At 40.0% G+C, this 72,089-nt stretch overlaps 1 protein-coding gene across 1 annotated transcript; it reads right to left on the bottom strand.

Moving 5' to 3' along the window:
* Positions 1 to 20,277: 20,277 nt before the first annotated feature.
* On the bottom strand, positions 20,278 to 65,241 carry PLPPR4 (phospholipid phosphatase related 4). The gene is made up of 7 exons (XM_039352262.1): positions 63,835 to 65,241; positions 38,611 to 38,796; positions 35,168 to 35,297; positions 34,223 to 34,418; positions 30,091 to 30,148; positions 28,238 to 28,411; positions 20,278 to 26,330 (listed from the first exon to the last, which is right to left on the bottom strand). The coding sequence occupies exons 1-7, from the start codon at positions 64,351 to 64,353 to the stop codon at positions 24,993 to 24,995; spliced, it is 2,601 nt and encodes an 866-aa protein (XP_039208196.1). The 5' UTR covers positions 64,354 to 65,241; the 3' UTR covers positions 20,278 to 24,992.
* Between the last annotated feature and the right edge of the window lie 6,848 nt (positions 65,242 to 72,089).

Here is a 72,089-nt window from a genome sequence, read left to right as displayed (position 1 = left end):
GGGTTATGGTTAGGGTTAGAGTTAGGTTGAAGATTAGGGTTAGGGTTACAGTTAGGGTTAGGATTAGCATTAAGATTAGGGTTAGGGATAGCATTAAGATTAGGGTTAGGGTTGGTGTTAACTTTAGGGTTAGGGTTAAGAGGGTTAGTGTTAGTGTTAACATTAGGGTTAGAGTTAAGACCATGATTAGGGTTAGGGTTAAGGTTAAGGTTAGCATTAGTGTTAGTGTTAGGGTTAGGGTTAGAGTTAAGGTTAAGGTTAAGGTTAAGGTTAGTGTTCACATTAGGGTTAGTGTTAGGGTAATGGTTAGGGTTAGAATTACGGTGAGTCTTAAGATTAGGGTTAGAGTTAGGGTTAGAGTGAGGGTTATGGTTAGGGTTAAGATTAGGATTAGGGTTGGAAGTTCACTTAGGGTTAGAGTTGAAGATCCATTTAATGTTAGTGTGAGCTTTGGAAATGTATTTAGAGTTAGGATTAGATTTATGGTTTGTTTTAGGGTTGAAAGTCCACTTGGGGTTAGTGTTAGTGTTGGAATTCCTCATAGCCAGTGCTTTTTTTCTAAAAAAAAAAATGGTGCCAGCACTCACACACATCATACAACCCGCCTTGCCTACCCTATAAGGTTCCATCCAAAAAAGGTGCCAGGACTCCATTCTGGGCATTCTATGAGAAAAAAAGCCCTGCTCGTAGCCATGGGAAACAGTGCAAGGGTGGTAATGGTGTTTACCTCTCCATCTCATTTACTTCATTTCTGATTGTGTCGGCTGAGCCTACTTGCACTAAGGGTTCACTATTTGCCTGCTCTTTCAATCTCAGATTCCCCTCCTATTTCCTGCCTGATCTTTGACATCAATTCACACTGGAAGTAACATTTTCTAGATTTAACCCTGGTGGTATAACACCGAGCAGAACATTCAAATTTCAGTGAAATTTGTATTACTTCTATTAGTGACAATCAGAAACAAGTTATTCAGCTTGTTGTATTACTTCTATTAGTGACAGTCAGAAACAAGTTATTCAGCTAGGCCTTTCTTTCCCTTAACTGAAAATGTTTAGACCCCCTCTCCCTGATGCCCAGTTATTCCAAGGATGGCTGAAATTACTCCCAAGGAAGACTTAAATACATACGTAAACTAAGTAGGAACAGAGACTGCTTCAGAAACAGACTATTTCTCTTTCTTCCCCCAAGCTCCACATCACATCACATATCACAAAGGTATCTCATGAGTGGCCTACTTCTAGTGCATCATAAAAATAGGCCAGGTTAGACAATGATCTGGGGATACAAATTGATGCTCCCTCAGGAAAAGCTCTTCAGGGCTATCTTTCATGTTCAGTTAGTGCTAACATTATACCAGTAGACTGGCCATTAATGATTTGCTTTAAGCTTTTATGTTGTTCAGCATTTGTTAATTAACAGAGACTGATGAAGAAGCTTTATTAGAAGCCAAGAATTGGGTGCTGTCCATCCTTAATCTGCACTGTGTTACGTAACAACTCTTCGAAGAAATCCAAGAAATTCGTTGGTTTTTGGAACTTTCCATTATGAACACTGAAGTGTGTTGTTTTAAATTACTCTTTCAGAGTAATCTTAGAAACCGCAGTGAGTCATCAGTAATTTTGGCTTGGTATGTTTTTGCCTTTTAAAAAATAAATTGAAAGCTTAATAGAACCTCTATGTGCATTCTAGCCCAGCCTTTCTCTCCCTTAGGACATTGTCTGTCTTCTTTATCAATCCTAAGGACGTGGCATTTTCCATCTTCCACAATTATGGCTTGATTGAAGACTCAAAAATGATTTTGAAAACAAAGATGCAAAAATTGTTCACAATAAATTAAACTGTGTGGGTGAAGTGAGTAATAAATGCAGCAGTGCAGCTGTCATTCATATTTAATGGTAAGACACATTTACTGTATGCCAGGTCATGTGGTTCCTTGATTTGACATTTAAAGATCCAGTTACAGCTACATTATGAAGCAAGTATTTTGTATCTTCTTTTATGCTGTTGTTATAGTTTCATCCAGTACGATAGATTTCTGATTGATCTGCTGATACTTATGTAAGAAATTTATTTTTGTGTTCTTGTTAAATGATGGATATTTCATTTTATCTGCCACAGACTTCTGAAGATCACCATGACTACATTGATAAAGTTCTATATTTAGGAAGGAAAATAAAATCAAATGCACAAATAGATTTGATGTATCATTGTCTGGAGATATGAAAAAAAAATCATATAGTTTTGATTTAGTAGACCACAAACTAAACACAAATCAAGCTATGAGGTAGTGGCCAAGGAGACTAATAGAAATTGAGGCCTCATGAACAGAAGTATATTACTGGTTTGGGAAAAATAACAGCATCACTCAATTTTACTTTCATCTGGACACTGTATCTATCTCTTCCGCAAGAATTATCAGCAAAGTAGACATGTTCAGAGGAGAACAACAAAGATGGTAAGAAGCCAGTTTCGATAGGCCAGTAGAAGAGATAAACTGTATTTACTTGGAGAAAAGTTGATTAAGAAGTAATAATCAGCCACAGTGAACTTATTCTTTCTATCACATTGAATTTATATTATGGTTGATAAGACAAATTGGGGGTGCTACTGAAGTTAGCAACTATCCAAATATCACCTTCTAATTATAGAGATTTTAACTAAATGTTAAGAAGAACTATGTAGTAATATGAAGTGTTTAATAATAAAATAGAAAGGCAAACTTTTCAGTAAGGAATGGCAAACTAGCATGTCTCTGATTGAGAGGAGAGAAAGGGTTTGCAAAGACCAAAGAATGAGTGAGTTAACTGATCCCACATAACCTCTCTGGATAAGGAGAGGATGAGAGATTGCCCACTTGTATTCTGAACAGCAGCTCCTTTCCCCCCCACAGGTTTGAGAGGAGCCTTTTAAAGGATAATGAGTTCACTAGCCTCACTTCTAATCACTTTTGAAAATTAACTATTTAACTGTATGAAGGATATTAGAGAGCTTCAAAATGGTGTTTTAAAAAGCCACTTGGTGAGTTTATCTTTATTCAAACTTTATAGCTTAAGGATTAAGAAATACAAACAAACAGCAATAAGTGAAATAAGACTTTAATGTAATAAAAATATAAACAGACTAAGAGGCCAGAAAAATTTGGAACCTTAAGACTTTTGTTAAAAGATGTGGGGGGAAATTAAATTAATAAATAATACATTCATGGGAATAAACTTTTGTTCAGTCTGTCAAACTAACAACAGAAATTTTAGCCTTTATAATTTAAAAAATTAGATGCTAATGACTAAAGACTATAGGCATTCTTTTCATTTTCTCTCTCTCTTCTGAATTGGGTTTGTATTATTTTTTAATTATTTTTAAAACTTTCAAAAACATTTTTAGAAGCTAATAAAATAGAAATAAAATAAAATAGAGACTTTTTATTTTTATTTTATCAGAGACTGAAAAATAGAGTGTGATGGTCACGTAGAAGGTATGCTATAGTTTGGGTTTCCTATATAACTTTAAGGTGTCTTCCTATTTTATGATAGTTGCAGTTCTAGAGGAACTCTGCTAAAACCTGTGGTTCATACAAGCTGTGCCTTCTCTGTTGTCATGCATAGAATTTAGTGCTTTGGTATACAAGCAGTGGTGGGATTCAAATACCTTAACATCCGGTTCTCTGTGTGGATGAAGGCCTGGGCCTCCGAGGCCTAGAACAGACTCCCAGAAGTGACATCAACACACTTCTTGTGAGCCGTTCTAGGCCTGGGAGGCCTCCACCAGGTCTAGAACAGACTTCCAGAAGTGACATCAATGCACTTCTGGTGGGCCGTTCTAGGCCTAGGAGACCTCCTCCAGGTCTCCGAGACCTAGAACGGACTTCCAGAAGCAGCATGGGTTCAGCTGGTTTCAGAACTCAACAAAATTTAGCTACTGGTTCTACCGAACTGGTGCGAACCGGCTGAATCCCACCACTGTAGACAAGTGGTCCTCAATTTATGACTGGTTGTTTAACAACTGTTCAGAATTATGACAACTTCAGAAAAGGAAATTTATAGCCCATAAAGACATCTGGCCATTATAAAATGTCAAGCTGCAATCCATCATTGCGCTCACATGACCACAAACTGGTTTATATTTATGACTGGTTGCAATGTTCTGCAGTCATGTGACTATAATTTGTGATGTTTTCTGCTGGTTTCCAGAAAAACCTCCCATTTGGGGAATGGGTTTGCACATGCATAATTTGCTTAACAACTGTGTGGTTTGGACTTACAACCCTGTGGTTTGTTGAATGACCACTTAAAGGAGCATAAAATTGGCTCTGATCACATACCTTGACTTATGGCCATCATCACTTATGATCAAAATTTGGGTCCCAATTGTGTTTGTAAGTCAAGGACTACTTATAAACATATCTGCTTCTGTATGTGAGGGTGACATTGGGCACTGTGTGTTCTAATCTCTAGTCTCTAAGATGAAAACTTCCATAGGCTCCCCCAGACCTACTGACCTTATAAACCAGCGGTTCTCAACCTATGGGTCGTGACCCCATTTGGGGTCGAACGACCATTTTACAAGGGTCGCCAAACAACGCGATCCGCCATTTCCCCCCTCAGGGGGCGGCGTCGCGCATGCGCGCTGCACATGGGGGCGGCATCGTGCATGCACGCTGCGCATGGGGGCGGCGTTGCCGTCACACAAAGGTTGAGAACTGCTGTTATAAACAAAGGAACATTGACACTGACATCCCCCAGGGGTAGGCAACCTTGGTTCTTTTATGACTCATGGACTTCAACTCTCAGAATTCCTGAGCTCAGGAATTCTGGGAGTTGAAGTCCACGAGTCATAAAAGAGCCAAGGTTGCCTACCCCTGCCCTAAACTCTGCTGAATATGTTACCTAGCCTGGTAATGAAACGTTTGGAAAACAATTCACAATCTCGAAATACGAACCTCCATTCTTAGTAAATCTGAAACTGATTTGTTTTTCTCAACAATGGTTTTCCAACGGTATTGCTAACAACTATTTGGTTCTTAGAAATGTATCAACTGAGCAATACTGGTTGATAGACTCTGAAAAATTCTGCCCATCACAACTGTTCCATACAGGGAATGGAACTGGGAATGCTAACTGTTAAACATGCTATGGGAAGTGTTTGTCAACTGTATAGTACTAATACTATTCTGATATGAAGAAGATCCCTGAGTGGGGTGTAAGTGAATCTATGCAAGGGAGACATAGAGAAAAAGAAGAATAGAGATGGAAAGAAAAACAACCAGTTATCTCTTGATTTTGGTTGCAACTGGGAGGAGGAACATGGATATTATTTTCCTACCATAGTCACTGAATAAATTGCCTTGTCTTATGACTTTCTTTTGGCATTTATTGAAGAGGAGTGAATATTGGGAAGAAGGTGAGACATGGAACTGGCTGGAGGGTATATAAATGTAGTCCTTGACTTACAATCAGTCAGTTAATGACTGCTTGAAGTTATGACAGCCTCGGACAAATTACGTACGATCCATTCCTGGAAGTTTCAACTGCCGTACCACTCCCACGATCACATTAGGGCATTTCTTACAATCATATGTCATGTTTTCTGTCCCTTGATGAGGGAGGAGGGCAGTTTAAAAATGTGATAAATAATAAAAATATGACTCTCGTAAAAATGGCCATAAAATTGAGTCTGATGGTGACTTGACTGTGGTTGTACCACAGTGACTTACTACCAAAATTCTAGCCTCCGTTGTGGTAGGAAATCAAGAACTTCCTGTAGAGCAGTGGTTCTCAACCTTTTTAATGCCGCGACCCCCAACCGGTTGTAAGTCGAGGACTACTCAACCGGTCATAAGCCGAGGACTACTCAACTAGTGCAGCACCGTTTGCAGAATGGGACTTTTGGCAGTCTCAGCAGGGCAGAGACAGCCTGAACAATTCCTATTGACTTTTGAAAGCCAATAGAATTAGACTCTATTCAAGAGAGTTTATTCTATTGGCTTTCAAAAGCCAATAGAATAAAAGGAAGTAGCACAGCTAAGGAAAAGGGGGAAAAAATGGCAGACTGCGTTGTTTGGTGACCCCCGTGAAATGGTCGTTTGACCCCAAATGGGGTCCCGACCCACAGGTTGAGAACCACTGCTGTAGAGAGAAGTGTTTCCAGTAGATATTACAGTAGACTTACATAGAGATTTATTTATTTGTTTGTTTATTCAGTAAATAAACTCAGAATTAACCAAAATTAACTCGTTTTGGTTAATTTTTTTTTTTGCATTATGCAGTTTTTGTTATTTATTGTGCTGCTCAGGACAATAATTAACAAAAACAGCAGAATACAAAACAATTCGCCAAGATGAGTACATATTTTTGTTTTGACTGAGAAGAATACACATTCCATTATGCCATATTTCTTCTTATTATAGTCCTCCTGCGTGGAGTGAAATTTTAATTTCTTTTAAAATAAATGTATTGTGCAATCGACTTTGCTTGTCTGAAGGTCGCAAAAGTGGATCACATGACCCCGGGACACTGCAACCATCATAAATATGAGTCAGTTGCCAAGCATCTGAGTTTTGATCATGTGGCCACGGGGATGCTGCAACGGTCAAAAGTGTGAAACATGGTTATAAGTCACTTTTTGGTGGCGTTGTAATGTTGAATGGTCACTAAATGAACTGTTGTAAATTGAGGACCTGTGATAAGCTTGAATTAATTTCACATTTTCCCTTGCAATAACATCGGGTATCTTTATGTTTTACAATTGTCACAGTAAAATTGCGGCAACAATATCATAATTTTTATTCACTTAAAATTTGCATGTAAGTGGTAAAGAACAACAATCAACATAAACATTTGTGGCCCAAAGTGAGAACTTGGTTTCCTGGTGCTTTGATAGAACGACTCAAGAAGGCTTCTAGAACAGAGGTCCCCAACTTTTTGAGCACCAGGGACTGGTTCTGTGGAGAAAGGTTTTTCCATGGACTGGAGGATGCGTAGTTTTGTGTGCTGCCTGCATCCTGCGGATGTGGCTTTGCTTGTTTGTGCGGACCGATTGCTGGCATGCTGCAGGCCAGTCCTGGTAGATATGTTCTTCTAGAATATATGTCTTCTAGAACATACTGTACATTCATCCTCTTATACTAACATTCTCTGATCTCTGTGCTTTCTATGGGGTTCCTATTCAGGGTTTTGTATGGGATTTTAATTTAGATTATTTGTACTGGCCTTTTGTCTTATTGCAAACTTATCAAAATTGCAGTATTTGAGCTAGATAGCCACATACATACTTTAGGTTTTAAAGTATGTATGTGAGAGCTATAGGTAGTCCTTGACTTACAAGCATTTGTTTAGCGGCTGTTTGAATTTACAATGGCACTGAAAAAAGTGACTTATAACTGGTCCTCACACTGACGACCGTTGCAGCATATCCATTGCAGCATATCCACAGTCACATGATCAAAATTTAGGCACTCGGCAACCAGCATGTATGGATGACAGGTGCAGCATCCGAGGGTCATTTGATCACCATTTGTGACCTTCCCAACTGGCTTCTGACGAGCAGTCAGTGTGGCATACCAAAATACTACTCAACAACCACACAATTCACTTGACAAACTGCAATGATTCGCTTAATAACTTTGGCAAAAAAGTGGGTGCCACTCACTTAACAAATGTCTTGGTCAGCAAAGGAGTTTCTGGTCTTGGGTTGTGGTCATCAAATGGGGTGGGGTTGTTTTGGGCCAAGATGCAAATGCCTTATATACGAATAAGCACAGTGGCTAGTTACAACCACTGGGATTTGAAAAGGAGTGTATGGGCAGATAAAGCATCTCTCTGGAAACTTAGATTGCAGCAAGACGAACGGCTGACATTTCAATCTTGAGCATATGGAAATGATCCTGTGCCGTGGCTGTAATGAGTACTTCTTCATTTTCAGAGTTGTTTTGGGACAGCCAGTTCCTCACTGGCAAATAGAATTTCTTAAGTGATGCTTTGTATTCCAACCCATGTTTAATGATTTTTGCAACAGCAATAGCACTTAGACTTATATACCGCTTCACAGAGCTTTTACAGCCCTCTCTAAGCAGCTTACAATGTCAGCATATTGCCCCCCCCAACAATGTGGGTCCTCATTCTACCGACCTCAGAAGGATCGGAGCCTGAGTCAACTTTGAGCTGGTCAGAATTGAACTGCCGAACTGCGGGCAGCCGACAGTCAGCCAAATTAGCCTGCAGTACTGCATTCTAACCACTGTGCCACCATAGCATTTAAATATCCATATTGAATGTGCAACTTAAGGCAGAACATCCTTTATTCGTTTCTTGCAGCAGCATGGAAATCCTCTTCCTTATGACATCTTCTCCCTGCATTCTGAACAGTTCTCGTGATAAGAAGAGCTTTTAATATATAGTCTGATTATATTTATGGATTAGTCCCCTCTCCTCTTTATAATATTGGAGGGTGCAATCCTGTTATCAGTCGTACATAGAGCATGATTGCCTACAGACTAATGTATAGGCGGTAGCCTTTAATGAATCTTTTTCTCCTTTCATTTTATGAGTTCCCTCTAGTTTTACGCAGAGGCCTCCAGCTGTCACAAAACTGTCTACCACACAGTGCTCGTGATAATTGGCTTGATGGATGAAGCAAGAAATATTCCTCTATTCATTTTCTCACTCCTCCCTTTCTCCTACTTATTATGGCAAAGCTTCAGGCTTTATAAAGGAACCTTGGTTTTCCAAAAATCCTATCTTAATGAATTATTACACTTAAGTTAGCTTTCTTACTCTTTATCTTCCACTTGTCACTGCCAAGGAACACAAGGAGGCAACAAAGACCATTTTTAATATTACATAGTTTTGTTTTTTTAAAAAATAGCCCCATCAAAACTGAATTGATCCGAAGTCATATTGTTATAAGGGCAGTGGTGGGATTCAGCCGGTTCGCACCAGTTCAGCAGAACCGGTAGCTATTTTTTTGTTGCCCAGGCCCAGAATGGACTTCTGGAAGTGGCATCCACACAGAGAACTGGTTGTTCACATATCTGAATCCCACCACTGTATAAGGGGCCTCATTCACCCACCCAAAGCAGATATTTTTATTTTGAAACTATTGTATGATGTACGTTTTTAATGGGTAAGCAGGCCAGAATGCACCTCCATTTTTCCATTTAGGTCCTGCAAAAGTGCCAAAATTTCAACCTTCTTAAGTTCTAATGTTCCTGACCTCAGCAAGTAGCTAAAACTAGGATAAAAGTCCCAAGTGCTTTTAGGAGCTCCCACTTTTTCCCTTGTTTTTGAGTTATGATGATTTGAAAATGTTGAAAAAATTAAACACTAAGATGGATCACATCCTACCTTTCTGTATTCTGCAGGGGGAATATATGTCACTGGCTAAGAGATACAGACATAGGAAATGTTTCCTACTGTGGGTTTCTCCCATTTACCTCCCTCCATATGGGTTAGCAATACAATTCCTGTTTCATATGTTGTTGTTAATTGTGAAGTCATGTCCGACCCATCGTGACCCCATGGACAACGTTCCTCCAGGTCTACCTGTCTTCTACCATTTTCTGGAGTCCATTTAAGCTCATGCCTACTGCTTCAGTGACTCCATCCAGCCACCTCATTCTCTGCCGTCCCCTTCTTCTATTGCCCTCAATCTTTCCCAGCATTAGGCCCTTCTCCAGTGAGTCCTTCCTTCTCATTAGGTGGCCAAAGTATTTGAGTTTCAACTTCAGGATCTGGCCTTCTAAAGAGCAGTCGGGGTTGATCTCTTCTAGGACTGACCGGTTTGAACGCCTTGCAGTCCAAGGGACTCGCAGGAGTCTTCTCCAGCACCATAGTTCAAAGGCCTCAATTCTTTGTCGCTCAGCCTTTCTTATGGTCCAACTTTCACATCCATACATTGCAACTGGGAAAACCATGGCCTTGACTATACGCACTTTTGTTGGCAGGGTGATGTGGATCACATTTTGTCAGAACTCTCTGCTATGACCTGTCCATCTTGGGTGGCCCTGTACAGCATAGCTCATAGCTTCATTAAGTTACGCAAGCGCCTTCGCCACAACAAGGCAGTAATCCATAAAGGGGCTATTTCATATAGGTGTGTGTATACGTATGTGTGTACAGTATATGTTACTTAACGAAGGCAAGCAAAAAATGTATGCTTTTAAATAAATAAGGGAAGAAATGATATATAGTTTTTAGAATTTTTTAGAAAACTCCCAGAATTTTCTTTGACCCTGATGGCTGAAAATCAGTATGAAACCTAGAACTTATTTGATTTCCTGCAAGGATACCAGGTCGAGTTTCAGAATTGATGTCAACCAAAGCCAACAAAGCAGGGATCTATCTGGGTTGGGAATGTTTAGTTACAGCACCATTTTTTGAATGTGCTGGATAAACTACATAGACTATATAGATGATATTAGCATGTGAACTGTACAGAGTGAGGTGCCCTAATCTGAAAAAAAAAAGTCTTCTACTCTGGCATTGTCTTGCACCCTTATTTCCAGTGGCAGAAGAGGACCACTGAACGAATGTTTGTGAATGTTGGGGAGAAATGACTACATTTGAAATATAGGAACATGCTGTGGCTGCTCCTGCAAAATGGCTCCCAAGTAATCTCATAGATATAGATCTAGAGATACAGTTTATGGGTGCTCATGATTGTACTTGTACATAACAGTGGTAAGAGCACTCGGGCTCTGACTCCTAAACTGGGAGAATGGCTCCAACAGATTGTAGGAGCCACATCAGAGCTCTCTGCCAGAAGAGTGCGGTACTAGGCATAGCTAAGATCCTGTGTAGTGCCCTCAAACCTCCTGGTAGAAGATTGGAGATTAAAGAAGATGCATACCACATATAGGGGTGAGAAGAGTATCTCTCTCTCTCTGTTTCTCTCTCCCTGTCCCTGTCTGCCTCTGCCTCTACATCTATGTCTACATTGATGTCTACATCATCTACATCTATATCTACAATACATCTATATCTACATGTACATCTATCTGCTTGTTGGTTTTTTTTTTTTTTTGTTCTCGTGTATACACATTTCTTTTCCTTTTCATATAAATATGGCAAATAAGATATTTAGCAAATTCAAGAGTCTGAATCCTAATATGCAGGCATTCTACGCAACACTTTACACTGAAACCCACTTATTGGAGAAATAGGAAATGATTGTCGTGAATTGATTCTTGAATGTATCTTACACAGGACGAGTGTGTGTGTGTGTGTGTGCGTGTGTGCATGCCTGCGCACATGTATTTGTGTATTACTTGGCGTCTGTGAAGCCTTGGGAGATTAGGGTAACCATCAAAACTTCACTGTTTCAAAATTCTGGAACTCAGGTTTCTGGGGGAAATTAATGACTTCCTTGACACATTTATGCTGAAAAACTCACTAAGAAAAGATAGCTTGCAAACTGTCTGCCTGACTTTAATTTTAATTTTTAAGAATATGGGTCTATGGAGGTGTTTAATAAATTATATTGGAAACCAACTGTTAAAATGAAAACATTAGCACTGCCGCTTAGATACGTAATTGAAAAAAAGCAAAGATGCAGAGAGTCACCTGATATTCTACAGTAGTCTTCAGTGCATCTAGACCAGAGGTCCCCAACCTTTTGGGCACCAGGGACCAGTTTTGTGGAGAGAGGTTTTTCTGCGGACAAGAGGGGGTGGGATTTTATGCTGCCTGCATACTACAGATGGGGTTTCACTTATTTGTGTGGCCCGGTTACTGGCATGCTGCGGCCCAGTACACAGACTGTGGGTTGGGGACCCCTGATCTAGACCAGTGTTGTTCAAACTTGCCCACTTTAAGATTTGTGGACTTCAACTCCCAGAATTCTCCAACAAGCGTGCTGCTGGGTAATATTGGGGATTGAAATCCAACCTCTTATGTCGCCAAGTTTGAACAACACTACTCTCTAGAGCAGTGGTTCTCAACCTTTTTATACAGCGACCCCGGTCATAAGCAGGCGGCACGCATGCGCGGCACGCATGTGTGGCACTGCCCCCTGTGCGGCATGCATGCGCAGCGGCGCCCCCATATGCCACCCCCTGCGTGGCACGCAGGTGCGGTGGCACCCCCTGCGCCACCCCCTCCACGGTGTGCATGCGCGGCAGCGCCCCCTGCGCAGCGTGCATGCGCGGCGGCGCCCCATGTGCGGCATGCATGCGTGGCGCCGCCCCCATACACCTCCCCCTGCGTAGCGCACATGTGCGGCGGCGCCCCCTGCGCTGGCTGACAAAAAAAATGGCGGATCGCGTTGTTTGGCGACCCCCGTGAAATGGTCGTTCGACCCAAAATGGGGTCGCGACCCACAGATTGAGAACCGCTGCTCTAGAGAATGAAGGACTGTATTCCTTATATTATTCTCTTATATGATAAAATTAAATGAAGCAATTTACTGAAATCTTCATTGACTGGCGATTTGTGGAAAGAGAGGCCTTTGTTTGCTGAAATACTGTTGTACTCTTGGCAGCAGACTTTGCAAGTCCCAGTGAATAGCTGAACTTCTGAATTAATCGCTTCTTAATGTAATTGAATCCTCATATTCTGGAGAGACAGAAAGCCTTTTCATTTATGCAGGAGAGACAAGCTGCAGTTTGTGAGAGTGTGATAAGGTCAGCCCGAGCTGTGAAATGAGAGGAAGTCTCTGTGTTATCTGCTTGACCCAAGCCATTAAAACATCCTCCGGTAATAGCTACACAAAGCAGCCTCTTACATTTCCTATAAACTAACTGTGCTTTATGAAAACACAAACTACCTTCTGTTTTGGGGGGAACCTGCTTGAGAATTCAGGAAAGCTGTCTGGGGAGAAAGTAGCAGTTGCATCCAAGCAGGATTTTAAATAAGGCTGATAGAACATTGAATTCCAAATGAGTAAATATATCATTATTACTACAAGAATCCCGAACTATTAGATTTGGAAGAATGATATCTAATATCCTGCTTGATGTGGTATTGCTTTCAGATGGCTATCTAAACTTGACTTAAGTACTTGCAATGCACAAAATCTAATGACTACATTGAATGACAAACCTGGTCCCATCAATAGGGGAGCTAAATAGATCTTCTTACAAGTGAGGTAATTTCTTTCAAGTTGATCTTAACTCTTGATAATTTCATGGATTTATCAGCGTGGTTTTCTTGGCAACAAAATACAAAGGTCTTGCCATTGACTTCTTTCAGAATTTTAATTTCCCAGTATGGTATGCAGGTTTCTGGGAAGTCTCCAAAGCAGCACTGACTCCAGGAAAAGTTAAGCAGATGTCTTCTGAAAATTAAAGGCACCAAAATATGCAGAAGTTGCTTGTTGAAGCCATCTTTCTCTTCTCCCCTTCCTATGCCTTGCTTAATCACTCCTGTTATCTTCTGCAAAGAACCATACTTGAAACTTTCCTTGAAGACCATCTGGAAGCTGTAGTTGGTCCAGAGTGCAGTGACATATGCAGTTTTGAGTGTTCCATGGTTTGCCTGTGTTACACTGCTGTTGTGTGAACTGCACTGGCTTGCATTTGCTTTCTGGGTGTAATTCATGGTGCTAGTCATCACCTTTAAAGTCACACATGGCACAGTGTCTCTCTCTGAGATTATCTCCCTGTCCCAGTAGTTATGGGTATGCTTCAGGTCCCTTCCCTCAAATATTATCTGGCTGGACCTCAGAGGTGCATCTTCTTGGTGAGACTTCGGAAGTGTGCCTTCTCTATAGTTGCTCATACCCTTTGGAGTAGCCTGTCACATCTATTGGGGTGTCTACCCTTTTTAGCCTTCTGGTAGGCCATGAAGACCTGACTCTTCCCCCCCAATCATTGGACTAGTATGAGATTAAACCAGGGATTAAGACCATAGTTGATGGGAATGGTATGATCTGTTTTCATCTTGTTGCTTTTATTAGTTGTTGTGAGCTATCTAGGACCACTGTGTGAGATAATGAAATAATTCTATGAATGAATGAATGAATGAATGAATGAATGAATGAATGAATGAATGAATGAATGTCAACCTCTTTGGAGCTAAAAATAGCTGAAGAATAGTGTTGGTTATTGGGGTTAATTACCTACCTACTGCTCTTACAATTTAAATTAGAGCTACCATACCTGGCTTTCAAAAATGTGGATTGCCACTAAATGTCAGCAGAGTTGAATTCTCCTGTCATCATCCTGGCTGTTTAGTGTCATGCATACTTTAACAGCCCAGAGATAGCTGAAATGGCTCTCAGTTCTTCAGGTTTTTAGAATGTTAGGTAGAAGGAAATGGGTATTTTATGTGACATCATTTATCCCACCCCCTATTATTGCATACTGTATTAAAAAAATTGGGATAGAAGTGTATTTATCTGGCATCCTGCACTCCAGCAGCAGGTAAAGGAAAAGAGATAGAATTAGGACTGGGACTCAACTTTTCTTGTGTTGAACACAGGAAAACCTTTTTATCCAAACATTACATCTTACATAACTTTATGCAAAGTTAATCAGTTTTGCAATTGGGCTACAGAGGAGAAGATAATAATTGTCTACAGCTGTGTGGTCGAAGCGCTGTGGAGTTTCAAGAGGTTTAAGCTAAGTGGCTTACACATCTCCATTTGGCCTACGGGTTGAGGTTCCTCACCCCTCTTGATAGTGTCAGGAATGGGAGTGTATATACTTCTCTCCACTTTCCAGATTTCCCATAGGGCATCACAGGGCACTTTTGGTGGTTGCTGAGGTTCATGGCTAGTGCTTTCCATCTGATGCTACTAAGTTCAGGAGAGATCTCTAAATTGTATTTTAAATGCCCACTTGCATGTTTAACTCACATTCCATTATGTGGAAAGTTTATAGAAATGTTCATAATCAGATTAATACATTGCCTTTATGGGAATGCTAAATGCTTGGTGTGTGTGTGTATGTGTGTGTGTGTGTGTGTGCATGTGTGTTAAAAGAAGATCTAGCCCAATTGTTAATTGAAACGAAGCAGCTGCTTTAAGGGGAACCCAGATGAATGAAAAATTGGGTTTAAATTACACTCATTACTTTCTAAGCCACCATATGAAGAGCTACACTATTGCACCAAAGTCATCTTGCTGTCTGGAATATGTGGCTGTGCTGGCTGCCAGGCCACCTCAGGTGCTATTTAGAAGGCCAAACCTCACTTGATTGTTTGGTGAGTGAAGTGGCGGGTAGGGCTGCTATATCTGTATTGCAAAAATCTGGATGAGCACTGAAAGCTAGCAGAGCGGTATAGAAAACTCTTTTGTGAGGTAGCATAGACAAGAAACACACCCAGAGGTACTCGTTCTGATTTTATTGTAGGTTATGTTAACAGTGTCTTACAAGTCTGAAAGTACGTCTCTCCCCATCACCTTCACAGTCCAAGACACTAGGAACGACCCCTTCTGAGATGTTTGCTGTGGCCACAGTCCTTCTGTGGGCTTAGCTGCTTCTTGTCTTGTCCCAGGTCATTCTCACCATACCATTACACTTTGCTGCCACCTAGTATTTATCTGGATTTGTGTAGCTCAGATATTGGGGAATGAAGGCTCTTCCATTCAGGTAGCAAATGATCTGAAGCACCCCTGGATCTGACCACTTCACAGTTCGGATGGCTGTGTAATCTCTTCTTTCTTCAATGCTAAGCCAAATTCTTTCCTTTGTAATTTATAGCCACCTGATGCCTTGACTTATTAAACTGGGGTCCCTGCTGATCTCATTTACTATCTTCGTTTATTAACCTGGACTTCTATTGATCTTACTGATTACTAAGCAGGACTGCCTTCATAACTTTCTGCCCAAACTGCTAATACCTTGAGATTCCAACTAACATTATGCTGTGATTGCCAAAAAGCTGCACAGATTTATGACTGAATTTACCCACAAGACTTAGGATTGCTTTATTATTTTCTCCGGAAGCTTTTGATATTTACTCATTTAGGTCTCATGTAATACAAAATCTCCCAGCATATGGGCAATACAGCAAACCTATTCTGCAAAATCAAGGAAAGTGTTTAATATAGGTTAAATAAAGAGCTATTGTGGGTGATTTTTGAATGATTGATTTAAAAGCAAACTTAAATTGGTTTGATATTAGCTTAATTAAGATCTTTTCTGGATATGATAGAACGACTGAGGTCTTTGTTGCACACTCATGTCAAAAATACCATTAAATTGATCATTGTGTTTAACTGTTTTTAATGGGTGTTTTGTTTGTACACTACCCAGAATCACATTTAATGTGATGGGCAGCTAGTTAATGTTCATATTTAGCCAAGGCAACACATAAGGAGTTATATTTTTAAAATGTAATTTTGCTGTGGTTTCCATTTATTTCCTCTAGGAAGCTCTTGAATCACATATTTACATTGCATATGGATATCGATTCATTTTTTCTGACTGTGATTTAATGTCATTCACAGACACTCTCTAAATTAGGAATGGAATAATTTTAAAAGACTCAGTTTAGTATAGCGATTAAGGCATCAGCTAGAAATGGAAGATCGCGAGTCTTAGTGCTACTCTGGATATAAAACCAACTGGGTGACCTTGGGCCAGTCATTTTCTCTCAGCCCCAGAAGGGAGGCAATGGCAAACCACTTCTGAAAAATCTTGCCAAGAAAACTGCAGGGGCTTGTGCAGGCAGTTTACACTGAGCATGACTGAAATGGAAAAAAATATTTTTTTAAAAATATTTTGGTGTTTTGTATATTAACCGTTGAATAAACTAAATATATATGTATATATAAAAAAGAAAAAAATCTTGAGAAAGAAGAGAGAGTGTGATTCAGTGCTCAGTAGGTGTCAGCTAATTTGGCTAATTTGATAAAAACGAAGAAAGATTCTACCTGCTTACTGCTTGATGGGAGGAAATACCAGTCTTAAGGACTAGATTTAATAGTTGAAAAAAATAATCTGGAAAACATAATGGTGTTCATACTATTGCCAAGAAAAGAGATTTGTCCTTGTAGTCACCAGAAATTTATCTGTTTACTTTTTTAAATAGAAAGACTGAGTTAAACAATAGTCATTGTTGATTTGTGTTGGTGGATCTACATGTGGGAGAAAGAAAGACTTGTATTACTACAACATTCTCATTCAGTTTGTGTACAGACAATTAGGTATAGAGCCCAATTTAGAAAAATATATTGCTATTTAAATAGAAGTCTATATTATTATAGTGCCTTCTTTTCCTTTCCTTCTTTCCTTTCCATTTTTTCTTCTCTTTAAATTTATATTGCATGTTTGCTTTTATTATTGTATAAAGTATCTTAATAATCCACTTTTATCTTTTATACTATAAATAAGACTTTCTGAAAGTCTGTCTTTTGGGAAGTGGATACACCATTGCTTTTTACTGGAAATTCAATGCTGTTTTGAATAAATCATTTTCTGCATACCTGATTCCCTTCCAAAACTGCTGCATTGCAATTCTCACCATCATCCCCCTATGGCCACCCTATCCAGGAACCCACCCTACTCAGTTTTGTTGTGGTACATAAACGGATCGTACCGTTGGTGAACCTGCTCTGCATTGAACTAGTTGCATGTGGCTACCATATGAAGAAGACATTTTGGGTTGCTTTTGTACGATGTGAGAAAGGGCTTGAGTGAGAAGGTCCAACAAGGCTCTTGGTTTTATTAATTCAGAAGGAAAGCAAATGTAGGGTTGATAAATTATTGATAGCAGAACCATGCATATTTTAGTAGTGATTAACCCTCTAAGTGTTCACTTGGGTATCACATACTTTTGATGTGCAACCCCTTTTTACTCTTGTGTTCAGCAAGGTCTTCTGCATATCAACAATCCAACTGTCAGATGTCCACAGAGAACATTTCTCTTGACTTCAGCATTCCTTTTCCCTGTTAATGCTAAGAGATGATTAAAAACGGCATTTCCATAAAGCTGCAATATAAACAGCTATCTATAAGCAGATAACTAGATTAGTTGCCATGGGAACAGAAAATACAATGTCAGAATGAAGTTGAATGAAATCTTGGATCATCTAGAAATGAGCCCCTCCATTAGCTACCCTTTTTTTATTGCCTATCTTCCAGTCTTCAATTTTCATTCATATTTGGAAAAGTCAAAAGCAGGCAAAGCAAATCTAATTCTCCTCCCTCCCCACCCTGTACCGTGGAACTAGACTGAAAACTGCAAATTTGTAGTGTTGTAGTCATCTTTCTAGATGGAGAAATAAAACTTGAACAATGAATTATAGATTTTGAAGCAGTTCTCTGAGATACTAAGTCTGGGCTGTCAATAAAGCTATCAAAAATCAGCCGATAGGATGCTGATTGGTTTCCATGGCAACAGATCTTCTGCCTCTGTCACTCTAGCAACAGAGATCTGATCACCTTGAAAGTAAATCTGGGCATATTTCCAGTTGATCATATGAAACTGTCTCTCCAGCTAAATCTGGTCCATTTTATTCTTTTTGTATCTCAGACAATGCTGTATAATAGTGTTTGTTATTCAACATTATTACAAAGTTGTGTGTTTTGGCTTATGGTGATTTGAATTTAGGTCAGTATTTCAATATTGTAGACCAATAAGAGCATTATGGGGATAGATTTTAAGGAGATTAAATTGCAAATGGATTTTCCTGTTCACTTCTAAAATAGATGACCACTTCCCTTCCTTTGGTTTTGTTTCTCTGACTTATTCTGAATATATTGGGTGTTCTTTTTGTTTGTTTGTTTGTAGTCATGCTGGGGTAGATTTTCCTGATCCTACCTGTGAATCTTAATTTGTGGTTGAAGCTACTCAGCTTACAAATTGGGCATATAAAGTTCTATAAAGATCAGCTGATTTAATAAAGACAACGTAGTTAGGCTTTTCTTGCCTGGGTTTCCCCCCACCTTTATTACTTTGTAAGTGACTCAATGCAGTGAACATACATACTATTCCTCCCTCTTTGTATGGAACGAGTTTGCAACATGTATTGGCATCCTAATTAAGGAAATAAGCTAAATAATCAGGGGTTTGATATAGCATACATTTTAGCTGAACTTCTAATTTTTTCCACAGTCAAGTTAAGTGTTTTAAGGAGTATTTATATATAAAGCTCAAGTTGATTTTCTGTCTGAAATGGTTTCATATGACAATGTATCTATCATCTTTGTATAAGTGGGCAAATCCATCCATTTGTCTATTAAGGGAAGACCATACAGAGCATTTAGCTTTTAAAAGACTAGATTTAAAGCCATTATTTGCGGTGCTGGATTAGGATGGCCAGAGTTGGCCACAAGTGAGGGGTTAAAAAAGTCAGCATGACAGCTGTGACTTGAAGCTCCATCCCCTTTTACATTTGACACACATAAAACATGGTGAGGTTTTAATAACAGTGGTTGCCACCATCTTGACTCTTGATTTCTTCCTGCTACATACATGTACATTGATCACTCCAGAAGTTTGCTGTCTCTTGTTTTTTAATTGCTATGTTGCTAGGAGTAATAACATCATACTGATCTATTACCAGCACAAATTTTGTCCCTGTTAAAAAAACAGGAAAGCTTTGATTTTCTGTCTCTTGTAAGAAAGGAAAGGGAAGGGAAGGGAAGGGAAAAAGGAAAGGAAACGAAAAAGGAAAGAGGAGAGAGGGGAGGGGAGGGGAGAGAACTCCCTGCAGATTTTACTCTAGTCGTTGCTCACGGCTGTTCTGTCCCAGCCTATGTGAGTCCTTGTTATGCTCACAAGGAGAAACCCCTCTTCCAAGAAACAGGCAGGAACCGCAAGAAAAAACTAACCCCTTTTATTCTCACAGACCTGAGGCAAACAGTCCACAGAAACTCAATCCTCAACACGAATGGTTGCCTTCGGCAACCAGCATCCCCCACACCTTCCCTTTTATAATTCAACCAAGGCGTGGCTTCCTAATGCCTTCTCCTTTGCCTTTGGAGCTGCCCCATTGCATTCCTCTGTCCTACTCGCTTCTCTTGCCTGCACATTCGTGCATCTGGGATTTGTCCCAACTGTTCTTCATCACTGTCCAACTCAGGCTCCCAGCACAGCTGTGTCTCAGCCTGAGCGCGAGTAGAGGGGCCAGGCTCCTCATCCGACTGTAAGTCTTGGAGCTCCTCAGAGCCTTCCCCTGATTCTAATGTCACTCCAGGCCCCTACTCCTCATCTGATTCCTCAGACTCAGCTGCCAGATCCACTGGCTGTCAGGAATCACAACAATGGCCTTGAAACGGAGATGTACACTACCCCCTCTTGTAAGAAAAGGCCATATATATTTAGTTATATGGGGAAAGAAAGGAACAACTCTAAACACTTCTGGGACACACAAATAAGATTTCTCTACTTCAATGCGGAATTAATATTCATTTTAATGATATTAGCACAATAAACTCACACAGTAGCATTGAATTTTGTACTTATTTAACAAAATACATTTATAGCAATTTACAAAGTTTGTTTTTTTGTTTTTTTAAAACAGTGCATAACATTTTATTAGAACACAATACTTTATATAGAATTCTCATTTAAAAACATATTCTGTATTTTACCCAATTTTTTTTCTTAGTAAAGCACAGCCTAAACAAAGAAATTGGTGCCCCTTTCAAGCAAGTAAAAACAAAAAAACTTGAAGATGCCACCTGTCAATTTGAATTGTTTGAAATTAAGGTACCAGTGGAATGTAAACAGAGATTTGTTTTACAAAAGGCTTCACAGATGATATACAAACAGAAGTTAGAATCTCAATTATATTATTATTACACTCTTTGTTCTTTAATGTAATTACTGAGAAGCCGTTATTAAAAAGAGTAGCCTTTGGCACTTCTGTGTAAAAAAGTATTTTCAGTATTTTAAGTAAAGAATGTAATTTCAATGATTTTGCAAGTGCTTTTAAAGTTGTTGGCTGGTAAGTAGGAAAAGTTTAGATAGGAAAAGTATCACTGCCATTGAAAGAGTGCAGCGAAGTTTAGAGTCCACGTAACAACGCACAATTATTTATATCTGGTTAGCTAACTAAAGCAAAGCAAGAAGGATAATTAAAGAAAAGCAACCAGTCCCTCCAAAAACATAAACATGCCACAGAAAAAAAATGAGATGTTATCTAGAATGGCTATTCGGAGTGCTTGTATTATTGCAGTTGTTCAGATCACAATCCTGTATTTATTCACTGAAACACAAGTCCTGATGAGCTCAGTACAACTGAGAGTGATACATAGGACATGTTTTTAGCCTAGCAGTGACTGTGTGCTATGTACTGTTAAGTCTTTCAAAGGCTTTCCAGCTTAATAAACTGAACTGTAATCCTCTCTGCCTGCGAGTCAGAATTGATCAGAGTTAAGAAGACTTAATCTTGGTCAAGAATCTGAGTAGCCTTTCCTTTGGGGAAAAAGTTCAGTACTATTTTTAACATTAAATTCTGCAAATAGACAGTCAATCCTCCAATCCAGCTAGGGCAAAAATGTAGCCTCAGAGCCCCAGCAAGTAGCTCCAGGGCTTCTTCAAACTAGCCACCAAATTACAACTTTCAATGTGAGAGAAGTTCTATAACACATGGGAACTAATCACGTATAGTATATTAAGTTTCAATTATACTAACATTTAAATCAAATTTAGTATATTTGGTCCTACCTGCTTTTTCAGTGCAGCCCATGGCATGATATTCTAGTTAAAGACTAGATGTGAGCCTCCTATGAAAAAGCATGGATGCTTCACTAGGGGGGGCCCTTATCAAATGTTCAACATAATGCAAGGAGCTGTTGGTACAAGAGTGTTGGACATAAAAATATATTGGCTGGATGCCTGCATCCAACAATCAGGATTGCATGGTTTATTCCTGAGCTGGATTGGAATTAAGGGTGTGCGATGACCAGTTTGGGACTGGAAGAAATGGAAACATAGGTATGTTTTGAGATGCGTATCTCAAGACATAATTCTCATTTGTTCTGAGTGGTATCATTAATAATGCCTCCCTTTCCATCTAATCCAATGAGAGATGTTAACTCCTCAGTGCTATTACGGGCTATGCAAGAAATAACTGCTTGCTGCGTAACTCACATTAGATTTCAGAATGATTATCTAAAAAAGAACACTTTTCTTGCGGAAGACCAGTAGTGGGATTCAAATATGTGAACAACCGGTACTCTGTGTGGATGCCACTTCTGGAAGTCCATTCTGGGCCTGAGCAACAAAAAATTAGCTACCGGTTCTGCTGAAGTGGTGCGAACTGGCTGAATCCCACCACTGGGGAAGACCATGTCTTTTGCAGGACTGCAGGCTAAGCTTCAGCATAGTCATGCTAGTTGAAAGAATCTCAGGTATGTGAGCTGGTAAAGACAATTGCCTTTAGATGGGGAGAGCCGCTATTAACTGGTGGGAACAACTGCATTGTTGTTGATTCTCTGAGCTTACAGGGATGTGGGAGGGGGGAATGCAAGAGGATTTGCTGTCTTATGCTCCTGTTAGAAAAGGGGATATGAATTCAATAAATAGAATATAACGAGTAGTTTGCTCCCTCTACCATCATTTTTAAAAAGTAGTGGGAAGTACAATATTTGCACTTTGCTTCTGAAGTGTTTTTAAGCACTGTTTTAATAGACAAGATAGCTTTATTGCATGATGATGACCAAATTCTTCTTGTATTATGTACTTTTTTTTGATGTTAACAAGAAAAATTAACAGGTTTCCAATAGATAGATTGGATTCCAATTCTTTCCTGTAGAATAGAAATGAGGATAGATTGTCAATCAAAGCTCTTTGGAGGGAGCAAGGGAAACATAATCAAGCAACTATAGTTGATGTTGGCCCATTTAGATTTCTAGAACATAAGGATTTGGACTGAATCGTCCAAATGCTAGATGCCAGATACCTCTCAATTTTCTTCCTTGGCTGAGTGTTCTGATGTGAACTAACTACATAGTTCATCCCCTGGATTAATGTACAGATCAACCATTGCATTATTAGTTGGGTTTCACATTTCCTGTGAAATGTGCTGGCAGTTTTATTAGCTTTAAAAAAAAAACAGGTTTAAAATGCCTGTTTTATGCGAAAATAAGAAATGTGTTTTCTAAGAACCTATTTCATTTGAAATGTTCACATAGGATAAAAGAATTTATAGAGACATGGCTTATGAGGTGAAAACCTGAACACAGGACCTGACATGAACCCAAAATAAATCAATTTGTCCATAATTTATTATACTAGGAAATCCTTATTATTATTATTATTATTATTGATAACCCATTTCATTCGACCAGTTTTCTCCTTAGTTGGGTAGGACTCAAGATGTGCTCATGGTAGGGGGGAAAATAATTATATTCTAACTGAAAATGATGTTAACTGAATACGAGTGGTGGTACTACAATGCAGCACTTTTATGCTTGTTTGATGATTGTTACTGGGCATGGCATTCTTTTTAAATCAAAAAATAATCACTGATGGATGAACATGCTACAAGTAGTTGAAGGGTCATTTTATATTTCAAATGAGTAAGAGAATCACTTCTCTGTGTGAGTGTGAGTATTGGTTTTATCTGTGATTGTCCTCAAATGAAAAGACCAGCCCATCCATGGGATAGGAGAATTATCCAGTATCTCATATTGTCAGAGGCCACCAGATAGCCAGCTACAAAATACCTCAACCATTGCTTTCATTGACATCAAAACTGTCAAATCCTATTTAATATATTAGGAATTCAGAGGGAGGCAGAGGTTCAACACTGATGCAGAAGAGAAGGGGATAGGTGATCTAATGTAATCTGGTTTTAAGTACTTAAGATAGCAAACTGTCATGCGGGAGAGGATTCAGCTAACTTAATTTCAGTTCTCATTTCCACTGACTATTTTACCAGCCATGGGAGATTAAGATAAGCCTCTTATGATTGCTTGGGACTTCCAATCATGTTCCTTCATTAAATTCAGGTCACTTCTGGAAGCAAAAGCACAAACCACTTTTTGGGAAAAGAATAACAGGGGTCCTTTGTCTTGTCTGTGATGTTCCTATGTTTAAGGCCACACCTGCTAATCGATTAGGCAATTTGACTTGTAAGATTTATTTGCACTGTTACAACACAGTGGTAGTGATCGGGGTGAAATGCTAGCTAATCAACGATGACCTGGAAAAAAAAATGTAAGCAATGAGGCAAATTGAGAACCTGTTCAAAATGAAGAATTTGAATTAGTGCTATAAGAGATCCCTATCTTTTTTTTAAAAAAAGCACAATATTTAAATTAATCCCAAGCTATCTCATTAAAAAGCAACATCTATCTCTATAGCACCTATAACTGAATAAAGTTTGGAGAAAAGCAAAAAAATAAACTAACTTGGGGGGGGGGGGAAATCATTCAACTTTCATGGGATATCATCTTTTGTTTCTGTTCTCTTTTTGGCTCCAGAAAAATCTCTCAAAGAACTACACAAAATTTTTGCAATCATCTGAGATGAAAATTGCACTATAGCAAAGCTGTATTGATTCTTGATACTTTTCTATTCTAAATGAATGCAGTTAGCATGTGTTTTCAGCTAGAATACTCGGAAAGAACTCGCACGTCAAAATGTATTGTGTTTAGAGAGCTGCACAGGAGTAGAAGTTTTCTAAAAATGTAAAGTTAGAATCAGCACCATTTGGTATTAAGTTTTGGTGCAAAACCCGCAAAGATGAAGTACAACTCTGGTACAGCTTTTGCTTATTTTTTTAAAAAATTGCTTCCCTTTGACCATGAAATAGAGATAAGTTGAAAAGTTGGCACATTCAGGAAATAAGTGGTCTCGTTTTTAAGACCGCTCTTTTTGCTGACATAGATCCCGCTGGAAAAACATTTTGATTCTGAAAACAAAAGCTTGCTCCCCTTCATTAGGTTCTTGCATTGTGCTTTTTCCCCCCGCGACATGAAATTCACAAATTCATGCACAATCACTACACATCAGCAACATCCATAAACAGTCAGGCTGATGGTCAATAGTTGGCACATCAAGAATATTTCGGCATCAGCTCTAAAAATAAAGAGAGTACAACGCTTGCACCCGAACTGTATTGATTGTGGTGGTGTTTGTTTTGGCTGAAGCGCCAGCCCTCATTCTTTGTAAGCTCTCGTTGGAGACGTTCCTTTGTAGAAGATATTCCTGGTGTTCTCTGGGCTGCTGCCTCTTTCGGGAATTAAAATGATATTCCCTTTTCTCCGAAGTGTTGAGTCACGGCTAGAAGAAATGGACAGGGTCTCTGAACCAATCTCACTGCCTTCTACAGGGGTCACTCTTATTGTGGTGATCCCATGATGATGATGGTCACCGCCCTCGATATTGCTTCTTTTCCGGTCCCCAGAACAGTAACTGTCTTTCAAAGATTCACAGCTCTCAGAGTCTCTGTTGAGATCATTGAGCTCGTACGTTTGGCGGAGGCTTCCTTTCTCCGGGGCTTTCCATTTCCAGGACCCACTGCCTTCTCCTTCGGATGGCATTTGAATGATGGGGCGGCTATTCTCAGGATGGGCCTCTACTCTTACAATACTGCTTGGCTCGTGATCGGTTAAGGTTTTGTAGCGGATTGCTCCTGTACAGGTGACTGTACCGCCATCAGAGCTCTTTGGGCTGCCTTGAAGAACTCCTTGTTGCTTTGACATGGCTATTACCTGCATGATCCTCGGCTGGCTGTTGCTTCTGCATCCAACTGTCTTCTCGGCAGCTTTTAACCACTTTGCTCGAGCGGAACTTGTTTTGGGAGATGCATTCACATTTTCTTGAGTCTCTTCAGGGATGTGCACAAGCTGGGAAGATCCTGGACGTGACTGAATAGAGACTCTGGGTACCCCAGATAGGCCAGCGCTGTTACAGCCTGGCATGCTACCCGGTTGAATTTTTAGGTACTGATTGCTTGGACCATGGGGATCTCCATTCATACCCACCCTAGATGGCTCAGAGCTTGACCTCATTTCAATGGCTCTAGGCGGCGACTGTCCGGAATCGGTTTCAATGACCTGCAGGGACAGCTTCCGACTTTCGTTCTTGTTCTTCCACTGAGAGAGAAGTTGCTTCGAGCGGGCGGAATCCATAGACGCATGTATGGTTGCGTTCCGTCGAGCTGACTCCTCTACAGCAGGTGTGTTGACTCTTGGCAAGGTGTTGCTGAATGTGACCATGTTTTCCTTTCCCATCGGACTTCGTGGCATTATAATCTCGACATCAGCATTTGCTCTCTTAAGGTTTGTCAAGGAGCCAGTGTCTCTGTGGTTCCTGTTCAACATGTTCTCCACATGGTGAGTAGCGATCACATCGTTACCACTACCACTTTTCCCTGGTAAAATTCGATTGGGATCTTGGCTTAGGTCAGGCAAAGGTCTCAATGGCTCTCTATGTATGTTATGACTGAACATGTTGTCTTCACTTGGCAGAAAGTTCCCCACAGCATACAGACCCTGGTATTTGAAGGGGGGAAAAATAAAACCCTTTTATGGAAGAAAAAATATTTATAGACACTTTGGTAAAAGATAGTTAAATTTCTCAAGTGTTGTGGGTAGAGAACAAACTCTTAAAACTGCTAATATATCAGCCAATATAGATAGATTTTTTTCCCCATAGTGGGAGTACACGTATTCCTAGTAATTATTTTGATCTGTCTCTGTCTCAAGATCCCTAAGGAACAGTTTCACCAGCAGCTGGAAGAGGCAAAGGAACACGAAAAGACATCAGTGGATATCACATTTCTTTAGTTAAGAAGAAGCTGCAATATCTCAGGCCAATTTCAGAAGAGCTTAGTTATTTAAAAGGACAGGCCCTTTTCAGTCTGACAGCTTTAAGTCTAATTCTGAGGAAGGAAACCAGAATCAACGAAGTCCAGCAGTTTAATAAGCGCACAGGCAATGAGGTGCTCCTCCTATAGCCAGTTGCATAACATATGAAGGACCACATGAAGCCTCCAGGCTTTGTCCTGGCCCCCAGAGACCTCTAAAATCTAATGCTGAATTATAAGTTTAAATGTGGCAGAACACTATTCCACAGAGGGGAACCAAGTGTTTTATTTGTCTTGATCCTACACAACTTTTAAAGTAAAACTGTGGTACCCCTCTGAAAGAGCAGGTGTGGACCTCAGTGCAGAAAGCATATCCTCCGCCCAGAAGTATGTAGGAAAAGGGCTGGAGTAAGCTAATCCTGGGGGGATTCTCCATGCCTCACTCTTTACTACTAGTACGAGAGACTTTGAGATAGCACAAGCAGGTTATTATGGCTTAATATAGCATTTCCCAAACCAAATGCCCTCCAGAATTGTCTAGCTGGCATGGCTCTTCAGGGAATCGATGTCCACAAATTTGGGAGGTTGCAGAGAGCTGACCCCAGGACCTGTCCAGTCATATTTTTGTCTTTCCAAAAAAGACATCAACAACAATAATAGGCATTGCAAAAGACCAAAGCGCCTCTCTTCTTCTTTGGAAGGTGCTTGATGAATAGGGTGATATGCTTCAGAATGACACATCTAGGTGAAAAAGCTGGGTGGTACAGTTCAGTGGGATGTAGAAATCCAGTAGAATGAAAGGATCAGAATCATGTGAAAAGAGAACGAATAATAAAAGGTACAACCACAACATGAGAAGCGATCAGTGCAAAGCATTGTTTACAAAGTAAAACGTAAATGTTGATATTTTGAGGCCTTTCAACTTTGAAAATAGTGCAAACCATCTGTATTTATTTTTACAGGCACAGAATTAGGCCAGGACCACCTGGGCCATCAAGGTTGCTCCTTGTGGCCTCGCTGGGCATTTTAATTGTTCCAAGGATATCTACACGGGATCAATGGGAATCCTTTAAAATAAAATTTAAAAAAAGGTTCGACACTTTGCAGTGGGCCAACTTTCCATGCACTATTTGTTTAATCAAAATAATTTCTGGGGGAAAAAAAAAACAGGAAGAACATAGCACTTGCTGTAAAATTATCTACAGATACAAAAAAAATATGACTAGTGCAAACTAGGTTATAGTAAGCACCATGATATCCCATCCATGATTCCCAGAGCTCTGCATAGGAACAACTTGTCATGCAGTTGCATACATAGTTCTGCTCTCCTTCATTAATTTGCTATTAAAGAGAAGGAGTGATTTGCTCAAGATTGCCCAAGTGAGCTTCATGAAGGCTTACAGAACCCTCAATACATTATATTATCTTATGAATAGATCATCGGTGCCCTTTCTGTTTTTCAAGGACATCTGTTCATTTTTAGAAGCACCTTGTAGAGAGCCAATTTGAATAACGTACACGAGACATCTAAAAATCACATAAAACTTCTTAATTTATAAGACATGGCATTCTGAGTGCTGGCATTCTACTTACCAAGTAGAGGGCAATTCCGCCCCCAATTAAAAAGCCACAATAAACATCCACTGGATGGTTTTTGTACTGGGTGATGCGTGTCAGGCCACATATGATTCCGCAGATGATAAAAGCAAAGACTAGAAGTGGTTTCAGAAGTTTTGAGGAGTCAGTTAGCGTAGAATTGAAGTACATCTTTAAAAGAAATACATTTTTTTAAAAAGTTTAGTGCCGTTTCCCCATGGAATGGTAATCTTTCTTTTCCTGTTTTTTTGAAGGAGGGTAATAAAGGAAAACAAACAAAAACCCCTTGGGTTATTTTGAAAGAAGAAGAAGAAAAAAAACAACCCTAAATTCAGTTGATATGTTGTCAGATGAAAGAGTCAAGGATTTTCTCCTTGCTGTTTGGAATTTGGGAGAAAAACGAAAATGCCAACCATGACTCGGAGTACAATAACAGTGATGGGAACTATAAGGATTTTCTTACTGTTAGTTTACAAATGGAATTAAAATGAATAGCTCAGTTTCCTGAGTGAATGGGTTAAGAGAGGGTCAGTGGCTCTTTCAGATAGCAATTTCTATCTGACTCTGAGAACATGGAACCAGGTGAGGACAAGTCAATCTTCAAAATGTCTTCTGACTCAATGGAGTGGAGAGGTGAAAGGCCCACTTTGACACACAACTCCAAACTCCACTGAATAATTTCTCAAGGTGTGAACTGAGCACCTGTCAGTATGAATCAGCCAGGGAATTTATTTGGAGGTGTTATGGAAATTGCACAGGAAGAGCCAAGTGCTAAGGGAACCAGATTAGAGCTGCTTATCCCACAAAGCCTTTGGAGAAAAGAAGGACCATCTCCCATATTATAATAAGCTAAATTCAATGATAATCCTGCCCCCACTAACCTCCACCCTTCCGTGAATGCCATTAGAAATAATCAGATATGTCTCTTCACATCACTACTTCCTACTAATGATATTGGAGATGTCTGGATGTAGTCTGGATGGGGTGACATCTTAGCTTAATAGCAGTGAAGAACCATAGTTGAAAGCCCTTCAAATATTTCAAAAATTAAATCCTCCATGCATTGTGAGAAACACTTTCGGTGGTTAGAGGAAAAAAACAGGTGCAATTCTATGCCATGTCCACTTATCAGGAAATAAGAGTAATAGGTGTCAAAGGGGATATGAGCCATGTGCTTTCATGCTGATTTTTCAGTGACTTGGGTTGAAAAATTAAAAGACTGATATAAATACTGAAATATTGACTCATTTCTGATATTAATTTATTCCCTGATGTGTATGGAGAATCTCAGTCAACTAGGTCATGGTTATCCTAAAGGTGCTTTTCCAAAAGGCAATTGGACTTTCATTCAACTTCTTCCATTCTCCACCATTCTGTCAGAACCAAAGAAACTTCTCGTTCTTTGATGGCATACATTTTCAGTCATGAAAAAGTTCCTTTCATTTAATGCAGATAAATCAACAATGGTGAAAATGAAAGTTGTAGATTTTTGTGACCTGTCACAAAATGCTGCTCTTACCTGGATGTAAGTTCACTAATCACATTGGATGTTACTTAGGAGTATACATATGCATATCCACATTTGTATTATTGTGATTTGGCCATGCTTCTCTACACTGCTTTTAAAAATATTTCCTTGTTCCAAAAGACAGGAGATTTAATAAAAATGGTGTTTCTACCGATTCTCCTTAATCTCGAATTTTTATATTTCACTTCTTTGAAAAAAAAAATGGTTGGGGTGATTCCTCTTTATCATCAGGCTGTTTTATACAAGGGAAGAAATGATATTGTGATTTCCCCCCCCCCCCTCACTCTTGTACACATTAATATGAAGAGGCTTAATTACTCACCGAAACATACACAGCTGCAAATGCTGCCAGGGTGGCGTGTTGTGAAGGAAATGACTTTCTGCAAAAGGAAGGACATTCAAATTAAATTTCTCACTGAAAAGACATTCTCCCAAGCCTGATTTAAAAATAACCTAAATCACAGGGTGGTCCAATTTGGTTACCGTGTTTAACCTACAAGCTTGTATTCTCGGAAATTATTATTACATTATCAGTTTAAAAAAATGACCTTTTGGTATTTTGTAAAGAATGACTGTCGTAGCTCACATTAACCAACAGTAATAGTCATTTTGACTGCACTGATTAAAATCCTGAATGAAGAAAATTTCCAATTATGACAGAATGAATATTGCATAAAGATTTGGCAATAGCTCATTTCTTGCCATTAATTTTCCCAGTGACTGGGTAAGCATTGCACCCATCAATTAAAACTCTTTAACCCATTGCCCCAAAATTGGCAGCAGAATTCTCCTCCTCCAGGATTACTATCTGTGCTTACTTGATGATTTGCTAATAATCACCACCCAGTTTTTTTTAAAGTTGTAAAGAAATAGATATCTCAGAAAAGTAGTTCAGTCTTGATCCATGGTGAGGCTGGCAATTAAGATGTTCAGCGGCACAAAAGGAATCTAGAAAACCTTAAAGCAGCGTTTCTTAAAGTGTGGTCCAAGAACTCCAGAGTCCCCTATCAGAGTTTCTCCTGGGTCCACAAAATCAAAATTATTTGCCAGACTTTGAAGATATTTGCAAGAATTAAAACAATGTCACTCTTCTTACTGTTTTTAGTTGTTAAGAAAATACAGGTTTTTTTTTTAACATGCTAATGTTTACGTTAAAATCTAACATACATTTAATATGCTCAACATTGTTTATTCAATAGGTTTAATGTTGTTACTTTTACGTGATTCAATAAACAATATTCGACTAACACATCAATTTTAATTTTTAATATGGTAAATATCGATCAATGTAACCTACACAGTCTAAAGCTCTTTCGGGGTCCTCTATTAATTTTAAAAGTGGAAATGAGTCCTGAAAGCAGAAGCTCAAGAAATACTGCTTCTAAGGGTTGATTAAAAAGTACAAGCACTCAGGCGGTAGTTAGTAGGTAGGAAAAAGGTGTTAAACTAATTATTTCATTTTTTTATCTTGTGGAGTGATATTTTAATATTTACCGTAAATGCCGGCGTATAAGGCGACTTCCGCAAGCGCTGAAATCGGTGCCAAAGACGGGGGTCGTCTTATACGCCGAGTCGTCTTATAAGCCGGAAATACTGATAGTTTCTGGCGTATAAGACGACGTTCTAGGAATGCGGCCCGGCGATAAAGACGGGGGTCGTCTTATACACCGGGTCGCCTTGTACGCCGGCATATACGGTATCTCTCTAAAAAGAATTCAAAAACTTAATTGTTGTAGTGAATATATTTCCAAAAGGCAACACTTAGGAAACACTTCTTCTTAAATTCAACATCTAGCCAACTTTGGCTGATCTGCAGGGTTGAACCTGATTAGGACTTAGATAAGGACCACCTTGGCTAAACCTGAGGAACCGTGGCGGAGCCATGGTTAGAATGCAGTATTTCAGACTAACTCTGCCCACAGCCAGGAGTTTGATCCTGACCGGCTCAAGGTTGACTCAGCCTTCCATTCTTCCGAGGTCGGTAAAATGAGGACCCAGATTGTTGGGGACAATATGCTGACTCAATAAAACACTTAGAGAGTGCTGTGAAGCCCTATGAAGCGCTCTATAGGTCTAAGTGCTACTGCTATTGCTAAGTGTTATTGCTAAACTGCAAGGTTGAAGAAAACATTCTGGTAGTAGAAGGTTATGGCAAACCATTTCTTTACTTTTGTCAAGATAATGACAGTGATATCTCCATGAAGTAACTTAAAATTAAAGTCCACTTGAGGAGACATGGATGCACTCAAGCAAAGCTTATGCATGAAGCATTTGTACATGAAAAGTCTCACTAGAGCAGTGGTTCTCAACCTTTTTAATGCCGTGACCCCCAACCGGTCGTAAGTCAAGGACTACTCAACCGGTCGTAAGTCGAGGACTACTCAACTGGTGCAGCACCGTTTGCAGAATGGGACTTTTGGCGGGCTCAGCAGGGCAGAGACAGCCTGGACAATTCCTATTGGCTTTTGAAAGCCAATAGAATTAGACTTTATTCAAGAGAGTCTATTCTACTGGCTTTCAAAAGCCAATAGAATAAAAGGGAGCAGCACAGCTAAGGAAAAGGGGGAAAAAAATGGCCGACTGCATTGTTTGACAATCCCCGTGAAATGGTCGTTCGACCCCAAATGGGGTCCCGACCCACAGGTTGAGAACCACTGCACTAGAGAATATACAATAACCTATTCTGAGATAGGTATTTTTTAAAAAAATATTGAGGCAATCTCAAAAATAATTACTGTAAATCTGGGAAATTGAAATAAGATTGTTAGGATTTTTTTTCCTTTTTAAAGAACTGAGATTAGACTGTCTTCTTTTAAAATTAGACTTTATATATTCATTTTCTCTAAAAAAAGAAAAACTTGGGCCACATTTTAGCCTGCTGGTTACAAATGTTATTACAGTATCTAAATATCTGTTTATAAATCACTTAATTTTACACATGATGATTACTCTTTGAATACAGATAGTAAATGGATATACAGAGAGATATTCACATCTTGGTAAATTCTAAATGTGTGTTTTTCTTAGAACATTATATTACGCATTTGGGGAGAGAGTATAGGAGCAGGAAAATATTGTTCAATTACTGCCTTGGCCTATTATTAAGGAAATCTTTCGCATTGTTGCAATCCATTTTGTTGACAAAATTACCTTTTTTTTTTAGTAAGACACAAACCCCTGCAATTGTAGCCCGCTTACTCACTGCCATTTTCAAGCAACTGAAACATCCATTTTGTTACTATCCTTACTTATAAGGGTAGTCCTTAACTTACAACCATTTGTTTAGTGAGCGTTCAAAGTTATAACGGCACTGAAAAAAGTGACTGATGACCATTTTTCAGACTTACGACCATTGTAACATCCCCATGGTCATGTGATTTACATTTGAATGCTTGACAACTGGTTCATATTTTATGATGGTTGCAACCTTCTGACAAGCAAATGGGGGAAGCCAGATTCACTTCAGAACTGTGTTACTAATTTAACATGTGCAGCGATTCACTTGACAACTGTGGCAAGAAAAGTCGTAAAATGGGGCAAAACTCATGTAATAAATTTCTCACTTAGCAACATAAATTCTGGGCTCAGTTGTGGTCATAAGATGAGGACTACCTGTAGTTAAGGAAACTTTTGTTACGAGAACTTAAGGAGAGCCGTTGAGAATTGCATCAATTTCTCCCTGTAGAACTCTACCCTCTTTTATCTGTTTCTATATATGCTATTTCTTAGATATGCTAATATATGGCAGAATACAGCCAAGGAGTTTGATCCACATTAACACAGCAGAAGCAGAGTAAAAAAAGACCAGCTGCCTTTGGTTCGTTGCAGTGTCACCTACCTGTCAATCAGTCCAACAAACGTAATTTACCTGAAGGTAACTACCTTCATCCTAGCTAATTTTGATGCTAATTGTAGCCATCAGGCATCACATCATGGAAGGGAATCATGGGATGGACATTTGGGCATTTCACTCCCTGCTTTTGGCTAATAATTAAATTGGCAGCTAATGCATTAAGCCTGTAGCTAAGAGCAAAATAAGAGAAACACAGGTATTCATCACCTTTACTGAGACACCAATGTCCTTGGGTTCTTCCCAACTGTCATCTTAAAAAAGCCATTCCAAAATGGACAGAACTACGTTTTTCCCATCTGATTTCAATAAAGCCTATAAAAACTGCTTGATATCATATATATATATATATACACACACACATACACACAGAACATTGGAGAACAGGCCTTGTCTTTCTGGTGCTGATGGCATGCAACTTCATAAGTCATTTTTACCTAAAGAACATACTAAAATATTCTATGTAAATTACAAAGCAAATGCTTGCCTTGTGGAAAAGCAAAATATGTGGACAAGTACCATAATCAGGCTGACAAGGATGTACATACATGATGAACAAGGGATAACAAATACTGAATAACATACAACTAAATATGTTTCTAACCTGCCATCATTGATGATAATGGGATCAGATCCTGAGCAAATATCCTCCACAATGTAAGAATTTTCTGAGCACGATACATTGAGGGAAGTATAATTAGGTTTGCATACAGTCAGGAAATACGGTGTTTGATAGCCAGTTGACAGCTGTATAATATCAGTGATGAGTGCGGTAGCACAAAGGCCAAAGATATGGACACCTAGAAATGGAACAAAAGAATTTATTACACTTTGGTCAATGGAAAGCCAAATGGGTCACTAAATGCCCAGTTATAGGAAGACATATAAATGACCTCACAAAAAAAGGTGCCAGGCTTTGAACTACCACATCAGCAATGGACCCGCATCTCACATGCCCTCTGCTGGGACTCTCTGTATAAATGGGTCATAGTATCCTCCCCTCAGTGTGACTGAGGGGTTCCACGTCAAACTGTAGATCACATTGTGACCAGCTGTAAGCTGAGGGCATATATCGGTTGCATTTCAATGGTTAGATGGCCTAGATATTGATATTTGAACATAGATTTTCTTGATGTTTATGTATTATTGAGTTCTACTAATTTAGTTGAAATGTTAATTTACATTGCTAGTTCATCTATGCTATGCCATATGCTAAATAAATAAAAAAACTTTGGTCAAATAGACATACTGTTTAATTTGGGATGGCAGCTGGTGACCTCTGGGGTGATCTAAATCTGCCCACATGGTAAAATGCCTGCTAATAATGTGAAATTGAAGGTACGTAGTTATTTCTCTACATTATCAGTATTATAATTCTGAATCAGTGACCTTTTTTTGGCCAATCCACACAGTGAGTACTTCAACCCATTAAGACAAGCAAGCATATGGATTGAGGTGAGACAGCCATCTTGGATGGCATGTGCTTCATCCCAGGTAATGCTTCACCCAGGTCCCCACAGAACTCCAAAACCCCATTAGAAAAACTCACCAACAAATCGGACAGCTCTCCTAAGAAAAGAGTTGAAATTGCAGCCACCTGCGTTGATATTGGCCTCGGCTCCAATTCCATTCCGGCGTTTGGAAAGGCAGCAGTAGAGAATGCTCTCGCCTACCATAATCTGCAATTACAAAGGCTGGATGCAAGGTGACTGTTATAATGATTTGAGCAGGGTCTGGCTCAAGTCAAAGTACTTTATATGTAATTATTGGAGAGCAAATTTCATCCACCAAAGTGTGGATGCTCGCATTACATCACAGGTGACTCTTAATTCAATTTTCTGAGGGAGGGCAGGGAATATGCTGTATGTTTACATGATCTTGTTTGCAAGAGGAACGATCAGCTCTGTTGGCTGAAACAGTAGTTCATCTAAGACAGGGGTTCTCAACCTTGGCAACTTTAAGACTTGTGGACTTCAATTCCCAGAATTCCTCAGCCAGCAAAGCTGGCTGAGGAATTCTGAAAGTTGAAGTCCACAAGTCTTAAAGTTGCCAAGGTTGAGAACCCCTGATCTAAGATCTCTTCCAGCTCTCTGTCATTGCCTTGTGGATAATTGGATTGAAAGCAGAGTGTGAATAGCTTCATAAGTGCAAACAAAAAAAATGAGTATATACTGCTATGACCGTGAAATAATATGTTAGTTTCAAAATTGACCTCTGAACTAGTTACCTTTGGGAGAAATGCTCAGGGTTACTAAATAAACTTTGAAGACTTGAACCTAGTTTTGCCACTCTGGAAATATTCCTTGTCTTGCTTTGTAGGTGTGTTGGACTATACCTGTTATTGTTTTGAAAGGTCAGTGCTCATCACAGCAATGAAGGCAGGGCTGAAATTACAGTACTTGTTTCACTTTGTATTAGCTTTCCTGAATCATGAAAACACCTCCTTGTATTGGCAATTTTCAACATTAGCTTTGACTGTCTTTAAGACATTTTTCAGTGGAACTCTACTGCTTCTCCAGTATTTTCAGCTTCATTTCCATTCACTTCTATCACCTCTGAGTAGCTAAAGAGATCTGACTGGTTTTTGGCAATTTTGTCCCATTGAGCGTGATATTTGCAGAGATGCCCATACATAACCACAATCTTGTGAGTAGCTAAGAAGCATGCTGCCACTTCTTCTTGTGGAGAGCAGCTTTGGGATCTCAACGTTAAGATAATCCACAGCTCAGATCAGAAGTTGACTAGATGGCTAGAGGAGGCCTTTTACTAATGATGATGTTTCCAGAACAGCCAGAGCAATTTTGGGGAGGATTTAAAGGTAGGAATAATTGTGGGACACTCCTATGAAATCAAACTGCCTTGAAAAATGCATAACTATCCCCTAAATTATGTCATCAAAATTCAGTGGCAAACTGAGGAGAAAATGGGTGATTTGCTTCCCTGAAAACTTCTCTTCCCACTCTTATTTTAAGCAATTAAAAATGTACTTTCAAAATTGGCTAATTTCCCACCAAGCTTGACAGCACAATCCCAGGGAGCTATACCCAGTTCTTAGGCCACAAGCATCCTATCTTGCAGTAAACAACAAAAGTAGCTAAAGGTAGGTGAAGCTAACAAAACAGGATCAGTGGCTCCTGTAAGGAACTCCTTAAGATTATCAACAGCTTGGCCTAGCTTGACCATTGTGGTGGCCATCTCCCTATTTTGCTGAAGTCTGAATGTGATTTAATTTGGTTCTCCTGACGTTTTGCTGCTATTTATTTATTTTAATTGATTGATTGATTGATTGATTAAATAATATGCCACCCATCTCATTATCCAAAGCCCTGGGTGGCATATCTTTTGCTCAGTGTTATCCAACAGATCTTACAATAGTTGGCACAGGTGGCTGTTCCTCTCTTAATTCTCTCCAACAGGTATGTTAGTTAGAACTACAGCCTTAATTGCCCAGTACCCAGTAAGAAGCATAAATAAAACAACTCTCAATTATTTAACATAGGCTTCCTCTTTTTGTTGGAAAGAAAGCAAGAAGAAATAGGTTCTAGTTAGTAAGAATCACAGTATTTCCTCTAGTGTTTTAAGTGAAAAGTCATGCAAAGAATCTTTTCGTCATTTTTTTTAAAAAAAAACATTAATTAAAAATTGTGGAGGCCATTTTTAGAAAACTGATGATGCAATACATCTCCCAGTATCCGTGTAATTGAGAGTGCAGTAACTTGACATTACTGTTCTCTCAGCTGCCCTACCTTAATGGATTTCCCTTATTTCCCCCCACAGCAAAATAAGGATGGTGAAGATAGTAAAATTCAGCCATAATGTAGTTAGTAAGGGGGACTTAAGGGATTTAGTAAGCTAAACGCTATTGTTCAAATGAGCTTCCAATAACATAATGGGCTTCAGTACAACTATTAAGGTGCTATCGGGATTGAAAGTTGACATTTTTATTTTTTACAGAATTCTTAATTGCTTTTGATTGTTATATATGAAGATCTCCCTTGGAAGAAGCATAAGTCAAAGCCATGCAACTGTTGATTGAGGTTTAGATACTGAATGATTTTGCACAACACAATTAACCAATTTTCCAGCTTTGTACATAGTAGCGAACTATAAGCTAGCTAAAATGGGCTGGGTTGATGTTTGATCTAGTGATAATGAGCTGACTTAGAAACCAGGAGACTGTGAGTTCTAGTTCCACCTTAGGCATGAAAGCTGGCTGGGTGACTTTAGGCCAGTCACTCTCTCTCAGCCCAGCTCACCTCATTGTCCGAAATGATATAGGGTTCCTGCCTGAGCAGGAGGTTGTACTAGATGACCTCCAAAGTCCCTTCCAACTATTATTATTATTTATTATTATTATTATGAAAATAGGAGGAAGAAAGAGTATTAGGTAAGTTCACCATCTTGAGATACTTATAAAGCAACAAGGGTGGAATAAAAATAAATGTAATCATTAAAAAATATATATACCAAGCCACAGGAACACTAACCAAATTCAAAACTAAACAAGTGGAACATGTCTGAATAAGCAGATAAGTGAGGCATACTGTACAAGCTTTCCTAAATTATTTTACCAACTAATACTTCTGTTTTACCAATCCATTATTCTTCCAAGTACAAGGGGATACCAAAAATCTGAATCAAGATGCCAAGATTCAGCTTTGATCATGTGAACCAGCAAAGAACTAATAATGTCCAATTACCTATCCAGCTGTTGAAGAGAACATGCTTTTCTTCAAAGTTTCTTTCCAGGGGAGAACATTCCTTAACGGGCAGCTTTTCAGACTCAGCTGCCCAAATCTGTCACACTGGATCTTTTGACTATAGGTGAGCAAAACTGATCATGGAGCTCTCTGCAAATAAATCACTGCATCAATTCTTGAAGATGGGAATTGCAGATCTGAGGATCTGGTCTTCTGCTAATGGGCTGATACCATGCTGAGCACCCGCAAACCCACAAAATGAATAGGACAAATGGGAAGTTCTCTAACTCACCATAATGGCAGGAGCAGCAAAAGCCAAACTGAGCAACATCAAGATAGGAACGGCCTCCTGGGAAGGTTCAATGTATGGCATACTCAGACTTCTATCGTAACAGCTGAATCCGGCATGCACCGGCTTGAAGACATCCGTGAGTTCAAGAAAATAGAGACTGACAACAGAAGAGGCCAGTATGGGCAGCTAAGAAAGAAACATGAGAGTTACTTTAAAAAAACAAACAAACATGCATATATTTAAGCTCTATCTTGAAAGTGTGTATATTAATAGTGAACTCAGATGTTAAGAAGGCTTTAGGACAGACACTACCTTATGCAAGAAAACATTCGGTTGCATGGTAGGTCTTCCCTTACCTATCCTTCCTCATGTCATTCCTTGAGTAGACTTTAAATGTGCTATACAGGATAGCAACAGCAATAGCACTTAGACTTATATACCGCTTCACAGTTCTTTACAGCCCTCTCTAAGTGGTTTACAGAGCCAACACTGTAAGAAGACCCCCAAGAATCTGGGTCCTCATTTTACTGACCTCGGAAGGATGGAACACTGAGTCAAAGGTCAGGATTGAACTCCTGGCTGTGGGCAGAGTTAGCCTGCAATACTGCATTCTATCCACTGCGCCACCAGGATACCAAGGGGAAAAATAAATCTCTTTCACCAGCAATTTAGGCCCTGTGGCAGATGAATTATCCACTGCATGATCATTGACCAATGTTTCTCAACCTTGACTGCTTTAAGCTCTCCACACAGCTTTACGCTACTAAGGTGAGAAACAGTGGCAAATGTTAAAAAAGAAGAAGAAGAAGAAATCACCAAGGTGATTTGCAGGGGGAAAAAAGGAGACAAGTTATGTGGGGCAAATTCATCGAGAAATTCTTGTGTAAAGACTGCATATGCTCAATGGCTACAAACCAAAGGGCTTTGGGACTAAAATAAAAATGTTAGAGAGCAAGTATAGAACAAAACATTTAGGAAGCTTTTGTTTCAAGTCTTGTTTGTATTAAATTATTGGCGCTGATAACCCTGGAGACAATTCAGTAAATGATGCATTGATAATCCTGGATAGGATACAATAAAAAGTATGCATTTTTAAATTTAAATCCTCTATTGTGGATTAAAATGAGTTAAGTGCAACTTAATTGTCTGTCATAACTTCATTAAATTAATGTAAATTCAGAATTTTTAAGTGGGGCTAGTCACATTATTTTATTAATTTGGCATTTTATTAAGTTTGCTCCTATCTTCTAAAGAAATTGAGAAATGCAATATGAGCTACAACAAAACCGAAGATCACAATCTGTAATACAATACAAGTAGTAAAGCAATGATTAAACTCTACACTGAGCACCAACATTAGCTAATGCATTTTTATAAGCAGTTCTCTTGCATCTATCTTTCAGCACAGAGGGTGGCTAAGATAGCTCTTGGGACTCCTGGCTGGTACTATATTGGAGCAAAGAAAGCACTGTTGTTTCATTTACTCCAACCTAGCACTCAGTGGTAGCTACTGTTGTATATAGCAATCTAGCTCAGTGGTTCTCAACCTTTTTAATGCCGCGACCCCCAACCGGTCGTAAGTCGAGGACTACTCAACCGGTCGTAAGTCGAGGACTACTCAACTGGTGCAGCACCGTTTGCAGAATGGGACTTTTGGCGGGCTCAGCAGGGCAGAGACAGCCTGGACAATTCCTATTGGCTTTTGAAAGCCAATAGAATTAGACTCTATTCAAGAGAGTCTATTCTATTGGCTTTCAAAAGCCAATAGAATAAAAGGGAGTAGCACAGCTAAGGAAAAGGGGAAAAAAATGGCGGACTGCGTTGTTTGGTGACCCCCGTGAAATGGTCATTCGACCCCAAATGGAGTCCCGACCCACAGGTTGAGAACCACTGATCTAGCTGAAGGCAAATATACATGTCCAAGGATAATGTTACAGAATCCAATCTGGGTCAGTCACTGGGAGTAGAGGCTTAGTCTTCTGGGATTTTGGACTCATTCTGGAGCCCAAACTCAGAGAAGTTTTCTCTCATCAGAATGTGATTTGTTCAGATTGGATCCTGCAATATAGCTGAACCTTGTGGTGTGCCCTTTCTCACAAGGTCTCTTCTCTATTTGACAGAACTCAACAATATTTCTGTCCAAGTCTGATTAAAATATTAAATAAACACACAGGGAAGAAGAATGGGGTCTGAAGTCATCTATTCATACCTGGCCAATAGGAAGATCAGGTACACTTATAACCTAAGTTAGAATCTTTCCCACTCAGGTGAGACGTATATATTTCTATTTAAATTTTAATAAATTTGCATCTATATATTGGCAAGTGCAAATTTTATGCAAATCTATATCTTTGTTGCTGAAGCACAAGTTGCCAGGTTGCAACTTTACCACATTATCTTGTATACTTTGGGGGGGCAGAACATTAAAAAAAATAGACCAGCATTTTTTTTCCTACTGGAAAATTCTGAATATTAAAAAAGTTTACATCGTTCCCAGGATATTCATTCATTCATGCTACAAAAAAAAAAAAATTAAGCTTCCTTCTACCAATGTTGGACAAGTTAATTCACAAATTAAAAATAAACAAATAAAGATACTTAAATTCTCGGACTGCACAAAGCAGTGGTCATATTTATCTGATTTTTGCAAATCATGACAGCATCAATGTAAGGTTACTGTTATCCTTATTTCATATGTAAAAATACACTGAGAAATTACCCAAAACAGAATAAAATTTGAGCTCCAGCAAGAGTCCAGAAATATCTTGATCCCATATAAATAATCAGAAGTCCAGTAGCAATTTTTCCAACTAACAAAGTTTATTAAAAGTGTAGGTTTTTCTGAGCTAAATGTATGAGCTCCATCCATCCATCCATTCATCATTGGTCAAGGCTAGCATCTGGGTTTGAAGTCAAAAATATACTAATCCGGCAAAACTGATGAAAGATAAAAGGAGTGTTTTCAAATTCCATCATGTATGCAAAAGCATGTAGCCGTAATTTGGACCAACTGAGAGTTCTAAACTATATTATTCATCTATTCTAGGCTACTGGTCATGATAAATTAATAACATGCATTAAAGTTATCCAAATGTTTATCCCTCTCCTCCCAAAAGTCTATTCATTTTGCTGAAAGGCAAATGCCTGCATACACACATGAAATTCTTTATTAGCATAAGTATTCATGTCTCTAAAGTTCCACATCTATGCTATTTTGGGGGGCATCTGCATATAGAGTTTTCCCTAATACATGCATTTTGAATTAATTTTTGACACATTTTATAAGCACATTCTCCTTGTAAAATTCTTGGTTTGGATTTCTTGAAAGCCCACTCATCTAGAGATTCAAAACATCTGACAATCGTTCATCAAAATGGATGTTTTGTAACAACTTATTCCAGTCCTATGTTATTCATGATTATTCACAATTATAATTCAAATAAGTTTGGTGGGGTATATTTTTAAATAAATTACATAAGACTATGTCCTTAAAAACAATTCCAAGTGGAAGTAGAAGTGAAAATAGAGTGAACCTTTATCCATTATCTTGATGGGTGGGTGGATGGGTGGATGGATATATATATATATACACACACGTGTGTGTGTGTGTGTGTGTGTGTGTGTGTATGTATGTGTGTAACAAGATTTAACCCACCTTGGCTTATCCCCCAAAAAGATCTAAGCATAGTCAAAGTTGGTTAATATTTGGATGAAAGTCGTTAAGGAAATTGAAAACACTAAGCCAGGGCTCATAAGAAAACATTTTTTTAAAAAAACAGGAAAATATCAAATTACTTCCATATTATTGCCAAGAAAACTACAGGAATATGTCTACGAAGACTCCAGGAATCAAGCTCTGCTTGAAAGACATTTTATCTGCATTGCCACATTCAAAGCCCTTCTGGTTTTGATATGGTTGGTGATGGAGAAGAGGGGATTGTGTACTTAACTGAATTTTATTTGAAGCATTGATTTATGGATTGAGATAAACACTGGAATATAATTGTCCCATGACAAATCTGTTACTTATGGTGATTATATACCTGTTAGTATACTTTTGGAACAAATACTACAGATTACAGTTCACCAAGTCTTACTATTTAATCGAAATAAAGTGATTTTAGGGGATGTTCCTAATAGTTGGTGAAGGCCAAAAAACACAATTTATCATACTGAATAATGGAAAATACAGCAGATGGTTTTGCTATGGAAACAAGCAATAGTAGATGCCACAGCTAGGAGCAAAATCAGAACAAGCATAATTTTTCTAATGAATTCTGACATTTACAGTATTTGATTATATCCTTCCTTTTGTATAACTCAAGGTGGCATTTGTAATGCTGTCTTTTCCTCTCCCCCCCCCCCCCGCCACCACAATAATTCTGTGAAGTGGGTTGGGCTGAGAGAAAGAGATTGACCCAAAGTCACCCAGCTGGCTAATGTAGGCCTAGAACTCACTGTCTCCTCGTTTCTAAGCCAGCATCCTTAGCACTACACCAAGTTTGTCCCCTCTTAAAACTTTTTATGATTCAAATTTCATTACCACTGTCCCATCAAGCTGATCTAGATAACCTTATATATAATTTAGAAATATGTAGAATGTTAATGTAGAAATACGTAGAATGTAGAATACTTAAATGTTGAAAACGTTTCACTCAGATCTTGTGCTTTGTTGAAACAACTCGGCCATGATTGACAATGATTCTGAAAGCCTAAAAATAGCTTTTTATTGGTACACATTGGGCCAGTCTACAATGGTACATCCTTCTGCTGCCCCCACTCTGCTAATTGCATGCCTTCCTTCAATCAGTCTATCTAGAATACCTGGTCTGTTATATCACACATGGCATTGCTTGATGTTATGAAATAATATCCTGAGCTAGTTCATTTTATTGTCATAAATAGTGGGATAAATACATAGGTCTGACATCATGTCGATATTTGAAGGAATAGGATCATATGTCAACATGAAATGGCTTATTCCAATAACTGCTTCTTTTACCCACTGCTAGCAATCTTCTTTGGGGGCCCTTTCATAGAGTTCTTCCTGTCCTACCACCTGAAAATGTTTATCAGAAGCTTGGGGAGCTGAAATTGGGATGTTCTGCCAACCAAGCCCACGTTTCTCCAATATCTCAGGGGCTGCCATAAAGAAGAGGGAATTAAGCTATTTTCCAAAGCACCTGAAGGCAGGACAAGAAGCAACGGGTGGAAACTAATCAAGGAGAGAAGCAACCTAGAACTAAGGAGAAACTTCCTGACAGTGAGAACAATTAATCAGTGGAACAGCTTGCCTCCAGAAGCAGTAAATGCTCCAACACTGGGAGTTTTTAAGAAGAGACTGGACAGCCATTTGTCCGAAATGGTGTAGGGTTTCCTGCCCAAGCAGGGGGTTGGACTAGATGACCTCCAAGGTCCCTTCCAACTTTACTACTACTATTATTATTATTATTATGCTTCTAGAGCAGGGGTGGGGATTGATGGCACTTTTATGACTTGTGGACTTCAACTCCCAGAATTCCTGAGACAGCCTGGCTCAGGAATTCTGGAGTTGAAGTCCACAAGTCATAAAAGGGCCATCGTTTCCCCACCTCTGCTCTACAGCATTGTTTCTAAACTTGGGCAGTTTTCAGATGTGTGGAGTTCAACTTCCAGAACTGAAATAGTGTAAAATTTATTTTTTGGGTGATTAAAATGATCGATACAATTAACAGCATCCTTAAACCACAACTATTATCAAACTACCCATCCATTCTTTTTTCCTGAGTATAGTACCATAAATGGCAAAGCATCAGTATGATAAACCATGAGAAGGCAAGTTGCAGCTCAGCTTAGATAATGTCACATGCCCTTATTCCTATATAAGAGACCCGTTCAAACCTAGTAAGTATATTTGTCTCTTCCCTGTAACTTGCTCAGGGAAAGAGGGAAGAGGAATGCCAAAAAGATCTCTTAAGACTGTAATTTAGCTGTACAACACATGGAACAAAAAAGCAATTTCACATCCGTGGAACAATATATCTGTTTCCCATTTCGGAAATGTCACTGTCTTGGCAATTGTGGGAGAATATCGCTCAGCACCTTCCTATCCCATGCTACTATGCGGGACATCTAGCAAACAGGAAGAAATTCTTATGCAGAAAGGAAGGAGCAGTTTCAATGAACTGCCTTTAATTTTAAAAAAAAGGACTTTGCAAATTTGTATATTTAATGATAACATGGTTAGAAGCGCAGAGGTTATCCCTAAGTGAAAGAAATAATATCAGGCAACAGAGACCATTTCGTGCGATCACAGAATGTTACAAATTCTTGCTGAAGAATTATGAATACTTAACGATGTTTTAATACAACTAGGTAAGAGAAGTAGGATAATTATGTTTCAAGTGCACAAAGAAAATTATTTGATAAACTAAATCCAGTAATTTGATTTAGTTGTGGATCTACCCGCATGCCAAACATTTTAGTCTTCCCCAACCTAATGCCTTCTGGATGTGTTGGGACTGCAATACCCAGAGGGTATTAATAGTCCTGATGACTGGTTTGAGGACACCAATTTAAGAAAGACCAGCTGAAATGTTCTGGATCATTCAAAAGTTGTGAACTATGCTATTTCTACAAAAGATTTGAAAGTCATACTTGTTCAGCTTAGGATTGTACCTGTATTCCTTAAGGAACAGGTTTGTGGTCTGGCCATCCTCTAGATCAGTGTTTCCCAAACTTGACAATTTTAAGGCATGAGGACTTCAGCTCCCAGAATTCTACAGCCAGCAACGCTGGCTGTGGAATTCTGGGAGTTGAAGTCCACATGCCTTAAAATTGTCAAGTTTGGGAAACACTGCTCTAGATCAGCGTTCCCCAATGTTTCTGGCTTTGCGGATTGGTGGGGTGGGAGGGAGGATGGTTCTGCGTAAGCGGCCAGCTAGCACATGTCCACATGCAGCTCCATTTACATGAGTGACAGGCACACACGCCTGCTGCTCACTTAAATGGAGCACACACTTGCCCACCACTCGCACAAGTGAGGATGCGTGCTCATCCACACACTCACTGGCTGCTTCCGCAGCCCAGTTGCAAACCCCTCACAGCCCACTAGTGGGCTGCGGTCCACAGGTTGGGGACTCCTGTTCTAGATCCAGATTTGATACTAGACAGAAACAAAAAATGAGCGGCAGTCCTTTCTATCAGCTCTCTACTTATGGACCATACATTAGGGGTTCATGCATTGATATCACAGATTCTGAAGTATGGAAGAGATTTCGTAGATAATTTTCCCCAACTTCCTGACCACTACAGGAATTCATTACTACGGTATCCCCATAGATAGCCATCCAGCTTCTGATTAAACACCTCCAGCAAAGAAGAGTCACTACTTCCCATGGAAGTCTATTCCATTGTTGAAAAATGATTGTAATTATGTATTTTTTCTTAATAATCATGTTGAATCTAATTTCTTGTAATTTAAACCCATTGTTTCTTGTTCTTCTGAAGCTTTCCTGGCAACCTCTGAGAATGAGAGGAGTTTTCTTGTAACTACCACAAATCCAGAAACAGGAAGAGATAATTAATCTTGTATTGCATCACCTGAATCGCTCAACAATTACATATTGGTAAAAGCTAAAACTCAGTATTAGAATTCTGATTTGCTTCCAGTTCATTGGCTAGGTGTTTACCAGATTCAAACCATGATCCCATTCTCTTCAAAGACACAAGTTATTCTGTGATCCATTAATAAGTCCAATTTTCCTTTTTCATATTTTACCAATTTCCATTTCAATACTTATGCATGTAATGGCAGGAGAAACAATGAACTCCAGGTATATGTTTGCTCTGAAGCAAAGCTGCAAACCCAATATACAGTTCTCTCCTTTGGCTCAAGTGTTCATCAGTTTTGCTCCAAAGATGGGTGATTAACTTATTCCTCATCTCAACTGTTGTTTTCTAGGTTTTTGGAAAGTAGCAGGACTTCTTTAGATGTCTCCTCCTTCACAGTTTTCTGGGGATTAAAACCTTCTTCAAATGCTGCAATGTTCAATGTGAAGAAAAGCAGAGGAAGTGATATTATGATGATGTGAGACTCTACTGCTATGGTATGTAATAGTATAGCCTAGGACAGTGGTGGCGAACCTATGGCACGGGTGCCAGAGGCGGCACTCAGAGCCCTCTCTGTGGGCACATGCGCCGTCACCCCAGTCCTAGGCCTTCAGCTGTTTTTTATAAAACGTTTTCGCTTTAGGCCTCTGCTGCCATGCGCAAAAAAAAAAAAAAGGTTCAATCAATAGGTCAATTTCAACTTCTCGCGGGGAAAAAAAAGATCTTGCAAAATTGGAATTGATTGATTGAACTTTTTAGTCCCAACCAGTCTGCGGCTACCACCGCAGCCACGTCCACCCAATGGGCCACCCCCAATTGGCCACACCCAGCCAATGGGACACACCCACCCAGCACCCGACGATGCATAAGTGGGTTTTGGGTTACAGTTTGGGCACCCGGTCTCTAAAAGGTTCGCCATCACTGGCCTAGGACAGTGATGGGTAACCTTTTAAAGACCAAGTGCCCAAAACCTGCCCCCATTCCCCCCTGCAGAGCCACTCACCAGCTCCACGGCCCACTACAGATCACTCAGGTGGCCCAGCAGTGCCATGGCGGCCATGCCCTCCACCCGCGCCTCACAGCATCATCTGCAAGCGATGGGGCACGAGGGCAGAGTCTTGTCCCTGCTGTCCGGCTGCCATGTCCTTGGCTGTGCTGCGACATGCAGGCTGCGCTCAGGGGTGATTCTCCTCAGGGGGGCTGCTGGTGAGGAGGAAGCTGTGGGGCGACGGCATGCGTGCCCATAGAGAGGGCTCTGAGTGCCAACTCTGGCACATGTGCCATAGGTTCGCCATCACTGGCCTAGGAATAGCTCAAAAGGAAGATGCTTAATGTGAGCCTAGCTATTCCAGTCACATCCATTGTGGATGGGAAGAAAACTACAGCCAACTGGCAAAGATAAATCAACTTATTTGGTTAAGGCACCAGTAAAAAATCCATGCCTCTTCGGCATGGCTCAGTTTAAGCAACAAACCCATGGGAAAATAATGTAATTATACCTTAATTAGTGACAAGCCAACCTGACCAGATTTTTTTTGGAGTCTTTGTATTCATCTGTTTGATGCATACTTTTTTTTTTCTTTGACCCTACATGGTTCGAGGAGCACTGAATTTTGAAGGCAACAATAACAAGAAAAATAAAATAGGAAAAAAGTGTTTTTGCCTATCATGCCTTATACTGTATATATACCTATTAATGAGAATCTGATGAACACATCTTTGGTAGAGTCAACCATGCAAGATATAGGATCAGCTTTTTAACCTACTTATAATTAATTTCTTTAATTACAAAATAGGAAAAAATAGACTCTGAATTAAAATTCCACATGAATCATGCTTTGCAAATAAAAGAGGGTGAAATTGGGTATGCAAGCAAGTACATGTATATTTAATCCTCTGTTCCTACTATCATATTAAAAATTATAGTATCTTGTGCAATTTGGGGAAATGCCCTGGAGACCGTATAATGCCCAAAGCTCTTCTCCAGGGTTGATGAACCATTGATAGGGGCTTTTCAAAGTAACAATGGAAGATGCAACTGAGCTGTCAACGCCGCTAATATTGAATATTCTTGCTTTGACAAAATATGCTGAACTGTCTGGTACTTTTAGAGTTAATTCAGAGGAAAATGAGGGAGGAAGGAAAAGCCCATGAAAGAGGATGGAAGAGAACCTTTGTCCTTCAAACTAATTGGAGAATGTAAATCATGACAGCAGAATAAGGGAGGGGGAATGCTAGCAAAAATAACTGCTTAGTGGGTGGGAATTTCAGATCTTAGCATTCCCTTTCATCATGCCTGTGCCGACATTTTGTCACATAAATAAAAAGACTTTTTAAGGATAAAATGCCTGGAAGTTCTTTGAAGTGTTTCATTAGTCGGAAGCATGACATGAGCACAAATAAGCCAGTCCAGAATTTTTCCACAATCAAGAGGTCCTTAACTTTAGGAAAAAGTGTTTTTGCTGGCTAGCTGTAGTGAGAGTGAAACGTCAATCACAAATCAAAATAAAAATTCTAAACTTCTAAGCTTCATTTTCTTTCCTTCTTCCTTTCAGGTATGTCTATCGCAGTGGTTCTCAACCTGTGGGTCGGGACCCCATTTGGGGTCGAACGACCATTTCACGGGGGTCGCCAAACAACGCAGTCCACCATTTTTTTCCCCTTTTCCTTAGCTGTGCTACTCCCTTTTATTCTATTGGCTTTCAAAAGCCAATAGGAATTGTCCAGGATGTCTCTGCCCTGCTGAGCCTGCCAAAAGTCCCATTCTGCAAACGGTGCTGCACCAGTTGAGTAGTCCTCGACTTATGACCGGTTGAGTAGTCCTCAACTTACGACCGGTTGGGGGTCGCGGCATTAAAAAGGTTGAGAACCACTGGTCTATCGGGATAATAGTTTAAAAAAAAAAACAAGATGTGACCCTCTGAGTGTAGCTTCGCCCCTTTTTTTCTGCATTGCATGCATAACTCATATGAAAAACAGGGAGAATTAGCTAACATGACCACAGCTTTGTCTTAATTTTTTTTGACTCCCCCCTCCCATCCCAGAGGAAGCTTTTCATCAACATGGCCACATCAATCATTTTAACAGTACCTAACTTTTTGAAGTAAGAAACGTACTCCTTTGTCAAGGGTTAAAAAAGGACAGACTCTGATGAACTATAACGAAGAACGGGCAAAGCTTTATCAGACTGACATTATACTTCCTAAAATAGCTGGACCCCACTGAATGAAATTTGGTGAGCAAAAGGGCAAGATAATTTTCCCCTCCCAAACTCACTATCCTAGTCCCTTTGAAAACATGTTGGAACTAAGTATATACCAAGAATTTTCAAGACCTGCTGTTTGGCCTTAAGTAAGTACAGGTAGTCCTCGCCTTACAACAGTTCATCCAGTGACCGTTCAAAGCTACAACAGCACTGAAATAACGTCTTATGACTGTTTTTCACACTTATGGCCACTGCAACATCCCCGTGGTCATGTGATCAACATTCAGATGCTTGGCCACTGGTTCATATCAATGACGGTTGCCATGTCCCAGGCGCATGGGATCCCCTTTTGCGACTTTCCGAGAAGCAAAGTCAATGGAGAAGCCAGATTCACTTAACGACTGTGTTACTAACTTATCACCCGGAGCGATTCGCTTAACAACTGTGTGCAAAGAACGTTGTAAAATGGGGTAAAAGTCACTTAACAAATGTTTCACTTAGCAACAGAAATTTTAGGCTCAATTGTGGTCATAAATCGAGGACTACCTGTATGTGACATCAGTGTTTTGTGCGTTATATCTGTCCAAAAGAGAACAGCTGCAGAGTTTCTGTGATTTCTTACTGTTCTCTACTGCATTATCTATGGACATAAATTGTCTGCTCTTCGCTCTTCTTCTTTAGAAGGCAGCCAGGAAACAATATGTGTCTCTGAACGTATTTATTTGCCATAGGGGCATATTAAACTTTTCTTCATAAACCAAAAGATATCCACTCAGGCAATTCAATCAGTGCATTAAATTAGAATTTGAAGTACCCCTAAGGAGTAGTAAAATATTATGAGTCACACAGCATGCAGAAAAGAAGTTCACATAGGTCCTCTCTCCTCCTATTGAGAGAACCCAGAAGAATAGCCTTTGGCCTATAATTCAAGCATTGCGGTGTGTGTTCATACCTCTTTAACTAAGTCAGTGAAAGATCTAGCAGCATATGACAGTTCATTTTAACTTTGGAGGCCAGCCTAGGCCATTTTCTTACTTTATAAGTAATAGGTGTAATATTATATGTAATATAAAAGGTGTAATATTATATGTAATATAAAAGGTGTAATATTATATGTAATATATGGGTAAAAACTGCAATTTTTAGTGTTGTGTCTAGATGTAGAAGTGAGGCAGACTGTCGTTATTTTCAGATGCGCTTAAAATAAGATATCTAGCAGAACTTTCTATTCAACAGAAATAATGGGAGCAAAATTATGTGTCTTTTTCAAATATCTTGAAGAGTTTTAAAATTGGCAGCCAATGTGGTGGAGTTGTGAAGACGTTGGACAAGGAGCAGAGAGCCAAATTTAATATAGTAACAACCCAGGCTAAAATAGACACTGATGCTCACCGGGTTATTTTCTCTCAGTCCACCTTGTCATTGTGGGGGGGGGGGATGAAGGAAGAAGCACCGTTATATAGCCATGAGTTCTTGCTACAACAGGTGGGATATACATTTAATAAATAAAACAAACAACAGTTAAATGATTGCAATAATTAAGTTAAAGTTCAGATTTGGTGCTAAAAATTCTCTGTATCATATAGCGCACAGTTTGGTGGCTAAAATGCGGGGCTGATCCTGGCAATGTGAGGTTTTATCCCTATCCTTCCGTGTTTTTTTTTCTCCCAGCAAACAAGCTGTAACCTTGAACCTTTCTCTACAACCTGAAAAAATCAAACTGCATCTGGAGAAGGAAAATCAGATGTCAATATTATACATTCATCAATTCTCTTTGTTTATTCTAATACTATGAGAGATGGTGCTTATGGAGAGGGAGCTGGTGTGATGGACCACAGTGAAGTGGTAGGCAAGGAGGAAGCACGTTCGAGAAAGAGGGGAAAGGCAAGAGACAGCACAGGCTGAAGATGGATAGAGGCGGAAGTAGAGAATAAGGATAGCCATCCAGGACCAATCTCCCTATCTGTTAGGGTAAATGTAGTAGAGGTTTAGTCTGGCAAGGTTCTATCTGTTGGATGTAAGCAAATAAAAAAACTCTACACTGGCTAAGTTGTTCTTGAGCTAAGCCTGAGAAATACACTGCAATGTAATAATGAAAGAACACCTTTACTTTTCACAAGATAATAAAACTTTCCAAGGCAGTGTTTCTTAATGCTGGAAGATCTTGCCAGTGCTTTTAAAATAAGAAGACAATGCTGGATGTTGGCTGGAGAATTCTGGGAGCTGACGTCTACACATCTTAACATAACTAAGGTTGAGAAACACTGCTTTACATATACATGCATAGCCTATATCAGTGGTGGTGAACCTATTGCAAACGTGCCAGAGGCAGCACTCGGAGCCCTCTTTGTGGGCACGTGCGCCATCACCCCAGCTCCGCCTCCCACTGTGGCCCCCACCTCTCCGGCAGCCCTCCTGGAGGAGAGTCGCCCCCAGGCGTGGCCGGCATGGAGCAGTGCAGCCAAGGACATAACCGGCCAGCAGGGACAAGACATAGTGTGCAGATGATGCTGTGGGGTGTGGGTGGAGGGCATGGCTGCCATGGTGCTGCAGGGATGCCTGGGTGATCTGCTACGGTGGGCCATTGAGGCAGTGCATGGCCCTGTGGGCGGGCAGAGCAGGGGGCGGGCAGGGGTGGGCGGGTTTTGGGTGCTTGGTCTCTAAAAGGTTCGCCATCACTGGGCTATATTCACAAATAACATATCACTTATGAACTAGACAGCTCAGTGGCGGACACTGCAAGAGGAGATGTGAAGCATAAAAGGGCATTTTCAAAATAGTATCTAAGGAACATAGAGAACTGAAGAACCTTTCACATTTTTCTGTAAATTGCAGGGGATTTACCTGAGTCCATCTCTCTCTACCAGACTCAACAGGCAAGGGAGCACAGTTACAAACCTATCCATTTCACAACGTGCCGTGCAAAGCAAGGCGTCTGCTTTACTTATATGAGTGATCCATTTTCAAGAGTGGGCAATTTTTCTCTCCCTCTGTCAGTATAGCCACATAGTTAAAGTGATACCCAGAGACTAATGTTGCAGTTGCAGCCAACTCAGATGGTTTTTAAATAGCCTTAGATAAATTCACAGAGGATAAACCTAACAGTAGCTATGAGTTACGGTGTCCATATGTTATCCTCCAGGATCGGCAGCTGGGGATCAGCAGAGTAGAGAGCCAATAGCCCTACGTACTGTGGGCCTGCTTGGTTTCTGTGGAGAAATCAGCTGCTAGTTGGATGCAGAAGGCCATTTCTAAGGTTCTTACAGATGAATAACAGTTGTCTAGTCCTAGAAATTTCTTGAAACTATAATTCTGGGATACATTTCAATGTACTTATGCATATAGAGCTATTTAAAAGAATCCTTAAGAACTCAACCAACCTATAATTATTAGAATGTTTGGAGAATTTAGTTATTTTATTTATGTAACTTTTACCCCCGCCCCAACTCTGAATAAGTTACAATTGGTTAGAAGCACAAAACCCCAGAACACAACCAGCATCCAAAACAAAATATTGACAGTCAAATGTCGTCTTTTCAGTTTGGGATGGGCTCATTGCATAGTCTAGCCCAGGGGTCTCCAAACTTGGCAACTTTTAAGACTTGTGGACTACAACTCCCAGTATTCCTCAGCCAGACATGCTGGCTGGGGAATTCTGGAAGCTGAAGTCCACAAGTCTTAAAGTTGCCTGGTCTGGCCCAATGCCTGGGAGAAAACCTGGTTCTTAGGGTCTTATGAAAAGCTATCAAGGTCAGGGCCATCTGAACTTTGGGGATGGCATGACCTCTAAGTCCCACCAGGTGACCTTGTTTTGTAGAAGTGATCCAAAGCATGCCCATTGTACTGGCTCTAATATGATGTAGACCATTAGAGATAGGTGGTCCCAGTATGGAAGTGTCAGCTCAGAGGTATATGGCGTTTGGTATCCCTAGGTATAGAGGCACCATGCCCGATACAGTATTGCGGTTCATGGTATCTCTACACCACACTGATTGATGGCACCACCTCCTGTCAATGTGAAGATCTGCATTTTTGCATGTTTAGAATGATCAGAAGGAGTGGCATTGATACCTCTAAGCTTTGGTGCCAGACGCAAGTACCCACTTAAACTTAGCCTAAAGTTGGCTGGGGTCCCACAGGTAACCTAACTCTGTGCCATAAAGGACTCTAAAGTGACAATCAACACTTTGAATTACACCTGGAAGCTTATAATAGGGAGCCCATGCAGCAGCATTATCACTGCTGTCAAAAATTAAATCAGGAAAATTTAGACTGCATTGTTTTTAAAGACATCTGGTTTACTGAGAAGATATTATGTTATGCTTAAATGTGTTCATATTTATTGACACTCATGAAGGGCAGTCTAAAACTAATTTTAATAAACAACAATAACGCCAATATACATGGTACATACGGTAGGATGAGGCTAAAAATATCCCACATAAATGGATCTGTCAGTGAAACTTTTTGAATCAAAGGTATGCAATCTAGGGCCACAATTCACCCCAGGCTTGCTTTACTTAATTTCTTCACTGCTTAGGCCATATCTTCCTGATAAATTTATTAAAACTGTTTGGGATGTTAAATCTGCAATGTAAAAGATGATGGCATCAAAGAATTGATTTTAATTTCATAGAATTCCTGCTTTCACTGCCGGATCCTACTTTAAAATTTGTGAAGTAAGATATTAATATATTTGGATGAGGGAGAGCGTTGCTCAGACTCTGGAAATTCTCTGGATAAGTGGAACTTCAAAGAATCTGGTAGGGTTTTGTAAGCAATACTGTGATGGTAATTAGTTTGCTTCCCTAGGCAGTGTGTTTCCCCTCTGACACCAGAGTTTAAGGTGTTTAAATTGTGTTCTGACCATTCCCTTCTCTCTCTGGAACTGGATTCTACCTAGTAGATAGTGTTAAGCTTGGTGGAAGAAGGAGGTTTCTCTAGATTTCTTGCTTTGCTCTGAAATAATTTCCTGAAATAATTCATTTGCTCAAGCACACACATGCACACACAGACACTTTCCCTTCTGTGACACTGCTACCACAGCCACATGTTCAACTTGAAGAATCAAGATACCAATTTGTTTCCAAGCATATAGTTCAGATGCTCACTTTGACTCATCAACATCTCACTTCCAAGAAACTTGAACATTTTTTCCTTGACTCCTAGCAACAGAAAGAATGAAACTAATTCTTCAGTTGTAGATGAGAAAATTATTTCTACACCCAGATTGCCAGGCTGCAACCTGGATACCATATTTGAATGTTTAACTTTGCTGAATTAGGGATGACACAGCTTTCTTGGTTCCTCCCCAGATTCCATCCATCTGCAGCAACTCTTTTTTTTTTTTCATTCTCTCTTGTGTCACACACAAAAGCTGACAAAAGCAGATGAAATGTTAGGAGCAGGTGAGAGAATCTCTTGATACCTCTTGATACCAGTATAAAAGTAATTATGAATATAGGCCAAATCCCTAATTTGCAAACTGGCAATCTTCACTTACAGTCCAGGTTGAACGCCACTTAAAAATGGGTCCAGTTGATTTCAGGAGAGCAGATCAAATAATCATGCCATTATCCCTTTTTGATATTTTCCTCCTGTGGCAAGGTAGATATGCCCAAGTTCTTTCTTAGTGCCCATTTCCATCTATCTCACTAGATCCGAATGTGAAACTTGGAATATGACATGTTTCATATAAAAACTGGCATGGGTTACAAATTACAATGATTACAAGTTGACTGGAATGAATGGTCCCCTCTAATGATTGGTTGATATTCATCTTGAATCAAGAATTCACACACAGCCAAATTGCAAGTAGTTGCAATTTGATGTCTATAGGATGGTAGACAACTGAAGCTTTAATCGCTTCCACTTTCCTACTTCCAGCAGCCTTCAGTCTTAGCTTGAGGGAATCCTTTCCACATGAATGCATACATTGAAGAGAAAATTGTAGGCATGTGCTAGATGGGGATTTTCAAGGGTTTCTTGGGCAGCAGAACCTGAAAAAACTTGAACCTCTGATCAAGAGACCAAACTCTAATGAAGGAAAATTATTAGAGTAAAGTAAGTAAATTATTATCACAAGTGGCCCTCGACTTACAGCCACAATTGAGCTGAAAATTTATGTTGTTAAGTAAAATATTTGTTAAGTGAGTTTTTGCCCTGGTGGCGCAGTACTGCAGGCTACTTCTGCTGACTCCCGGCTGCCAGTAGTTCGGCAGTTCGATCCTCACCGGCTCAAGCTTGACTCAGCCTTCCATCCTTCCGAGGTCAGTAAAATGAGGACCCAGATTGTTGAGGGGGCAATATGCTGACTCTGTAAACTGGTTAGAGAGGGCTGTAAAGCACTGTGAAGCGGTATATAAGTCTAAGTGCTATTGCTATTGCCCCATTTAATAACATTTCTTGCCTCTGTTGTTAAGTGAATCAATGCAATTGATAAGTCAGTAACCCAGTTCTTAATCTGGCTTCCTCGTTGACTTTGCTTGTCAGAAAACCACAAAAGGTGATCACATGACCTTGGGACACGGCAACGGTCATAAATATGAACCAGTTGCCAAGCATTTGAATTTTGATCACATGACCATGATGATGCTACAAAGGCCGTGACCGTGAAAAAGGGTCATGTCATTTTTTTCAGTGCCATTGTAACTTCGAACGGTCACTAAATGAACCATTGTAAGTTGAGGACCTACCTGTATTACTATTATTACCCTTATTCTCTCACAGAAATGCATCAATCTCTCATGGAGCTATAGTTTGCACAAAACATATGATATATAGCACATTTTGCTATAGCTCACACCTCAGTTTGTATAGGCCTAAATCAGATAAATGAAACTGTCCAGCTCCACTCAAACTGAGTATACAATTTGTAATTCCAGAATTTGATATCCTTGGTCAACTCCAATGATCACCATCTGGCTTGATCAGTGGCCACTTTTCCTTTTTTTGGCACATGAAATGGGGGATGGGTTCTGTCTGTCTCACTGAGCTTTTGATGTGGCATCATTAGAATGAGAGGTGCCTTAAGTTGGCTTGGAGGAGAAAATTACTGTTCATAAGGAAAGGAGGGAAGATATAGATAATGCTGGAACATGAACTGGAGTGATGAAAAAAACTATCATTTTTCCTATAGCCAAATATAGTAAGATTGCTAGTGCAGGATTTTGAGCGTATCAACCAGGGACCTATGATTTAACTAGAATTTGAAAAAAGGAATATTCATTATTGTCCAATATGCTCTCATAAAACCAATGATGTGAGGGTGGGTGCCCTATAAAATACTAGGAACAGAATCTAACTTCAATTCTAAGTAAATAGATTTACATCCAAGAAAAAGAAGAGACTGGTGTTCAGTCTTATGAAAATGATCTGCTGGTATTAGAGTAGCCAGCAGCACTTGTCATAGACCAGTGGTGGCGAACCTGTGGCACACGTGCGAGAGGCAGCACGCAAAGTCCTCTCTGTGGGCATGCATGCCCTCGCCCCAGTCCTATGCCTTCAGATGGGTTTTATAAAACCTTTTCGCTTTAGGCCTCCGTTGCCATGTGCAAAAAAAAAAAAAAAAGTTCAATCGGTCAATTTCAACTTCTTGCGGGAAAAAAAAGATGTTGCAAAGTTGGAATTGATGGATTGAACTTTTTAGTCCCACCCAGTTTGCCATTACCACCACAGCCACGCCCACCCAATGGGCCATGCACACCCAACGGGCCACACCTACCCAATGGGCCACACCCACCCAGCACTCAATGATGCATAAGTGGGTTTTGGGTTGCAGTTTGGGCACTCGGTCTCTAAAAGGTTCGCCATCACTGTCATAGACTTTGCATTTTTATGGAATGCCAAAATTCATGGGAATACTATTTGAACATTAATTTCCTGAACACATCAGGAAAATATCCAGACATTTAGGAAACTTGTATTTTTTGGGGGGGGGGTTTTCTAGAAAACTCATTCAAACATCTTCTCACATTCATCCAGATTACAGACTTATCCAAAACAAAGCACTCCATAGACTGATTGCATTGTGGATGGACCAATGAAACCTCCCAACAGGTTTTGGCATATTGGAGAAAAGTGTTTAGGACAGTGGTTCATAGACACATATGTCTGCTCCTCTAGCAGCTATCATAACTGTTAAACATTGTGCAGAATCAAAAGGTTGTGTTTTCTGACCAGCTGTCCTAATACGGTAATTCTCCCTTGCGTTTCCCTTGCAGTTTTTTTGGACTTTTGCTGCTAGGCCCATGTGAGTGATGATACTGGATAATTATGCTAGCAAGTCCCAAATAATTAATTTCTATTTTCTAGGATTTCTTCAGTATGTATGATTAAATAGAGCCAGGACTGAGAACAGAGGCTGTTGCTATTTGTCAATAAAAGACATGTATCCAAAAGAGTACAACAACAAAGAAGGATTTCAAAAAGTCATCCACATAAGGAAGATATTTGGACACTCCATTAAAGAAAGCTCTAATATCCAGACATGCTACCTAGCAAACTACATCTTGACCACCTAGTATTTTCTTGGTTTTTCCTATGCTCACAATAATATCATTCCCATTTTTGAGAAAAGAGTTCTTTCATTGTCCAAGTAAACTGATCTGATAATGCAAAACATATCGTTGTTACCATTCTTTGACATAAAATTTGAAAGCAAATTTATTTAAATAAAATGGGTGTTTCTCTCAACTGTTAATTAAGGATCATCAGAGTAGGGCTATAAAACTGGATGATCGTTGGATGGCAGACAACATGGAGAATTTCTCCTGGCTTGCCTTTAAGTGATTGTCTGGATTTGTATAAAAGCCTTTAAAAAATTCTGCCAAGCAAAATATAAAGAAAGAAGCATGTGGAAGGGGGATGGGATATGTGGTAGCAACACAATTAGGCTCCAGAGCAAGAATAGGATACCTTTGGGGGTTAGTGGACAAATGTAGAATGTTGAATATCTGTTATAGACACTTTTAAAAGTGGCCATCATTGAAGTGGGTGGCTGGGAGGAGGAATTTGTGCATTTATAAAACTGTTGTTGCAGTAGCCGTGCCCATTAATCAGATGTCAAACTGCTGATATTTCTGCTTGTCATTTTCACAGACCGGGCATTTTATGTTCCCCCAGGTAACACCTGATCCTTTGGCTGTCCCTGTTAGGCCCATGTGAGATCAACTGGAAAACAGAAATCAAATGTAAATAAGTATATGTCCCGCATGCAATACAATTGCATTGCTTTTATTTTGAAGGTGACTGCTATTTTATCTTTCAGTTTTAAGTATGTGCGCCTGTGCATGCTTACACATATTCACAGTACGATTGGTTTGGCCCACCACAACAGTCCCAGTTTCTCATGTGACCCCTTGGAAAAATTAACTACCTGCACTAGGATAATATTTTTGACTCATACCACCTTCGTCTCTTTTCTTCTAAGCTGGTGAGTATACCTCCAAGCAAAGATCTGTAGGCTGAAACCATGCATCATTTAGAGTTCAAATGTTTTTTTTCTTAAAAAAAAAAAAAATGGTGCCGGAACTCATACACGTCATACAACCCGCCTTGCCTACCCTACAAGGTTCCATCCAAAAAAGGTGCCAGAACTCTGTTCTGGGCGTTCTATGAGAAAAAAAGCCCTGTAGAGTTCTAAGGATGTTGCAAGCTCCTGAGATTAAAAATAGAGACTAATGTTTTGTTTTCTAATATGGCAACTGTCCATTTCATTTTAATTAAGGAAATCTAAAAAACAAATAAAGGAATCCTTAAGCAACAAAACCCTTGTGGGACATGAAACTTACGGTTGCTAAGAATTCCTAGATACGCTGACACCTACAGATATATACCTTATTTTCAGCACTGCTCTAGAATGAAGCGTGTTTTGCCTTAAGGATGTTCAGAATTTCTTCATGTGTTGAGGACAATATAAAATTGAGTAGTTTATTTTATTTATCTGTCAATCAAATTTCTACACGGCCCATCTTAACTAAGCGGTTTACAAACAAGATAATCAAGCACTATGATGAAAAAGTTAGCCTTACTCCACCTCTGGCGATGACTTGTTAGGATTTGAATTTAAGGTGGTTGTGAATAGAAAAGATTAGATATAGAGAGTTTTTGTTTTCAAATAGTAGAGAACTTAAGTCATTGAGTTATTGTTAACAAGGCAGCTAATATAAATTGATTAAAAAAATAAGTAAACTCTAGTTGACTACTCTTCCTCACAGTTACTGATTTATTAAAAAGAAATCAGGAGTGATGCCTGGAATCAAAATTTAGTTTACCAAAATCCAAATAACCAACTCCTTGTGAAAAATGCCCCCTTCCCCCGATGTTTGAGCATCTTAAAAGGTTAATAAACAATACATGTGATGTGTTAAATATGAAGGATTTGCAGGTTTGGTGGTTTGTTTCCACATGAAAAAATGTTGTCTTTCTAAGGATGTATCATTGGCATTTGTCAACAAAGAAACTGTGTAGAATGTGTAAAGGTATTTTGAATCCTTGCTGGAAATGTGAACATGAAGGAACATTTTATCATGCAAAAATGATAAAAATATGGATACATACGCTGATATGCATACATTAATTCAGAAGGTTTTCAAGGTTAAAGTACAAATGAAACCAGAGAGTTTTCTTTTGGGACTAATGGACAGGTAACTAGAAAAAAGTCATGGAATTGGTTTTTATATATAACAACTACAATGAGATATGCTCAAAACCTGCCTGCAATGGAGGAGTGATTGATGAAGATGATGGAACTTATACAGATGGCTAAATTAACTTATTTGATCAGAAAAAAACCCCATTTACCTGGAAACCCCTTACAGACTTTTTTGCATGACAGAAAATCAGGCACTTATTACTAAATAATAGAAAAAGTGAGCTTTTTATAATATTAAAGTAAAAGACAGTCTGCATTTGTACTTAATATTATGTTTAATAATATGTTTGCCACAAAGGAAATTGGAAACTTCTTTTAATTCTTTTTTGCACTTTTTGCCTTTTTTCCTTCTTTTACTTACTATTTATTAGCTTGTGTTAATTTTTTTGTTCTTTGTAAAACTTATTACAAAAAATTATAAAACAGAAAAAAATGTTGCCTTCTCTGTATACAGTATTTTGAGGACTCTTTTCACTCTTAATCATGCACTGGGCTACTAGCTACAGCACCCTTTAAAAAAAAAAAATTCCTTTGCTACTTTCCAGTCCCCAAAATTTCTTAGTTGGCTGCCTTGTTGAGTTGCCTTTTGTGAAATAACAGTCAGCAAATGTGTTTCTTTTTCTCTTTATATTATGCAATAGAGTGAAATTCTAATACTTGCTTTCCATGTATACAGTGTGGAAAGCTATTCCTTACAACGTGCATTAAATGAAGTCAAAAGGCATTTTAGACAAATTTCAGTTCAGCTGGAGTGCCACATCCCTAAATGCATAGTATTTTTTTAAAGACAACGTTAAACAAGCCAATTCACATCTTCCTCTTTTCTTCCCTAAAGAAGCAAAATACAGAAAATGCTGTATTTCCAGTGCTATGAACTTCTCTGCTGCTGTTTATGGGAGCACAGAACTATGATAGACACTTTTACACATTGCTGAATTTCCGTAGGTCCATCATATCACTTAGTTCCACATCACGTGTTACTGTGTGTCAGGACCAAGAGTCCTTGATTTTTACACTCATGTTGCAGCTGATCTTGAAAAATATCCTAAAACCAATCTAAGCTTTAACTTATCTAAGCTCTGTTTATTTAAGGGCTTTCTTCTCTGAAAGCACCTGACAGGTTGAAATCCCTCAACACTGTCGTTTTAGGTTACACTGTGAGATTCTGATTATTAAACTGAAACTCCAGACCTAAAAGTTCACAAAGCAGCAACCTTTCCAGGACCTTTCTTTTAGAGTTCCTTTCAAATAGCTATTTCCAGATGTTTCCCTAAGCTTTGATAGTGCACAATAGCCATAATGTAGAACAGAGGTGTCAAACTCAATTTCATTGAGGGCGCATCAGCATTGCGGTTGCCCACGGGGGGGTGAGTGGGTGTGGCCAGGTTGGGTACAGTCTACTGAGTGGGCGTGGATGGAGTGGGTGTGACCTACTGGGTGGGTATGGCCAGCTCTACATCGTTCCTGTCAAGGGTGCCTGTGGGGGCCTGGGCAGGAGTGGGACAGATCTGAGGGTCTCTGCCAGAAGGGGGTGGGACCGGGGCAAGCGCCAAGGCATGGTCCATTTCTTCATTCCTCACAAAGGGTGACACCTCCCCAGCATGCACCTAAGGGGCGGGGCCAATGTGGCAGGGGCTGGTTCCTCGCTGTTTCTAGACGGCCTTGTGGAGCTAAGACTGAATGCGTTTCAGCATAGATGGCCACCACAAAATTGTACATTGACTCCCGGCTGGCCTGGGCCAGGGCCAAGGCAGTGGGGGCCGTTCCCTCACTGTTTCCAGGATGGCTTCGCGGGCCACATGAAACCACTTCACGGGCCGCATCTGGCCCCCATGCCGTGTGTTTGACATGTCTGATGTAGAAATATGTTCTTCTCAAGAAAGTAAAAACAGACTTCAGATGAGTGCAGAACACAGGAAGAAACACACAAGTTTCTGCATTCTTAGTTATTTAGTTGGTAAGGAATCAATGAGAGATTGAGGAGAGGGAATGAAGGAATTGAGATGTTCCTCTCAATTTCACTTTCAAATCTTCAGGAATCTTGGAAATTTCTATATGGATGCATGGATAAATGGACACTCAGACAAACATACAACAGTACTTACAAGTAGGGTGCTCTTAGTGACTTTTCAGAACAATCATAAAAAGCAACACAGCTATTTAGATTCATTTTCAAATGTCTATGGAGATTCTCGGTCATCCAGGTCATAGTTACCCCAAAGGTGCTTTTTCAGAGGCAACTGGACTTTTTTTGAAGACTTTCTTGGATGAGAAGTGAAACGTCTTCAAAGAAAAACAAGAAAGTCCAGTTGCCTCGTGAGAAAGCACCTTTGGGATTCATTTTCAAAATACCCTTTTCATCTGCATCAGCTTCCATGCCTTTCATCCTTCCTTCTTCAGAAGTATTATTACAGTCCTTGTTTGAAATTCACCAACATACAAATCCACTCCGGTTCAGGTATCGATGGATGGTCACTGACGGGTATTGGTTAAACTGTGTGAAACAGCTATTGACTTATCATCAAAAAGGTCTTCCAAGAATATCAGCCCCAAACCTGCAGCATTGATGGGATTCACACTGGGACAGCACACAGTGTCAATGCTTGCTGACAACTTTTTTCTAAATTGCTTTGTGAGTTACTTTGAAAAGGAAGCAAGGGTTGAATGGATCCCACATGTCTATCCTGACCACCCTCTGCTCTCTTGCTGAGGTGTTTTAATAAACACGGGAATCTGAATTCCTTTTCTGCCTGCACATTACATCACCAGAGGGCCGAAGAGAATGTTTGTGCAGCAGAAATGAGGCTATGTCTCTCACACACAGGACCCCCAGCAGATCTTGGGCGAAACAAACGAACAAACAAATAAATAACACCTCACTTAGTCGGCTTGCTATTATGAAGCTACGCAGTGTAGCTTTGACCACCCTGTAGAAATTGCAACCACACTCTCAGCATATCCCAAATATCTGGAGCATCCCCAAATATCCTCTGCCAAAAAGGATCCCAAAACTGATAGTTTAATAATCGACATACATTTACTTTCAATGCCATCTCCAACTTACTTAACGTCCCATCCCTTTTTTTTTTCCTTTTGGCTAAGAATATATGCTTGGCATAAGCACACACAAACCCTCCCCCTTTTTTTGTCTGAAGCAATATTGGGATGATACCGTGTGCACGTGATCTGATCTCATCGAGCTGCCCTCTCTCCATTTGCGACCCCCCTCCTCTATCTTTTTTTTTTAAGAAAAAAAAAAAGAAGATAAATAAACGCTCCTTTCCCCCTCCGGTAGAAAAGAAGGAGGTGGAGTTTCCAAGGCAGGTGGACGAGGATGGCCAAGCTTTTCCAAATCTCCTAGGGGAGATTTCGGAGGACCCAGATCTCCGTGGGGAAGAGCAAATTTCGGTGGGGAGATTTCGGGAAGCTTGTCTGAATCAATGCGAGGTCACAGGAGACCATCGCTCAGCCGATTCCGCTGGGCAGGTTGGACAAGACCTTCTTTCGCCGTTTCCAACCTGCACTTAATCCATCCCGACATCCCCATCCCCCTCAACCTACGCCGCGATTGCGCTTAAGGCGCATTTCGTGCAACCGCACATGCAGGCAGACACGCAGCCCCGCTTGGTGGGCTCCCACCGATGGTTGTTGCTCTTTCAGCCGGGGCTTCCGCGAGGGCAGCGGCATCTCCCCCCCCCGCCAACCAACCGCGAGCAGGGACCCCTGGTTCTCTCCCCCCCCCCCACTCCACTCCAGCAGAGCCGCGCATCCTCACCTCTACGAAATAAAAGCAAGGCAACAGGGTGACGCTTTCCTTGGTCGCGACTTTGCTTTTGGGCCTCTCCTTGGCAGACATGCTGATCACGGGGCCGAGGTGGGGAGCCGGGGCTGGCGCGGGGGGCGGCAGCGCGTTAGCCAGGGCGGCCGGGGCGCTGCCGGGGAGCCTGCCTGCTCGGCTGCCCCAGACCCGCGCGGTGATGTCACATTCCCCCGGGGCCACCTCTCGCCTGGGAAGGAGCGCGCAGCCCAGCACTTCTTCCTCTCTCGGCGGCAGCAGCAGCAACAAGCCTCCTTGCTCGCTGCCGCCGCCGCCGCCGCCGGCACTGTACGGCCGGCCTCCTCTCTCGGCCACCAGCCGCCGGGTCTCCTCCTTCTCCAAAGCGGCGGCGATCAGCGCTTCCTCCTGCCCGCCACCGCCGCCGCCAACGCCACGGTCCACGCCGGGATAGATCCCGGGCTTACATCGAGCCGCTGTGGTAGCCCTCGCAAGCCGGCTTTTTCGTGCAATATTCATAGATCTGACGTCAAGGAACCAGCTCCATGAGAAAAGGATAGAAGGGGGTCCGGGTGCCTACATGATGAAGCTGGAAGAAGAAGAAGAGGAGGAGGGGGAGAGGGAGGAGGAGGCAGGCGAGCGAGAGGAAGCGGGCGGGGGGAGAGCGAGGCAGCCCCCTTAACCCCTTCCCTCTTTCGTCTGAACGCATTATTGGGTGAAGATTTACGAAACGTCGGGGAGGGGGAGGGAGGAGAAATGGGGGAACCAGCTAGCTCGCGAGGAAGGGGGAAGGGGGCGTGGCGAAAGGCTTTTATTTTTTTTTCCCCACAGGTTGCGGTTTTTGTTTTTTTTTAAAGACAAGTAGCCGTGGCTGTCGGCAATATCACTGGCGGATGCGATAGTTGCCTTTCCAGACACAACAATCTGATTGGGCACGAGGCGGGCCCGTTCGACCAATTAGGTAGAGCTCCTTCCTTCTAGAGTAGAATAAGTAAATGGGGGAGGGGGGAGTTTGAGGACATGATGCCCAATGTCGGGCTATTGAAAGCAACCATTATCGGGATAGTTTTGGGTCAGTCGCGGTCACTTTTCCTCCGCCTGACCCCAGGATGGTCGCTGTGGGGATAGTTTGGACCTTCCCAAGAGGCATCAGGTGGCACAAAAGGCAATAGGTGTACTATAATAAGCAAGCAAGGATTCTGCCTCTCATTAGGTCCTGGCTCAGAATAATACAATGGCTACTACAGTAGTTCGTTTTCACAACGGTGCATGAGTTCAGCTTAGTTTATGCCGCCAGAGACTGGTTAAGAGAGGTGGGATCCGCATAAGATCACGTGGGAATGGGCAACCGCTGGAGAGAGAAGATAAAACGGACTTCATAGTTTCTCCCAACTTCTGAAATGCAGCACAGGTAGTCCTCAGCTAACACCACAGTTGAGCCCCAAATTTCTGTTGCTAAGTGAGTTTTGCCCTGTTTACGATTTTTCTTGCCGCAGTTGCTATGTGAATCACTGCAGTTCTAAAGTTAGTAAGATGGTTGTTAAGTGAATCTGGCTTCCTCACTGACTTGGCTGGTCAGAAGGTGGGTCACATGACCACAGGATATGGCAACCATCACAAGTATGAGCCAGTTGCCAAGGCTCTGAATTTGCATTACATGACCATGGGGATGCTGCAACGATCGCAAGTGTGAAAAATGGTCGTAAGTCCCCTTTTTTTTTTCCATTGCTGCTGTAATTTTGAACGGTCACTAAACGAACTGCTGTAAATCGAGAACGACCTGTACTTCCTTAGCTACTTGAACGGACCACATTTTTGGAATCCAGGAATGCCAGTCCTTCATTCGGCAATCTTGTTTTGTTTTGGGAGAGTAGAAGAAGCTATTCTGGAAGGGACCTTGGAGGTCTTCTAATCCAGCCCCCTACTCAAGCAGGAGAACCTATACTATCTCAGACAGGTGATTGTCTAGTCTCTTCTTTAAAATCTCCAGTGATGGAGCACCCACGGTTTCTGAAGGCAAGCTGTTCCACTGATTAATTGTATTCACTGTCAGGAAGTTTCTCCTTAATTCCAGGTTGCTTCTCTCTTTGATCAGTTTCCAACCATTGTTTCTTGTCCTGCCCTCTGGTGCTTTGGAGAATAATTTGACTCCCCTCTTCTTTGTGGCAGCCCCTCAAATACTGGTATACTGCTATTATGTCTCCCCTATTTTTTCTTTTCTTTAGACTAGCCAAACCCAAGTCCTGCAACCATTATTCGTATGTCTTCTATTCTATTCCTAACTATTAAAAGAAAGGCCTGGACTAGGGTCTGCCTGGAAGACTTGAAACAAATGTACAGACTCACCTTGTGTATTATTTAACATCCAACAGAAGAATGAGAGTTCAAAAGGAATGAGCTTCCCCCGCATCGAAAGCATCCCCATGAAAAACAGATAAGAATAACAGAAATGACTTTTAAGTTCTATTATTTATTCTGCTTGTTCTTTGTGTTATTCCCATCATATCATGGGATCCATAGTTTTACATTTTGGTCGCCACTTCATCCGGTTTGCATCATCAATTGGGGATACACCTAGTTGTGCAAAAACATGGAAAGGGGGAGAAAACACGATTACACTGCTCTTGGAATAGCACATCTTTTAAAAAAATAATTATTTAAACCTCACATTTTGACATTCCTGACCTAGCCTGTAGATTAAAAGGTTGATGCAATGATCTTAAACAGTGGTCTGCAAGTTTTTTAAAAAAGGTCCAAATTAGAAGCATGATTCTAAAATTTTGATCATGACACACTTTTTCTGTTGCAGATAGAAAGTAAGCCACTCGTGGGGGAAGAGATATGTTGGAAACAGCAAAAATGTTTCCGCAGCCATGATGCATGTAAGGTGCTCACCTTCCAGATTTTCCTAAAGGAATAAATGGATGTTTAATTATAAGCAAGGAAATAAACTAGCTTCACACACTAGAGCAGAATTAAAACAAAGTTACTTACAACAATGTACAAAATATGATTATGGCTTTCTTTTATCAATCATTTAAACTATGATTTTGACTTGTAACAGCATGGTAAGCCGAACACCTGACAAGGTAGTGTATTGTGTGAATGCACTCTTTGGTTGCTAGCTTGGATCATCTATCCATCTGCCTTATTCACAGAATTTCTAATAGGGGTCCAGATTACAGTATCCTCCATTTATAATTCTTTCATTTTTCCCATCACTTTTTTTTCTAGAGTGAAATATTGTAGTTTCATGGATGTCATTTCTGAGAAATTATTATAAGAATTTCATTCTGGAAAATTGTTTTAGGAAGAATTTAACAACTCTTTCGAGAAATATGTTTCTGGTATTTCTGAATACAACACTTAGCTGAATTCGATTTGTGATCGGAACCGATTGGAATTTGGATGGGATATAATCTGAAAAGCCAAGAGGTGTAGGCTATTCTGAGAAGTGAAAAAAATATTGGGATGCAATGGCAAACCTTTTCCATATTCTGGCAGCTATCTGTCCTATTTTTTTTTCTAGCAAGACAATTTTATAATGTATAGATGTAAAAATGAGTTTTGGTTCCTTCAATTCTGTTCACAATTTTCCCATATAAATTCTTTTACAAAGTCTTAATGATTTCTCTTCCACTGTTCTCTTTAAATTCTGTGCTTAAATCTAGTGGCATCTCTAAAGGGGTCGTTGAACTTTCCATGAGGCCAATCTGTGTGGATCAATTCTCACGTATCCATTTTCTGTTAGCTTTTTTAGAAAGAGATTTCAGTAAATGACTTTAATATTTATAGAATCATACTTTAATGCTGAAACTGAAATTTATTTTAAAATCAGAATCGTTCTTTCTGCCTTTTATCTTCCCTTTCGATGGTTTTAGAGTTAATCTGAATTGTGCTTCAAAGCTTTTCCCTCATTTTGTTTATTCATAAAATCTATATGCCATCCCAGTCCAACCTGCTCTAAATTAATTTAACAAAATACAACAACTATAACAATAATACCATCAAATAGCATTGTCTGTCCCCAGGTCTTTGGTGAAACTCAACCGGTGGATAAAAATGCCAAATTTAGTTTAACGATCTGGCTGACTGTGGAACAAATCATAATAATAATAAATGAAAAAAAAGAACTGGAGAAAATCACAAAATATAAAGAAATAGAAGCTCTCTACTGGCAAAAGAAAGCAAAGGTAATACCAATAGTAATAGGCACTTTGGGTGAAATCCTAAAATTTCTGGAGCACCATTAGAAAAACATTAGCATTGACAAAAGTCACCATCAGACAAACGCAAAAGGCAGCTTTATTTGGAGCCGCTTACATTTTTGCAATGATACCCTTACTATCATCAAGCAACAACATTTGTTTATGCCAGGCCTTTGGGAAGGACTCAATAGGTGTCAAATCCAGTCTAAACATCTGGCTGACTGTATGATAACTATAAAGGCAAAGGAGTCCCTATATCGGATATTACTCCACTAATTGTTGCTGACTAGGGTGCTCATCTCCATTTCAAGGCCATTGAGCTAGTGCCGGCAGCAGACATTCCTACGGTCATTTGTCCAGCATGACATTACAGAGAACTGTTACCTTCCCACCAAAGTGGTACCTATTTATCTATCTCATTTGCATGCTTTGAAACTGCTTGGTTGGCAGGAGATGCAGGAGCTAAGGTGAGGACACGGGCTCACCCTGTCGTATGACGCTCAGGTCTCAAACCTGGGCTACCGGCTTTCCAGCTGACAAACCCAGCATCTTAATTGCTGAGCTACCGCGCCGCCCTTGCGGCCAACTATATCAATGCAATAATATAAAAGATAAACTAGACTATAAAAGATAAATTAGAACTGGTACCGGGCTGCGGCATGCCAGAAACCAGGCTGTGCAAAGAAGTGAATCCCCATCCACAGGATGAAGACACAAAACCATACTCCTTCCAGTCCGTGGAAAAGCCTCTCTCTGGTGCCCATAAGGTTGGGGGCTGTTGAACTAGAAGATAAAATCCGAACTAGACTGTTGATTCTCTGGGTCACATATGTATGTGTATGTGGGTATTTGCATATATGTTTTTGGTCATGTTTATGCACTGTAAATTGGAGGTGGTTACCCTTTCAGAGCTGTATGCAACGACATCTCATTTTAATGTATGCTGATTAATGTACATTTAAAGTGACAATAAAGTTATTCTATTCTATTCTATTCTATTCTATTCTATTCTATTCTAAAGCATTGCACTATTATTTAAAGTTTTTGAAAGTGTAAACTGCCTTATGAACAAAGTTTGAAAATGTATGTGGAAAAACATATAAAATGAAAGAGTAATATTAATTCTCCCATGTGAATCTCCACATTAGGGGTGAAGATCCTGTGGTCCTACATATATTGTTGAATTAGTCAACCCTGTCAGAGTCACTGAAATGTATTGTAGCTCGGAATTAAAATCTGGCATTTTGATTCTGCTCATTTTAACCATATTGCATTGAATCTGCCAAACTTTGGATTTTTACCTGTTGCTTAGAAGTGTGTTGGAGTGACCATCTCCTCAAATATTTCTTAGTTGTTGCTAAATTTCTGCCATTATTTCAATTGGGAGAGGGAAGGGACTTGAGTTGTGTTGAAATGACTCACTTGGTGTTCTCTATTAAGGCACTCTGCATTATTCTTGCCGGAACCTGAGGGAAGCTGACTCTATGGTGAGCAATTGTTTCCATGGTGAAATTAACATGATGTGTTATTTTAGAAGAACAATATCATGAAGCAGAAAATGGAAGCTTTGTCTATGTTGCTTTTGGAGTCAATGGCAATCTTGCTGAAATGCACCATATATCTGGAAACCTATTTTATGAGCACATAAGCACCAATCTCCTCATTTCCCCATAAGGCAGAAGTGAGAAATCCATGCCCCTGAATTACAAATCCAAGCATCAGCCACTATTGGAGTGGCTGGGAGCTGTATCTTGGCGACATCTGGAGAGCTACTTCTCATAAATTCAAGGTAGGCAACCTAGCATCTAACAGACATTTTAAACTGCAATTCCCACAATTCCCAATCAATAGGCAAGTTGGCTGGGAATTCTAGGACTTGCAGTCCCACCAGGTGAGAGAGGACCTGTCTACATGGGAAGATGAAAGCCCCAGCACAAAGATTGCTATTTGTAATTATGCTTTCCTGTGCCAATTTCATAACTTACAGTTCTTTCCTTGGATAATGAATGTTTTCTAGGAATACTGACAGATGCTAGCCTTTTGAGGTTATTGCATTAATGTAATAATCTAGTCATGCATGAAGAAAGAACTGCTCTATAGATGTCACAATCTGTGGAGAAGCAGGTTTTGAGGAGTATTTTTGCAATTTTTATCTTTGAAATGCCCACATTATTTAAAGCAAATTAAATTCCATCTGGATACAGGAGAATGTCTTATATTAATAGGAATTATTAACATAGCATTACCAAAGTAGTAATTTACTCAGAAACTACCTAGTAAAATGTAGATAAATAAAATATATATGTGTACATATGTACATATTCCACATTATTAAAATTTAACTATATATTAAAATCATATACACTTTCAAAGACATAGCTTTCAGATTCCTGAGGCAAGAGCCAATACTGGTTCCCCCAAATGATTATTCTTGTAAATAACTTGCTCAAGCCTGTTTGTCAGATGACAAAATCCAGAAAAGTTTAGCAAGAGAACGACCAATTCTAAGGAGTCCATGGAAATGGGACTTTTTAATAGAAATGGAGGAAAGTAGGTTGTTGTTATTAATATTTATTTATTAATTTTTAACAGCTGTCAGTTCTCATCAAGGAATGTTTATTCCTGCAGGAAATAATTTGATCTACATCTCAAGAAAATGTTACGTCATTCTAACGAGAGCAAGTGTTTCACACTTGAGACAAATTCAAGATATACATCAAAACACTCTCTGGGGAACAGGAAGTGTAGAAGTATGGCTTCAGATAGCAAATTATCACTCAGTAATTTTTTCACTTTTGCACAATAAAGCTGTGCCCTTTCCTCATAGGCTTTTGCATATAGGCAGGGTTTTTTTTGTCATAGAATGCCCAGAACAGAGTTCCGGCACCATTTTTGGATGGAACCTTGTAGAGTAGGCAAGGCGGGTTGTATGACGTGTGAGTTCCAGCACCTTATTATTATTTTTTTTTTACAAAAAAAGCACTGCATATAGGAGTCAATGTTCCAAAACAGCAATATCATTTATTCATTTAGATTTATTCATGAGCTGTTGTGGAATTTGCTCCAAGTAATTCTCAAAGTTCTCAGTGTCAAGAACGATTGTGACAATAGAGGCCATTTCTCCAGCACTAAAACTGGCGCATGTCTGTGGATCTCAGGCTACTTCAGTGACTAAATGTACATACTATAAAATGGTCCTTTTTTTCTTATCCTTCCGGGGAATCTTTTGTTGTTGTTGTTGATATATTACTGTAACTCAGATTTTGATTAAAATAGCTAAGCCCTGAGGGGCTCAATTAGATTTAATAATCCAGATAGCTTCCTCCGTGAAGGAAAAACTTATTTTTTATTTTATTATTATTTTATTACTTTTTATGTTATTATTCTATTTTGTTCTGTTCTGTTCCGTTCCGCTCTGTTCCGTTCCGTTCCATAGATTTTTATGGCCACTCATTTTAAAACAGCTCTGGGTGGCTCACCACAACAACAAAACTATAAAAAGCATAAAAACATACACATGCTAAAAACCTAGCGCCCTGATCCACCTCTCAGGGTGCCTCAGCAAATCTCTGCAGGCCCCACCACTCTATCCTACTCCCTGGGTGAAAGCCAGCTTTTAATGGCCTCCCAGAAGGCTAAGAGAGTGGGAGTTTGCTGGAGTGTTAGAGCATGGGGAGGATGTTCCATAAAGTGTTTGCGGGCTGTTACAGCAGGGCTTCTCAACCTTGGCAACTTTAAGACTTGTGGACTTCAAATCCCAGAATTCCTTGGCCAGAAAAGCTGGCTGAGGAATTCTGGGAGTTGAAGTCCACAAGTCTTAAAGTTCCAAGGTTGAGAACCCCTGTGCTACAGGAAAGATCCACTTTCTAGGCCCTACTAGCTGACAATATTTCAGGGAAAGGACCTGGAAGTTGCCCAACCTATCTGATCTAGAGGGATGACTAGAGACTCTTAGGGAAAGGCAGTCCTGCAAGTAGCCAGGTCCCATGCCATGTAGAGCTATGACCAGCCCCTTGAATTGGACCTGGAAGGAAACTGGAAGCCAGT

The sequence above is a fragment of the Crotalus tigris genome, unplaced genomic scaffold (genome assembly GCF_016545835.1).
Source record: "Crotalus tigris isolate CLP2741 ecotype Arizona unplaced genomic scaffold, ASM1654583v1 scf7180000018419.1029430, whole genome shotgun sequence".
Lineage (NCBI taxonomy): Eukaryota > Metazoa > Chordata > Lepidosauria > Squamata > Viperidae > Crotalus > Crotalus tigris.
The sequence above is the reverse complement of the archived record's forward strand: the minus strand, read 5'-3'. Positions and strand labels throughout refer to the sequence as shown.

What these genes read in the sequence shown, in the direction of transcription:
- PLPPR4 (XM_039352262.1), bottom strand. Translation starts at nt 64,353, where the DNA reads ATGAATATTGCACGAAAAAGCCGGCTTGCGAGGGCTACCACAGCGGCT. An exon ending in TTGCTGCTCCTGCCATTATG is followed by an intron (nt 35,298 to 38,610) that starts GTGAGTTAGAGA and finishes TTGTAATTGCAG; the next exon opens with ATTATGGTAGGCGAGAGCAT. An exon ending in GAGAGCTGTCCGATTTGTTG is followed by an intron (nt 34,419 to 35,167) that starts GTGAGTTTTTCT and finishes TTCCATTTCTAG; the next exon opens with GTGTCCATATCTTTGGCCTT.